This window comes from Muscardinus avellanarius (genome assembly GCF_963383645.1).
Source record: "Muscardinus avellanarius genome assembly, chromosome: 7".
Classification (NCBI taxonomy): domain Eukaryota; kingdom Metazoa; phylum Chordata; class Mammalia; order Rodentia; family Gliridae; genus Muscardinus; species Muscardinus avellanarius.
The window spans coordinates 43,751,736-43,823,824 of record NC_137793.1 but is presented as its reverse complement, the minus strand read 5'-3'; positions in this window follow the sequence as shown (position 1 = coordinate 43,823,824).

Below are 72,089 nucleotides of genomic sequence, written 5' to 3'. Positions count from 1 at the left end.
ACAGTATTGTGGTTTGAGGAGGTTGTGGGATCAGACACTCAGTAGCACTGCAGCCCTGACCCTGGTTCTTCGGGTGTCCGGTGTGCCCCGCGCGACCCCTGCCTAGGGCCCAGGGTCCTGCAGCCAGGGCCTCAGTTCTTTCTGGGGGTCCAGTGTGCCCCGCGTGACCCAACCTGGGGCCCAGGGCCTTGCGATCCGGGCTCTGGTTTTTCTGGGGGTCCGGCATACCCTGTGCAACCCTGCTCGGAGCCCAGGGTCCTGCGATCCAGGCCCCAGTTTTTCTGGGGGGTCCGGTGTGCTCTGCTCGACCCCGCCCAGGGCCCAGGATCCTGCAACCCAGGCCCCAGTTCTCTGTATTGGTATCTATGGTTCAGGAGACATGCTTGAAGCTGTGTTTCCTTGTTAGGAATTGTTGACCGAAACTCTAAAGAAATAGCAAAGATTCTCTACATGAAATGAGGTTAGTCTTACTTTTCTCAGTTCACTAGACTCTAAATTATATGATTTACTATCCACTAATTATTCTGTGGGTAAAATCCAAATATGTTGAAAATATATCAGAGCTTATTTATTGAAAACCAATCCTTCTCTCAACATATACTCAATCTTACAAAAAAAATTGATGACCGTCCCCAAAGAAATAAAATTCTATGTTTTCTTTCTTTCTTTTCCATTTCTTTTTGTATTTTTATTGATATTTATACAACTGTTTAATGCTAGATGGAGCATTTTGTATTTTTATTTAATTCTCAGTTCCAATGTTTTGCATATTAGGTTTATTGAGGTATAATAACACTGTAAAGAACTGTATATATATTAGTGTATAATTGATAAGAGCATAAGCAAACATGATAACTTTCCCACAATAAAGGGAACACGATCAACACCTGTCTAACTCTTTGTGAAGTGCTCTGTGAGGCAAAGATCTATAATTTATTTTTCTAGCCCAACTAAAATTTTATAGCTATTGCACAACTCTCAGTTTCCCCTTCTCCCAGTTCCTAACAGTTACTATTGTATACTCTGATTTCTTGAATTATACCATAATAGATAATTTCTTTAAGTAGAACTATGCAGTATTGTCCTTTCACAACTATTTTATTTTACTTAACCTAATGTGCTACAGCCTCATTCATGTTATTACAAATGGCAAAATTTCCTTCTATTTTAGGGCTGACTACTATTTTATTGTGTCTGTATATGTGTTATGTGTTCACATACATGCACACGTGCACTAAATTTGGTTGTCCATTTATCTGTTAATGAGCACATAGGTTCTTTATGTTTCTTGGCTAATCTAAGTATGCTTCCTTGTAGGTAGGTGTTTAGATATCTTTTTTACTTTATATTTTAATGATTTTGGACATATGCCCAGTTGTGGGAATGCTGTATCATATGGTAGGTTTATTTTATTTTTTAAAGAATCTCCATACTGTTTTTCATAATGGCTGTACCAGTTTAAATTTCTACCATCTGTGTAAAGGGTTCAGATTTTTCTGTATCATTACCAACATTTCTTTTTTTTTTGTGACTTTTTGATGGTAACCATCTTATCTGAGAAGATATTTCATTTTGGCTTTGATTTGCAGTTCTACAATAGTTAGTAATATTGACCCACTTTTCACATATCTATCTTTTGGGAGAAATTTCTATTTATGCCCAATTTTATTCTCTAATTGAGACACTTAGTTTTCAATTATGCTGCATTTTTTTCTTGGTCTTGAAGAGGTGAGAGAGAGTAGTCAACAGAGTCAAACTTCTTGAACAAAACTCAACTCTTCCTTGTATTACAATTTTACAGAATTAAGACTGGAATATCAAATTATCCATTGTCTCTGACTAAGGAATAGAACATAAGGTTAAGAAGACTTTTGTAGATAAGTTATTATCTGGCAGTTTTTGCAAAAGTGGCAGTGGTTGCTGTCTCCAGCATCTCCTTGAGGCAGTAAACATGAGAAAATAGCTTAGATAGTAAAAGAGCATCAAGGTCACTGTCTTCTGTTCCCTCAAGAGATGCAGTCTTCTGACAAAGCAAGCAAGAAACTCTAAATCTTTAAGCCAATATTTTTAGACTTAGAACATTTTCCCACATTTCCCCCTTTTTTGTTTTGTCAATTATATAGCTTCATGAAGACCACAGACTTCTCTGTAACCTTGTGGTTATGTTGAATCACACCTTGGAGCCTCTTGATTAGTATAAGAAGAAAGAATAATATTAATATAGCAAATCCTTTTAGTTCCCAAATAATAAATTGAGTCCAGAAAACAATTTTTGAGTTTTTATCCATTGGAAGGATCCTTGTAGGTCCTGTAACATATTGGTTTTGTTGGAATAAGTCCTCAACTCAGAAACTCAGGATCTGCAGGGTCCTTGGTAAATATGATGGAAGAGTTCAGCATGTGCCAGTCAGAGACAAGGACAGAGGTTTAATTGGAAAAAAGGGGAAGAAATATACATTCAAGAGAGAATGTCACATCAAAAAAAGGAAGGCATTTTGGGAAGAGAATAGCTCTTTTCTTATAAAAGAACTTTCATGAGGGTGGGCTAGAGGAGATATATGAGGATAATCTCAGTCCAATAGCCCCTGAAGCAGCATATAGCCTGGTATTCTGGTCAGCTTTTTGGAGGATGATCTCAGTCTGGTAGTTGTAAACAGTTCCTAGAGGTCTAGTCAACATTTTGGTCCTCAGGCTGATTTGGGTCTTCATTATCTGATTGACAGATAAACTGGAGAGTGACTTAAAATATACCCATCTTTTTATCAATCCACAGGGCAATTATAATTTTTGAACTAACTCTAAGCTCTAATAAATTTCCCAGAAATTTGGGGTATTCAGGCTTGGGAAAGAGAATTGGTTTGTGGAATCAAGGCTGAAGAACATCAGCTCCATATTTTTATATTAAAGTTACATTTTACTCTTTCTGTCTGTCTTCTTTCTACTTACTTATTTCTTCTATCCTGCATCAGTTTGAGTTTGTAGTTGTATCATAATTATTTAATTATTTTAAATTTTGTGCCAAACTGGGTAAGTCGTATTGAAAATTACCTAGAGAAGCTCCTAAAAATGTTGTTTTACTCTGTACCAATAATATTGATTGAAATCATATGTAAAGGGCAAGACAGACATGGTCATGACCAGCATCACAGTGCAGACTCTGCTTTTCCATGAGAACCTGTTGATGCTCTCCCATCCATATCACGGAATTTTCTAAGGTATCCAGTCTCATTGCAACTCTAGAATCTATATGTGTCTGGTGGATCATATCTTGGGTGATATTTTTTATAACCTGGTTAACTATATGAGAGTTATGAATGGATTCAGCAAGGGAAACTCCAGAAACACTTACTGTGACTGAAATAATTATGTCAGACAGCAGAAAGTGGTGAGGAATCACTTAGGTACTAGTTTGCCTAATTCTGCTTTGAAAATTTGTAATCCTGAAGTTTCCTTGCCAAAGGCATGTGGGATTTACAGAAAGCTATCATGGAGATTGTCCTTCTAATATTTATAAGGTAGTAATGTTAAGTCGTGTGGCACTGGAGTGAGTAAAGCAAGAGGACAAATATCCTTCAGTAATATTTAAAGTACAATTATCAGTAACATTTAAGGTAGAGTTATAGCTTAAGACTAATACATAAGGGTGAAGAATACATACCATAATTGAGACACTTATGAGTAAATGTCATGGCATATTTGACAGAATAATAATTTTCATGTGACACATTTCTAGGGATCCATGGAAATCCAGAGCCTATCTGTCTAGTTTCACTAATTCACAGGACAGGCACTGAAAATCCCCCTTTACTCCATAAAATGGTATTATTGCTAGAAATAGAAAAGCTTAGGTAAGGATAGAAAAGCTTAGCTGATGATGCTTACTAGATAAATATTCATAAGGTCCCTAATTTTGTATGAGAGTGACCAATAGAAATACATCTAGGGTATCCAATCAAAGCTTTGATGGTCAGTCTCCCAATAAGTTTTAATTATGCATGGTGGATCATAGGGAAGGCAACCTGAAGTAAGATTTACAGAGATTCCAGAGATAAAGATTAGTAGGGTGATAGGACAATTTCTGGTAATGTAAATATTTCTGAGATATAATCAAACACAATGGGTAGAAGATAGGCAAAAGGGTACTAATTCAGAGAATAACTCTAGAGTGTCATTAAGCAGTGACCACTCCTTGTTTTTCTCTAGGGCATTTTAAGGAGGTAACTATACTCCTCCAGTCCATGATGAATGGTTAGTAGAAATAGAAAGAGCAACATCCCATCATGTCATAGTCTTAAACAGAGGAGGACTAATTTCATGGGCCCAATATACATATTAACCTTTTCCTGGACTAAAAGGAAATGCAAAGATAAGGAACCATAACACCTTGCTTTGTTGTTTGGAATTAAATGAGATAACAGACAGAAAGACTGTGAACAGATTTTCGTGCATGCAAGGAGCTTCCATGTTGGTGAAAGTATACTGGGTGAACTGTTTTATGTCTCCCCAAGTTAACCCTGGACTTGTCAGCGCAGTGAAATGTAAGTTGAATGGAGGCACTCCTGGTGTCTGTGGGAAATAAAAAATAATTACACAATTCATGTGAAACCACAAAAGATCCAAAATAGCCTAAGCAATCTTGAGAGAAAATAACAAAGCTCTAAGCATCATGCTTTTTATTCCAAAACATCTTACATGGCTATAGCAATTAAAATAGTAGAATAGTAGCAAAGATTTAGAATAAAACCCCACATATACCCATGGAACAGACCAGAGAGCACAGAAATAAACCCATGCATATGCAAACAGGAGAATTTTGATGAATGTTCCAAGGTTTTACAATGAGAATAAGATAGTTTTCAACAAATAGTACTGAAAAATAATGGATATCTAATAAAAAGAATGAAATGGATTCATCTTACATCATAAACAAAAATCAACTTAAATAAGTTTTTATGCTCTATTGAAATATTAAACTCATTGAAAAAAACACACACATTTCATTTTTCTATTTATTCATTTATTTATTTTGCAGTACTGGAGATGAAAACCAGGGCCATTCTACCTCCAAGCTACATGCCCAGCCCTATTTTTATTCTTTATTTTGAAACAGTCTCACTAAGTTGAAAAGGGCCTCAATAAGTAGCTGAGGCTGTCCGTGAACTTTGATCTCCTGTCTCAGCCTCCCAAATGCTGGTATTACAAGCATGTGCCACCATGCCTGGCTTATTTTTCTACTAATTTACATGTCTATTTTTATTGCTGGGTTTGTGAGAACTTTGGTTATAAGATTATAACATTCACTTCTGCAATTCACAGTCAGTTTTTATGCTATAGAAAATATTGATGTAGACATATAGATCTAGATCTGGATATATGACCATCAAATTAAGAATAAACAGATGGACACTAATCTTTGTTGATGATATCTAAACTATCTTTGCATATATCTTAGCTATACTTCAAATATTTTAAAGAATATTAAGCTGAAATTAGTTTTTTGGTTATAGATGACACTGAATATAAGATTTTGTTTGTTTGATTGCTTGTTTTTTTGCTATTGGGATTGGACCCAGGAGCATTCTACCTGAGCTGTACCTTTTTCATTTAGAAACAGGATTACCATGTGCTGACCTTGAAAGCTATAATCTTTCTGTCTCAGAATCTCATATACTGAGATACAAGCATGAGCCACCACACCAAGCTAGAATAATATAATATATAATAATAATATAGAAAAATATAAATATATTTTTCTTCAAAATTTATTGAGAGTAAACTCTCTTGATGAAGCAACAAATAGAACTCGAACACCCCCAGAGTGGCTCCAATCCTGACCAGCTATGAGCCAGCAAACATGCTTAGTGATGCTGCACACTACAAAGCTACACAGAAATGCTACAGTCACAGCCATCATTTGAGTTGTAGGATAGCCTTTATGGAATCATGGACATCTCTGTGGAAACCCAATTCAATCAAACAACCTGGCAGTGATTATGAAACTAAAGGAGAAACTAAATTAAAGCCAGTTTTCATTATACATTACTGAAGTTCCCTATGCAAAGAAAAGTGCAGAAGTGAGGATAAGCAGCAATAACTAGACCTCACCTCAAAGTGCTGGCAGCTCCAGGGATTTACAGTTAACTTCACCAACTCGCCATTGCTTAAATGCTGACACATGGAGGTGTGGGGATGGAGGAGGCCATGTGTTAAAAGAAAATATCTGACTTCGTAGGAGGATGCCCATAACACAAAATCTAAACTGAAGTTGCAGCTTATTCTCTTTTTTTCTTCCATTATCTGCCTTCTACCATTATTTAGTATATAAGTTATCATTTAAGCATGGCACATAAAAAGGGAAATAAAACATAACCCTATCTCCTCTATGAAGGAGATCTACAAAAGAAGCAAAGGTACACAAAAAATATACAAGAATTACCTATTTGTAAATGAGGGGTGGTCAAAATTTTAGACCAATAGTTCTTTAAATTTCTAAAAAATTGCAAAAAATGGGAACACTTTCTTTTGAAAGAAGAGTGATGTGATGAAATAAAAATTTATAGAAATAAATTGTTTGCAGTGACACACAACTGTAATTCCAGTATTTGGGAGGCTGAGACAGGAGGATTAAAAGTTTGATGCCAGCCTCAGCAACTTAACCAGACCTTGTTTCAAAATTTAAAAAAAAAAAAAATCCAGGCATAGTATTACACGCTTATAATCCCAGTACTTGGGAGGCTGAGACAGGAAGATCGCAGGTTCCCAGCCAACATCAAATACTTGGTGTGGCCCTTGAAACTGAGTGAGAGCCTGCTTCAAGATAAAGAATAAAAATTAGGTCTTGAGGTGTAGCTCGGAGAATAATGTTCCAGGGTTCAAACCCCAGTGCTGAAAAAAAAAAAAAAACCAACAACAAAATTTAAAAAACAAAAAGAAGAAGAAGAAGAAGAAGAAGAAGAAGAAGAAGAAGAAGAAGAAGAAGAAGAGGAGGAGGAGGAGGAGGAGGAGGAGGAGGAGGAGGAGGAGGAGGAGGAGGAGGAGGAGGAAGAAGCAAAGGGGCATGGATGTAGCTTGAAGGAAAAGAGTGTCCTGGTTCAGTCTCTAGAATAACAAGAAAAAAATACTTTATAAATTTAGTGGAAAAATAATTGAAAATCCAACTTAAGACTTAAAGTTACAAGTTTAAAGAACTCCCATGAGCTGGGCATGGTGGTATATGCTTGTAAACCAGTACTTGGAAGGCTGAACAGGAGGAGAGCAGGTTTGAGACCAGATTAAGCAATTTATCAAGATCTTCTTTCAATATAAAAAAGAATTTGAGTCAGATGTAGAATTCTCCTTAGTTCAATCACTAATACCACAAAAATAAAGATAAAGCAATGAAGATATAAAAATGACCATATAGAAATTGATATATGTAGAAAGTTAAGAAAATAAAACAGAACATGATTGTATCTTTAATTAACAAGTAAAATATAAAAATAATCTTAAGACTATAATCTGAAGACCACAAAGTCACATTGGGTTTCAAGAAAAATTATGTTTCATTTTACTTAAGGCTAAATTATTGTCTATTATATGTGTATATGTATATGCATTTTTGTGTTTTTGTATGAATATGAATGTCTGTACATGTTTTATATATATAAATATGTAAATATATTATTTACATGAATATATATAAATATGCATGTATGCATATATATATATATATATATATATATATATATATATATATATCACCACATAGGCCTACAGCACATTATTCTAAATAAAATAAGCCAGAAGTGGAAAAAACTATGGAGTGTGTATGTGTTTGTGTGTGTGTGTTTATTTGTTTATTTTTTTATTTTTATTTTTTAATTTTTTTATTGGTGTACTGTATTCATACATCATAATGGGATATAAACTTGTGTAGACACACATGCACACATTGCCCAGTTAGCCTCTACCCAATCCCTACCCCATTCCCTCCCCATCCCTTCTTCCCATGCTTGGTTTAGTGGTTGACATCTAATATTATAGCAATTTATCCAAAATTAACAATGAGAATCTTACATAACAGATTATCAAACTTTTGATCACTTAGAGATTTCAGTATTTTTTTCTTTCTTTCTTACCAGAGGATATTTTTTCTTTTCTTTTTTAAGGTAAAACTATTGTACATTTATTTTTTTTTCAGAAAAAAATATCTATCCTAACATGAAATATGAACTCTAAATACCCAAAACAATCTCGAAAAAGAACAAAGCTAGAAGATGTACATTTTCTGATTTCAAACCTTATAGAGCTATAATAATTTAAACAGTGAAGTACTGCTATAAAGGCAGATATATAAACCAGTGGAGTAAAATAAAAAGCCTAGAAATAAATTTTCCCATATATGATCAAGTTATTTTTGACAAAGTTTCAAAGAACATTTGGTGAAGAAAATAATCTTTTCACTAAATATTGTTGAAAAGTAATAATTACATGAAAAATAATTAAATTGGACCCTTACCTAACACCATATACAAATATTAACTCAAAATTGATAAGAGACCTAAATGTAAATCTTAAGACTATAAATTTTTAGAAGAAAACCTGGGTCATAACACTTTACAACAATGAAATTGGCAGTGATTTCTTGGATATGATTTCAAAGCACAGGCAACAAAAGAATAAACAAACTTCCTAAAAAAAAATTGTATATCCAAAGACAATGTAAGCAGAGTTAAAAGTTACTGATAGAATGGTATATCTGAAGGTATAATAATATTCCAAATAGAGATCCTAAATATTAGCAACAATAAAAGCAAACAATACAATTTAGAAATACAATTTAGAAATAAGTAAAAGACTGAAATAAATAATGAATCTCCAAAGATTTTGACCTATAAACACATGAATATATTATTCTCTGCTTAGTTGTCTGCTGGATGGAAAATCTTGTTTCTCTGGTTCTGGTGTGTATTACCTATTTCTTCTTTGTAGTTAATCTTTTTGAGTATTTTCTCTAGCGCTGGTTTTGAAGACATAAATTCCTTCAGTTTCTGTTTGTCGTGGAAGCTTCTTATTTTCCCATCTAATTTGATAGAAAGTTTTGCCGGGTAGGAAATTTTTGGCTGGAAGTTGTTTTCTTTCAGAGTTTGGAATATGTTACTCCAAGCCCTTCTGGCTTTCATGACTTGGTTTGGGAAGTCTGGAGTGATTACAACTGGTTTGTTTCTGAATGCTACTTGGCCTTTTGTTTTTGTTGCCTTTGAAATTCTCTCCTTGGATTCCACATTGGTCATCTTGACAATTATGTAGCATGGGGATTCTCTTCTCTGATCCTATCTAAAGGGAGTTCTATACGTTTCCTGGACCTGTTTATCGACCTCTTGCTCTATGTTTGGTAATTTTCTGCTATTATTTCTTTGAAGAGATTGTTGATCTCTTTGGTTTCACTTTCTTTGCCCTCCTCTATTCTGATTATTCTTAGGTTAGCTCTCTTAAATTGGGCCCATAGTTCTTCAATGTCACATTCCTGCTGTCTGATTTTTTTTTCTAAGTTAGAAATTATGCATTTGTTTTTGGAGTGATCATCTTCTAAGAGCGAGATTCTATTCTCCATGTGGTCTAATCAATTGTTTATACTTTGAATTGAGGCCTTTACCTCAATGATTGCTTCCTTTATTTCTTTTAGACTCTCTCTAAATTTTTTTAGAAAGTCCTGAATTATTTCTACAGTTATTTTCCTGATTTGATCTTCTGGAGATCTCTGAATTTCTGTGTTATCAGGTTCTGACAATATGGGGTTATGGGCATTCATTGCTCTATTGTTGTTCCTTTTTCCCATGATTTCAGAAGTTTGTGCCTTCCCTGGGTCACTACGACTTCACTTAGGGTGCTCTGTGTTGCAGTTTGGTGCCCTTAGAAAGAGGGAAAGCTAGAGCTTAGAGTAAAGCACCACACCACAGAGTGACATAATGGGATGACCCCAAAAAAAGTTAGCCTTGTGTGGGTGCCAAATTATGTTATGGATTGGGAGAGTATGGTTGTGGGGAAACTGTTCCCAGGGACCCCTGTTTGGGTCCTGGACACAATTTCCCTCAAACCACAACAAAACCCAAAACGACCAAACCCAGAAAATTACCACGGGTTCTTGTCCTAAGCTAAGAATAAATATGCGTAGCTTGGACAGTTGCTGAAGATTTAAAGAAGTTTATTAGAAAGATAGAAATACAGAAGATAGGTACAGTTCCATACCAGACTGGCATGGAGGAGTGACTCGAATGAATACACCAAAGGGATTACACGTGGACTCGACCTTCTTATACCCATGACCTCCATCTTGTTTACATAATTCTGATGTAGTGAATGTCCCTGTAAGGTACCTCCCCTTAACTCTGTAAGGTATCTCCCCCAGCAAGGTGTGGCAAGGTTTCTTCTTTCATGAAGGTCGACCCCTCCTACCATCTTAGCTAGCTTATCTAATCATATAGATCTGTCTTTAGATACAGAAAGGCCTAGTTCTCCTCTCCTATTGACTTGTTCATTACTTTTAGCTAGGTTAATTTACATTGCCTGCTTTTAGGAAGAAACCAAGTCCTTACACAGTTTTCCCCCCACCCAATTTTTGAAATATATTAAAAATCATAGCTTTCTCAAATCTTCCTAGGCCATTCCCAATACTGGTATACTCTGTATCTCAAGTCTGTGGTAATCTCAGCTGCCACTACTCCTTTACTGGGTTGTATCGCAAAGTCTCATACCCAGGAAGTTAATCAAGGCTGTGTGAGACCATGGGGGTGCTGGGCTGGGCGTTTTCCCACAGGGAGCTGCGGCTAAGTTGTGGTATCTCTGCCACTGCTACTCCACTGGGTTGGACTGCAAAATATCCGAACCAAGGAGATTATCAAAGCTGCATAAGTCCCTGGGAGTGCAGTACAGAGATTTCTCCTTTAGGAGCCACAATTTTACTCACAGTTATTGTGCGTGCAGATCTGGGGCTGTGGTGGGGCGTGGTGAACTTGCTGTCACTGCTGGCAAGATGGCGCTGCTGCCATGTCCTCGGCTGTGAGGCTGGCGCTGCTGGCAATATGGCACCACTGCCCTACCCTTGGCCTGAGGCTGGCTTATTTCTTTTCTGGTTTTGAGCTCTGTTCTGACTCCCTGGAAGGCGTGATGAGCTTGGCCACTGGGAGTTTTAGACATACATTGCGCTGAAAGAACTGCTGAATTGCACCCAAATGATCCACAGCTGCTCACTTTAGCTCCTTGTTTACCTTTCCTCTCTGGAGCCTGGTGCTGTGAGGGAACATTGAACTGGCGCTGCTCCGCTGCTGCATTGCAGGCTTGATTTCTGGTCTCTGGTTGTTCTTCCAGTCTTTTTTTTTTCTGTGTCCCTTGTGTTTACATTGTTTTTTTCTCTGCTGATGGTGTTTTCTGGCTATAAAAAGCACTGATTTTGTGGCAACAGAGATCGAGTTTTAGCAGGACTCATAAACGCTGCTTTTCTTGGTTGCCATCTTCCCGGAAGTCGTGTATGTGGTTAATACACACAGATAAACAATGAAGTAGTGATCATCACTGCTCAGGGAAGGGAGAGATGGAAGTCAATGGATACAAAATTGCAGGTATCTTCAGTCAAAAAGTTTAAAGACTTAATGCACATAAGGATTGAAGTTAACAAAACTGTTTATTGTATTAGGGACTTTTGCTATATAAGTAGATTTTAGTTGTTTATTTCACACACAGCATTATTGTGAGATGACATATATTTTGATGCACTTTGCTATAGTAGCTATTTTACTATCCATATTCTTCTCTTAACATCAGAATGTAAAACTCAAATGTATAGCGTTTGAGTTATGTTTCTCCTGGGCAAGGGTGAAAAGTCAGAGTGAGATTGATTTTGGATTCTCTACCTTTATTTTTTTCCCCTCCGAGTGTGAATCAGCCATCGGTCTCCACTGAGAATTTTTCTTTAAAAAAATTCTGCACCTAGCTGGGCATGGTGGCGCATGCTTGTAATCCCTGCACTTGGGTATACTCTATTTCCTAAAAGTATGTTCCAATTCTCTTGCAGCTATTCCTGGAGATGAGCTAATTTCTTCATTACTTATCTCAAAAAGTAAATACATATTGTTTAAAGTCTAATTATGTAGTTTATAAATGACTTGAAAATCTTACTGTTTATCAATATGTAAATGATGACTTAGGGCATAATTTAGGGTATGTTAAGGACATGATTTTTTATTACTTTCTTGTGTGATTGCATTTTATTATTAGCATCATTATTTCTAAAATATTTTAGTAGAATATGCTTTTATTATAATATCTGGACTCTACTAAGTAATTTTGACCTCATTAACATAAGATTTGGAAGCAGGTTGCTTTAAAACAGAGTCTCACTAAGTTACTAGAAATTTCACTAAGTTGCTGGGACTGGCCTTGAACTTGTGATTCTCCTGCTTTATTTAGCCTGCCAACTATGGGGAATACAAGTGTTTTCCATCACATCTGGCTTAGATTTCTTTAAAGCATGAATTTAAGAATCTCAATGCTGTTATGCTTTAAGACTCTTAACTAATAGAAAAATGTATGTAGCTGGGCGTGGTGGTGCACGCTTGTAATCTCCGCGCTTGGGAGGCGGAGACAGGAGGATTGCGCAGGTTCAAAACCAGCTGCGCGCTGGCTTAGGAGACTGTTTCCAAAATGAAAATGTAAAAATAGGTCTGGGAGTGTAGCCCCGAGGTAGAAGGGCTTCCAGGAACCCCAGTACCACCAAAAAAAAAAAAAAAAAAAAAAGAAAGAAAAAAAAAGAAAAGAAAAAGAAAAATGTATGTATATGAAGTAAATGAGAAACTTACTTGTTTATGGAACTTTTCATGTTTAGTTATCTCAAAACTCATTCTGAGTATAACATCATGAAAACACACTTCCTGAAGACTTTGAGTACATTTATTTATATTTGAAATCATATATTCAAGATAGTGCATATTCGCTAGTACATTTTATATTATGAAACAATATATATTAATTTAAAATGACTAGAAACATTGTCTTGCCTTTTATATTGTAGCAATTTTACAGTTACTTGTTGATATCATGTTACAAAAATTACATTGAAAATTTGACAAATAAGAAAAATGCTAAAACCCTGGAATAAATTATAAGCTATTTAGTGAATGACTTTGAATTTTAAAATGATATTATACTGCTTCTTTGAGCTATTCATATTTTCTAAGAAGTTTTAAAAAATACATTTTTCATATATGAAAGAAGATTTTGTCATTGAGCAAGAGGCAAATTTTTAAAAAAAGCATTTACTTGCTATTTTTCTATTTCTGATATTTGACAAGGGAATAATTTTTTTTCAGATTTAAACAAAATGGACAAGTCAATAGTAAGAAAAAATATTTTTATCAAAATTATAAGGTCACATAAAAATTGACCATTATTCATTTTGTAACAATAGCATAGAAATCCACTTTGTAACTTTCTGGTACACATGTCTGTATGCACTGTTGGAAGTATAGGTTTCTTATTTTCCCTTAGTTCTAAAGAAAAAACTTGCCCAGTGGGAAACTAGCCAACCAGATTAGATCGTAAGGTCTTATCCCAGCCAATAGGAGATGACACCATGGTCTACACCTCAGGACGATAAAAAGGAGCACAGACTTCCTGAGAGATGTGCTTGCCCTGATCTATGGTATATGTGTACCCTTCTGTGAATAAGTACCTTACCCAGTTACTTATAAGTTCATGAGTATTTATTTAATACTCCCTTAATATCTCTTTCTAACACATATCTATTTTATTGCTCAGTTCTGGACCTTTCCAATTAAAGGCATAAAGCTCTAGTCCTTTTTTCATACATAATCTCATTCTGAATGAGGTATTTTCTCACCTTTCAAACCAGTGTGAGCATGCTTTCTTCTCCCTTTCCAAAGGGCTAAGATGAAATTTTCTGTTATCTGATAAGCATTAACTTACCTATTCCATTCCTCATCCAAAGTCCCAAATCCTCCTAAAATTCATCTTAGCTCATCTTCCCATCCATATATTATCACTAAAATGTAAATTCCATAAAGACTTTGTCTCTTTTGTTTATTATTGTATCTAGTGCACATAATATAGTCTCTGATATATGGCACACATAATTCAATGTTGGTTTAATGTCATTGTAGCTATTAGTCATAATTGTTTGAGATATATGATTGAGGTAAGGCCTATGTATTTTAAATAGTATTTTAAATTATCAAGAAATTCTATACAAATTGTGCTTGATGAGTAAAATGGACGATCAATATTAATGAACTCAATAATTTCTGGAATTACTAGCATTTTTAAATTTTTCTGTACCTTAAGTTGAAAGTTTTACTTTGTCCTAAACTCCCATATGTTTTTTATTATTTAAGATACAGTAATTGAGAAATTTTGAATTTCAGAATTGCAGCATCTTTGTACCTAATTCACTAATTTTTTCTGGCTGATCATAGTCTTGAGGTAGCAGTGAGTATGCTATTTTATATATGCTATTGATATAATCAATGCCAACTTCTGAAATAAAGAACTGTGAGCAGCTGTGTGGCTTAGACTGAAATCCCATGTTACATCCAAGGTAAGAACTTATTCTTATCAGTTATTAGTATTAGTTTATCGTCCCCCAAGACTCCGACCCGCAGGGGCTTAGAGAACGACACAGACACCTCTTCAGCTGAAATATGAATTCTTCTTTAATGGATCCTTAATATGTCTCTTCTTCTTCCTTCTTTATGCGTACAGCAAGCACAATATATATCAGCATCAAAATCCCTCCCTCTATTCCCTACCAACCCCAAGCTTCCCACAGCTAGGGCATGCACACTTCTGACTTTCTAATAGGCAGGCTGGTGGTAGCACGAGGTGCTGCGTCACTGATCATTCTGCAGGCACGTAGCATGGCACACTGCACATGCTCAAGGAGACGTCCATCTTGTGAGTCTCATGACTTGGCTGCAAGCCTAGGTGCCATCTTGAATCCATGCTGGCAACAAGCCTGGGTGCCATCTCGGTCCAGCCGAGTGGGCCCTGACATCTCCCCCTTTTTTTTTTCATTAAAATAAGGCTCGGGATCGTGCCTGTCTTAGGTTGTCGACCCTCAAGGACCATTCTTACCCATCATTGGGAGAACAATAGCATGATTGTTTCCCTGTCTTAGGTTGATATGGTCCCGGGGATGATCTTACCCGTCACTGACTACCGATCCAGCATATTGAGCCATACATGGGGAGATGAGCCAGCTTCAAGGGCTGCCATAGCTTGCACCAATATGAGCTGTTGTTGCAGTGTGCGTTGTCGAGTTCGCCTGATATATCCAACCAGGAAACAGCATGCTACCATCAGCAAGAATGCCCAGAATGCCATGCCACCCCAATCTTTTAAGAAACCCAATGTTCCATGTATCAAGTCCATCCATTGTTGTACTGTGGCAACTTCTACACGGGTAGAATTAATTGCAATGATGGATGCTCGAAGCTCAATCATGGTGTGTTCAAATTCACGGCTCCAAGTCCCTAAAAGCATCTTGCTTAATTGCTGAGACAAATTACCTGCATGGGAGAAATTCTGATACTGCACATACGTTATACATAATCCAGATAAGTTATGAATACATGGTACCATCGCCATTTGCCCTAGAATGTCAACCTTTTCTTGTAACATTTCTACTCTTTGATTTACCATTAATATGCCAGCTTTAAGTTGTCCATTTATTTGAGCTTGCTGAGCCATGGCAGTAGCCGCATGTGAGGATAGGGCATTCATAGTGGTTGCAGTATTTATAGATATTGCCAAAGCAGCAGCAGCTGTAACTGCCACGGTCACAGAGGCCACAATTACAGCAATAAGAGCAGAAATTCCAAAATCTCTCTTTTCTCGGTTCAGCAAAACTGGAAGGGAATTTACATCCACTCTTATTGGTCAAGGAACTGCTATAGGCAGTCGCATTATTACTGCCCAAGGGTGCATAGAAGCATTCCAGCAGAAAGTTAGAAAACAGGTATCAATAAAACAACCTAGACTATCACTAACTAAGGAACTATTAGAAACAAGCCAAAAAAATGGAGTAGTTACACAAACAGGAGTGGGTCCAAACGGGAGTTGTGGTCCAATTGAACAATTTACTTTGACGCTATCCTCAAAAGTATCGGAAAAATTCTGAGAATAGCTGCAATTTTTTACAGTTTCCCCTAAAATCATAGGCATAGCTGTTATATCAGTACAGCCTCCTGCTATCCCACAGAGAAGCCAAATATTAAAAGGATTGGGCGGCTTATACTGTATAGGATTTTGATATCCTGCCCAAGTTGATTGAGCAAAGTAGATATGCCTGGAGAAAAACTTAAATCATAGCCTGAAGAGGCCCAGACTACCTTGGAGTCTTGGCAGTCAGTCCATTTAAATGGCCAGCTACATGGGCTATAACATTTTGGAGCCCACCGTGGCTGAAAAGGAGCTGTTTTATTTTCGGGATGTTCATATCTAGAAAATGCTAAAGGAGCATATCCTTCTAAAACAGTAACATTTCCTATGGGACTGGAATCATTAAATGGCTGAAATTTTTCCATAGTCTGATTATATAACTGCACACATGGATTAGGACTATCATAGGTATCATTCAAAATTTTATTAGCATAAAAACATAAACTGCCACTTAAAGTTATATTGAAGAATGCATAAGGCTTAATTTCTTCATCAAAGGGAATCCATGGCAAATTTAAGGAACTATTAGTCGTAAAGAACCGAGGAAAAATGGTGGCAGTGGTGGACACAGATAAAGGAAGAGGGAAAGCAGAAATAATTCCCCTAAGATCTTTTTTACCCATTCCAATGTTGAACATTACCAACAGAGTTAGCCATATCCATTTGTTGCTTGGCATCTTCCATTGGTTTCTGTGCATGGCGCACCAATCTTTCAGGAACCCAAATTGGCGAGTCTTTGTCCTGTGGGAAAACACACACCGACCCTCGAGCCCACGTTAGCACTGGATCCGGACCATTCCATGCTCCTGTAAGAATATCTTTCCACATTGCTTGCCCTGCATAGCGCTCATGAGGCCTGTAATGTCTTTCCGCTGCTGTTCCTCCATTGGCATCCAACGTTAAAAAATTTAGAATAAATAATATAAGATTTAGTTTATCATAAATAATATAAGATTTAGTTTATCTTTTGGTGTGGTCCATAGAGCCCCTATCCCCCCTTTTTGTTTTATTAAAATAGACTTAATAGTGGCATGGGCTCGTTCTACTATGCCTTGGCCCTGTGGATTATATGGTAATCCATGATTTAATTGTATAACCATTTGGGCACAAAAATGAGAAAATCTCTGAGAAACATAAGCAGGTTCATTATCAGTTTTAATTTGGTGAGGGATGCCCCAGGCAGCAAAAGCCTGCAGACAATGGGGAATTACATGTTGGGCCTTTTCTCCAGTATGAGCAGAGGCAAAGATAACTCCGAAACATGTATCCACGGAAACATGTACATATTTAAGAGAGCCAAATTCAAGAACATGCATGACATCCATTTGCCATAGGTGAAGAGGTCGCAAACCTCGAGGATTTACTCCCATAGTAGGCTGTGGCAGTAATGTCAAACAATTTTTGCATTGCAATACAATGCGTCGAGCTTGTTCTTTAGTGATTTTAAATTTTAGGCTCAGCGTTTGGGAATTTACATGAAATTTATTGTGAAACTCTTGAGCCTGTAAAACTTTGTCTTCATTTGAAAAAATAAGTACAGTTCGAATATGAAAATCTGCAATAGCATTGCCTTCAGCAAGCGGTCCGGGAAGTCCTGAATGAGCTCGTATGTGGGTTGCATAGAAGGAACATTTTCGGTTCCAAATATAGTGTTGTAACTTAGCCAATAATAAAAGAATAGTAGATTGTCCCTTAATATGTCCTACACATTCAAGGCTTATTGGCTTGCTCATAAGCTAGCTGTTTAATCAATGGCATGGCAGCGTCCACATCAGGGAAAACCTGAGAAGCAGTTTCCACAAGCCGTGATAAAAAATCAGCAAAAGGCTCATTGGGTCCTTGAGTAACTTTTGACAGACTGGCTCCTAAATTACCTGTCCCTGATAACATCCTCCATGCCCTTAATGCTGCTTGATTAATCTGCCCATACACCTGCTGTGGGTACCCATTTTGATTATTAGCAAATGGTCCTTGTCCCATTAGCATATCCAAATTCCAAGCAGGTTTCCCTGTCTGAGCATTAACACGAGCTTGATCAGAGCAATATTCTATATAGGCTGACTTCCAATTAAGATAGGCTCCACCAGACAACACAGCCCTGCACAAATTCATCCAGTCATTTGGAGTCATGGAGTACCTTTCAAAGGATTCTACCAGTGACAAGGTAAATGAAGCCTGCACTCCATATGTGGACACAGCTTCTTTTAATCTTTGAACAATCTTCCAATCTAATGGCTCATGATACCTTTGATGATTCTGGTCAAGAAACACAGGAAATGCTCCTGGTGTAGGCAAAATCTCTGCCCACGGACTAGCCTCAGATGTCTTCTGCCTATCAGACTTTCCTTTCTCAGTAAGATATGGCGGCGGACTAGGAGAGGGAGGGGGAGGAGCGGAAGGTTCAGGATGTTTCTTTTTTCTGTTATAAGACATTTGGAACCTGTGCCAAAATTCTAACAAACCTTCTTCCTCCTTATCTCTTTCTGGTGGAACAGGCCATGTCTCTTGTTCCTCGGAACTACTCGTCCCTGTGAGAATCTGCCTGTTGACCTTGCTCTGAAATCTCTTCTTTTGCTTCCTCTAAAGCATTAGAGCCTTCAGCCAGAACTTGATGATACCTTCCTGTTTTATCTGCCAGGCATGCTTTAATTAAACTCCAGATAGCCAATGTCCCAGGTGGGAGAGCCCCTTCGGCATCGGCCTTAAGAAGATCCTGACCAAGACGTTTCCACTGAGAAATGTTAACATATCCTTCTTCCAAAAACCATGGAGCTATCGCTTTAACTGTGCTAAGAAAATTTTCTAAAGTGGCTGCTTTCACTTTCACTCCTCCCTTAGACAGAATGTCACAAAGAGCCTCTTTGACCTTCATGGTAGCAACCTTATACCCCATGATAAGTTTTACTTTGTCACAAACTCCTACACCCCTATCGTCGCAATCACCTGCGAGCCTATCGTCGCAATCACCTGCGAACTTTCACAGCTGTCCCTTGCTTATCCGCGAGCCTTATCTTATTTTGTCGCTTACCTGCGAACTTTTTGCTACGTTGTTTTTCCCGGGTTTCGGCGCCACTTATCATCCCCCAAGACTCTGACCCGCAGGGGCTTAGAGAACGACACAGACACCTCTTCAGCTGAAATATGAATTCTTCTTTAATGGATCCTTAATATGTCTCTTCTTCTTCCTTCTTTATGCGTACAGCAAGCACAATATATATCAGCATCAAAATCCCTCCCTCTATTCCCTACCAACCCCAAGCTTCCCACAGCTAGGGCATGCACACTTCTGACTTTCTAATAGGCAGGCTGGTGGTAGCATGAGGTGCTGCGTCACTGATCATTCTGCAGGCACGTAGCATGGCACACTGCACATGCTCAAGGAGACGTCCATCTTGTGAGTCTCATGACTTGGCTGCAAGCCTAGGTGCCATCTTGAATCCATGCTGGCAACAAGCCTGGGTGCCATCTCGGTCCAGCCGAGTGGGCCCCGACATTACTTAAGACTAGGTACCTGACTAGGTGAGATGGCACATGTCCATATCTGTAATCCCATCACTTGGCAGGCTAAAACAGGAAGATCACAAGTTTGAGACCAACCTGGATGATTTAGTGAAACCCTGTTTCAAGATAAAATATAAAATAGTGCTAAGGGTAGAGCTCAGAGGTTAAACATTCCTTGGTTCAATCTCCATTATCAAGAGAAAAAAATGTGGTTTTATGTGAATAATGGAGTTAACAAATCATAGTGACTTTAAAAGACACACATTTACTTCTTATATACAAGTGTTGAGAGAGATGAGGGCTGACATGGAAGCTCTGGTTTACAAAGGCCTCAGAAACTGAATTATTCTTAGGTTTCCTCTTGGCCATGCTGACATACCAGATTCATAATAACTGACTAAAATCATATTCAGAGCTCCAGTTATCAAATCTACATTTTGGGCACCAGGATGGATGGAAGAAAAAATATATTGGCCAAGGTCTGGATTTTTTTTTTTTTGGTAATTTTCCAGAAGTTGCCACTTAATACATCCACTTCCATTCTTTTCCAACATTGTCACATGGCTACACCAAATTTTAAAGTAATATTTACTCTGCATGGCCAACTATCAGATGAAAATTAAGTGTTCAATTTTCCAAAGAAAAAGTGTTATTTTTCTTCTGGACTATCTAAAACATATGGCTTAAGAGATGAGAAAAGGTATTCCCTAGAATAAAGGTGGGGAATGTTATTATGAGACAAAAAATGAATACAGAGAACAAAAACACTGATGTGTATTATAATAAAAAATAGAAAATACAAATGATACTAAAGGTAGAAACAAAGAACATTGCTTATGGAGCAAGGCTTGATGTAAAGAAATGGCAAAGAGTTATAAAATAGCCTTTACAATGAATTTAAAGCATCTGTATGTGTGGGTATTAACAGGTTTTTGTACCAGATGCCAAAATCCCCTAGCTTGCAGATTTCCTATTATAAAACTAGATGAAGTTAAAATTTTTATAAGACCCTAACTTAGTCATAGAACAGATGGTAGTAGATTCAATTACTAACTCTCTCTTGTAATATTTAATTTCATTTTCAGTTATACTTCTTAGTTCTATGGAAATGTTAGTTTCTCCATTATTTGAGTAATTTCTTAAAGAAGAAGCTATCTAAAAAGAAAAAAAGAAGCTGGGTGTGGTGGCACATGCTTGTAATCACAGCATTTGGGAAGCTGAGACTGGAGGATCACGGTTTGCTGACAGCTTCAATGAGGTCCACCGCATAGCTTGGAGGTTGAATGCCCCTGGGCTCCATTCCCAGACAGGCAAAAAAAAAAAAAAAAAAAAAAAGAATAGAAGCCAGGCACACACTTGTAATACCAGCATTTGGGAGGCTGAGATTGGAGGATCACAGTTCGAGAACAGCCTCAGCTACTTAGTGAGGCCCTCCGCAACTCAGTGAGACCCTGTTTCAAAATAGAGAATAAAATATAGGACAGGGGGTATAGCTCAGAGGTCGAATGCCCCTGAGTTTCATCCCCAGATCTCCCCAAAAAAAGAATAGCCAGAAGAAAGTGGACAAAGTCACCTACTGCAATTTAAATATTAAACTGTGATTATCAGCTATCTACAAAAAGGACATAATTTTTGCCTGTCTAAGAGTCTACTGCATCTCTCCAAAAAAATTGAAATTAGAATATTATAATGATATAATGCCTACACATGTTTATAGCAGCATGATTCACAATAGTCAAATTATGGGACCAGCCAAAGTGTTTATCAAGAGATGATTGGTTCACAAAACTATGGTATATAAACATAATAAAATTTTACTTAGCCATAAAAAAGAACAAAATTATGGTATTTGCAGGAAAATGGATGGAATTTGAGAATGCCATGCTAAGTGAGATTAACCAATCTCAGTAAATTTGTATATTTTCTCTTATATGTAGAAGCTATAGAGAAATTGGGTAACAAAAGAGATCTCAGATACAGAAGTAAAAGCTCCAATGGATGGAGAGAGTTTAGGAGAAGGGGGAAAGTGATATAATGAAGGTAACATTTTAAGTAATGTGATACACTTATATGAAATTATCAATACCAATCCAATTGAGATGTATGGAGAAGGGTGGGAAGTGGGGCAGGATCCAGAGAGAAATATACCAAGTGTTGTGTGCTATCATGTGTGGTATCACTCTAAACCTCAGTAAACTATATAATTAAAATACACACACACACACACACACACACATACACACATACAAACACACACATACACACACACATACAGAGAGAGAGAGAGAGAGAGAGAGAGAGGGAGAGACAGTCCATTCTAAGAGCCCAAATATTTCTCAAATTTTTCCCTTCTCATCTTCTCATTCCCAGATGCCATTTGAAGTCAAAATATTTTTTTCTTTCAGTTGAAACACACTAGCCTTCTTACAGCTCTCCCTGTTTTCCCTTTTTGCATTTGATTCTTTCCAGTCCTGAATCTTTCAAAATTACAAACCTCACTAGGTTACTGTGTGTGTGTGTGTGTGTGTGTGTGTGTGTGTGTGTTTGTGTGTGTGTGTGTGTGTGTGTGTGTGTGTGTAAGGGGACAGGAAAGGAAAGACAAGTTGCTTAAAAACACTTTTAACTAAACTTATGATTCTGTTAAAATTAAAGTTTCCACAAAATGTTTTCTTTCTTCAAAGAATTAACATTTTAAAATTTTATGTTATTTTTAGTACGCTTGTATTAGTGCATTATAGTCTCATATCATCATGCAGTTTAGAGTGATAGGGACTCACATGCACACTGCACTAGGCAAGCCTCCCCAGTTCCCTCCTCATCTCCTTCTCTTCCCCATACATGATACTGAGATTGGCATTGATAATTTTACATATGTACAAAATGTCAATGTAAAATAATTGCCTATTTGAATGGCTTTGAAGTGAGGTAATTTCGATGCCCAGAAGAGATTCAGCAGTGTTTTCAGACATTTATGGTTGTTGCAAGTGGGGCCTGCAAATTGCACCTAGTAAAAATAGGCCAGGCATTCCTGTCCAATTCTAACCAAGTGTTTAATCTGAGGTCATAATATGTGAGGATATTCATGGATATTGAATTATTAAAAAACATGCCTATGTAAATCTGATAATTAATAATTGTTAAAATGTATAGCTTTGATATAATTCTATAAGAGATTTATGGCCTTACAAAGTCATCCTCTGAATTTATCCACAACCTTGAAGAGCTCCTGTATATTAACCAATTGTTGTTTTCCTTAAATTAAACAAACTGAACTTTTAGGCATTGTTTCCCTGCACAGTCTTTGACGTTACCCAATAAGGCATAACTTTTGCTAAAATGAAGTTAAAGATTCCCAATAAAGTCCTCATGTATTAATAGAAATAATATTGATGAGTAAAGTTCCTTTTAGAGAGCTTTTGGAGAGCTTGTGATTTAAGGTGTCAAACTTCCAATTTAACCAACTCTTCTATGGTTTACATTTGAATACATTAAATATTCTTTGGGATATATACTGCTTAGATCTTTCAAATAATAGTATAACCTATGGAGTTAACTGTGTGTTTCTCCCAAATCTCCTCTTTGTCCTCTTCTTCCACTTCAGAAAATGGCACTGTAGCCGGGCGTGGTGGCGCACGCTTGTAATCCCCGTGCTTGGGAGGCAGAGACAGGAGGATTGCGCAGGTTCGAAGCCAGCCGCGCGCGCTGGCTTAGGAGACCCTGTTTCCAAAATGAAAATGTAAAAATAGGTCTGGGAGTATAGCCCAGAGGTAGAAGGGCTTCCAGGAACCCCAGTACCAGAAAAAAAAAAAAAAAGAAAATGGTACTTCCGCCCATGCTGCCAACCAAAACCAACAACAAAAGATCCCTCATGCCATCACTCCCAACTTCAGTTATTTTTCATATTTTGTCCATTCTAATAGTCAAAATATTTCTCTTCTTCTCAAAATTTTTCCCTTCTTCTCACTTCCAGATGCTCTCTGAGGTCAAGATATTTTCTTTCAGTTGAAACACATCACTAGCCTTCTTACAGCACTCCCTGACTGCCCTTTTGTATTTGATTCATTATATTCCTGCAGAGATATCTCTCAAAATTACAAATCTCACCAGGTCACTTTTCAGGTAAAAATACTAAAAGTCTGCCTCCCACTAACTGTCTGTGATGTTCTAACTCTGGCAGGAAAACCAGGATCACACCAATGAATTTGCAAGCCCCTTGTCGACTGCCACTGTTGCTCCTTTCTGGAGAAGTTGGGCTGGTCCAACTGTATTGATTTCTCACCATTCCTAGACATGTGGTTTTCTGGCTGTTTCTGCTTTGCTTGAATAATTTCCCTTTGTTAAATTGTATTCATCCTTCGCAAAGAAGCTGGGCTTTGAAGTATTGTAATTCCCTGAGGCAGAGTTAATTATCCTCCTATTTCTGCTAAGAAGCCATTTGATACTTGAATATCTTATTAGTCTTTGTTCTCCAAGTCCCTTGAACAGTTTGTGGTACATATGTACATTTTCAATAAACATTTCTGTAATTGGGTTGACAACACTGCAAATTAAAGACTACTCAGTACCTGGACATCATAGGCAAGCAAAATCTTTGTTGATTAGGCCAACTGACAGTGGAGCCATGAATTCATAGAAGGAATGAAGTGAAAGAGTTTACTGTTAGCTCCAAAAGGTATAAATTTCACTTTAGTTTTCTAATTTTTTATTAATAATGTAAGTAAATAAGTTTCCAAAATAAATTGAGTAACTCAAGATTCTCCTTTTTATGCATAGAATATCACCTCAGTCTGTTGTGCAGTTTTAAAAGAATGAATTTCAAAATATAGAGAAGGTAGGCATAGTTTAAATTTCTCATAGATGTGGACCTGTACTTCATTACTATCTTCTCAAAGATTTTTTTATATCAAAATACATAGTAGAATCAATAGTTTAATGTATTTTAAAAAGTTATACATAAATGTTTTAAAGCACTGACTTCTCTTTTTATTTATTTATTTTTTAATGTTTGCAATACTGGGGATGGAACCCAGGAGCATTCTACCTCTGAGCTACACCCCTAGCCCTATTTTTAATTCTTTATTTTAAAACAGGGTCTCACTATAGACGTCTATATTTTTTTAAAATTGTTATTACTATTACTACAATATTTACAGTAGCAGCATTATAGGTAATTGCAGAAAGGTAAGAGTTATGTTGTATAAATGAATACAAGAATACCACCTAAGGGTTTTTGTTTAAGATATTAAATGACCAGTGTTAAATTCATAAAACCTGGGTTATGATTAAACATAGAATGTCCCCCGAAGAGTTTATATTCATGTTCAGAGTTGATGTATTGGCTATAATCTCAGCAGTGTATAAATCCCCTGTGATAATGGGTTGAAACCTAGGCAGGCAGGATGTGGCCGAAGAAGGTGGTTCCAAATGGGTGTGGCCTTGGAGACTGTGCTTGTGACTTTGAATCCATTTGTTTGTTTATGCTCTCTTGCTTGAGGGCTCCATGATATTAGAGCAGAGTCTTTGCATGCTCTCTCTCTCTCACTCTCACGCTCTCTCTCTTTCTCTCTCTTTCTCCTTCCTAACTCCATGCACTAACCTCAGTGGACATTGGACTCACATAGACTGAACTCCAAAATCTCTAAAAACTGTGAGCAAGTAAATCTTCCTTTCTTTACCTTGTGTGGTCAGTTGTTTTGTATTATAATAGTGAGAATGTTGACTGAGATAGCTATGAGATTAAGGCAATTTAATACAAATACAAATAATCTATTATAATTTAACAACTTCTAAATGTATCTTCTCATTAAAATATAGGGAAAAGTTTCTCATCATTACCACTACTATATTTTGCTCTATATAATTCTTTCTTGTAGTAGAGTTTGTCCTATGAATTTTAACATATTTAGCAGCATCTCTGGCCACCTAGTACATGCAAGTAGTACTAGTGTGATAACCAAAATATCTGAAGATTCTACCACATGTCTATAGAAGGATGAAAAATGATTTCTGACATTTAAATCTACTGATATAGAAAAGTGGCTTTTCTTAATTATAAACACTAATAATTAAGAAAATGTTTATCATCTAAATATTCTGTTTTACTAAATATTGAAAATAAATGCCTAAATTTTTAAATTAAAATTATTTAACCATCCATTGCTTAATTTGGTTAAATTTAGCATATTAAGAAATGGGCCTTTATAAAATATTTTTATGTGTTTTAGTGTAAAATATTAAATAAAATTGTCTGAGATGTGATATCAGGAGAAATTTCTAACTTTCTGTATCATTTTTTCCTTATTTATGAAAGTGGAATATCTTACCAAGTTCAACAACTGTAATAAAAAGAAACTAAACAAATAAGTTAGTACTATTAAGTATGTTTATTTGGCATATTTATTGAGTGTGGCTATATACTGAATATTGGTTATTATTATTTGTTAAACTAAGATTAAGTAGCATATCACTGTAATATTAAAAATACACAATTTAACTTAATATCTTATTTTATATACATAATTGAAGCATGTTATTGGCTTCATTTTTTTATTTCCTCCTTTTATTTATTTATTTATTTTATTATTTATTTATTTATTTATTTATTATTATTTTTTTTTTTTTTGGAGTACTGAGAATGAAACCCAGGGGCATTCTACCTCTGAGCTCCACCCCCAGCCCTAGTTTTATTCTTTATTTTGAAACAGAGTCTCACTGAGTTGCAGAAAACCTCACTAAGTAGCTGAGGCTGTCCAAAAACCTTGATCCTCCTGTCTTCAGCCTCCTGAATGCTGAAATTACATGTGTGCCACCACACCCCTCTGGCTTTTTTTTAGTAATTTTGAGCTAAAAGTCAAGGCTTGGATTCAGTGTGAATATGTTCCTAGCCTGCTTCTCTTCCTTCTTAATCTCTGATTCCATTTACATTATTTTTTTTCCTGACTAATGTACACTTCTCTGTATATTTTAAGCTGAGTCTCTGACTGATGAGAATCTGAGCACAAATAGTACTAAAATCCAGGTCTTCTGAAATACTTCATTTTATATATCACAGTGCCTTATGAAGTTTGTTTTCCTCAACCCATGTCCAGAAGCACACTGGATTTTGGGCTCTATCAAAGCCACAAGTCCACTGATAAGGCTTCAATGAAAGTTCAGAACTCATAGATGTTTGTTGTACATTGTTCACGGAAGTAAAAAAGAACTACTAAAGTAGAATATATTAGCCCCCACTTGCACAAAAAGGGCATTGAAAGCCATGCATTGAGAGTAATTTTGGTTTTTTTGTTAAATCATTTAATTCTGAACATTTAATAGTGGCCATTTGATCATGTAGTCAACTCTAGTTCTTTTGTGATTAAAGTGATATTTCATTGGATTGCATTGGAGCTGTCTTTTGATGAATGTTAGCATATCCAGACCTCTGTTTTCCTTCATATTTAATGGCAGCAGTCTGCTCAACATTCAGTGATAGCCTGGCTTGCATGGGTAAGCAGCCCTCTTTGAGCAGTGTGGGTGTGCACCTAGAGATACATTTCCTTGTTCCCACTGGTGGCAGAATGGAAGGAGAGGTGGTAGAAAATTAAGGTGACCAATCAGAGGGTATGGAATAGGGGAGGATGGAGCCTCTTTAAAAAGCAGGAGTTACATAAACATATGTATCAAAGTTAATCACCAAACAAGCATGGGATCGAGGGAGGGGGAGGGAATGGGATGGGGACTGGATGAGGGCTAATTGGATGATGGGTGCTTGTATATCCTCTCAAGTCTTGTATTCCATTGTGATGTATGATTACAATGCACCAATAAAAATAAAAATAAATAAATAAAGAAAACAGATCCACTCGGGTTATGTAGAAAATATGCTAGGCACATTCCAATTAAATTCATAGCTTGTTGTAGGACCCTCAAGTAAATTGGAACTATCTTAAGACAATGTTTTATTTTTATAAGTGCTTTTCAGAAAGAAGACAACTGTGTTGAAGCCAGAACTTTTCCTGTCTGTAAGCTTTCATTATTCAGTTGTGTATGCTTAAAGAAGAGAGCATTTTGGAAGAAGAAAAATTTAAATGAAATGTATTTATTTTACTTTGATTTTAATTCCTTTTCAGTATTATAATATTATTATTATTATTATTATTATTATTGTTGTTGTTGTTGTTATTATTTTGCAGTACTAGGTATTAAACCCAGGAGTGCTCTGCCAAATGAACTACATTCCCAGACCTTTTTACTTTGAGACAGGGTCTCAATAAGTTTTCTAGGCTGGCCTCAAACTGATGATACTCTTGCCTCAGCCTCACAAGTCACAAAATTACATGTGTTTTCTACCATGGCTGGCTTCAAGGTAATAATTTTATAAAGAAAATGAAAACTTGAGATATTTTCTGGCATAGACAACTAGACATTTTTTTTTCAAGTCCAGTAGCTTTTCAGAGACTTGAATAACACAGGGATAGTTCTCATTCCTTTTTGAGTCTATAACTTTATTCAATAGGTTAGTAGTAATTAATAAAATTGTCCTTAACTCCAAAACCTGACTGTGCCTGGGGAGGAGATAGTATTTAACCTGATTATATTATGTTAATGTAATGGGAGCCCAAGCCTGGCGTCTTGGCACAAATTTGTAATCCCAGCATTTGGGAGGCAGAGACAGGATTGTGATTCGCAGAGAGCCTCGGCTACTTAGTGAGGACCTTTGCAACTCAGTGAGACCCTGTTCAAAAATAAAAGAATAAAAGATCTGGGGTGTAGTTCAGAGGTGAATGCCCCTTAGTTCCATCCTCAGTACTGCAAAAAAAAAAAAAAAAAAAAAAAAAAAAAAATATATATATATATATATATATATATATATATATATATATATACAACCCAGAAAGTCCAACTTGCTGATTCATTCAGTATCCTACTATTCATTTTAAAGCTTGAGTAATAAATATTTTTTTGCCAGTACTAGGGATGGAACTCAAGGTATTGTACCTCTGAGCTACACCGACAGCCCTATTTTTTAGTTTATTTATGTATTTATGTAATTATGTATGTATGTATGTATGTATGTATGTATGTATTTATTTATTTATTTATTTATTTATTTATTTATTTATTTATTTATTTATTTATTTATTTATTTTGAGATACAGGGAATGGAACCCAGTGGTATTCTACCTCTGAGCTACACCTCGAGCACTATTTTTTTTTAAGTCTTTTTATTTTTGAAACAGGATCTCATTGAGTTGAGGCTATCTGTTATCACTAAGTAGCTGAGGATATATGTGATCCACAATGTTTTGCCTTGGCCTCCCTAATGTTGGTATTACAAGCATGCACCACCATGCCTGGCTCCTTTTATTAAGTAATTTATTATTATTTTATTGTACACTACAATTTCACATCATAATGTGGATCACATTGACAATGGAATATGTTCACACAGTACTTCTCCCCCCACTGCTTCTTCTCCCCAACACTGAGTATCCAGCTTGACCATGCTACATTCATATTTATACACATATTCGAATGTAACTCCTCCATAATCAAGCTTAGCCTTCTTCCTCCCCTACCTCTTATGGTGTGAGATGATATGGTTTGGGGAAACTGTCCCCGAGGACCCCTATTAGGGTTCCAGACACAATTTCCCTCAAAACACACAAAAAAACCCCAAAACAGAAAAAAATATGGGTTCCTATCCTGAGTTAAGGGGAAATACACATTAGCCCAGACTCTTGCTGAAAAGTAAAAGAACTTTATTAAAAAGATAGAAATACAGAAGACAGTTAAAGCCCCATGCCATTCAGAAATGGCACAGCGGCGGGAGGGGGGATTCAAACAAATTCACGAACAGTCCCTGCATGCCCAGACCGGCCCCCTCTGAGGCAGGGGGGAACATCTCTGTCTTGGCACAGACCCCCACACCTTTTGTTATGCTCCCAAGATGTGTTAAGTTGCTTATCAGAATCTGTGATTTCTTCCCATTCTTGAGGAACTCTGCCTCTCTTTAGAAATGTAAAAAAGGCCCTAGGCTTCTTCTATTCTTTTGCTAATTATCCATGGAGAAATCTGCAGGCCCTCTCCCAACAGCCCCTGCCTTTCTTCACTACAAATGGTATATTTTTAAAATTGGGAATCTTTCCCAATACTGGTACATTAATACATTTTGAAACCTCTTCCCAATACTGGTACATTCCCCCCTCTGTCTAGGAACTTTCTGACACCTGCCAGGCCAAAGGTAGATACAGAAAATACATTTTGACTTTTACAATTTTACAAACATTTAACATGAGCTAATTTCCCATCAATTTCCTCCCATTATTATTACATGCACGTACCCATAGCAAAGGAATAAGGGCTATGACTCATCAAGCTTCTTCAGGCTGAACAAGGGTGACATAAGAAGGCCTCAGTTTAGGGTACACATGTATGTAATTGGCATGGGGAAATCAGATGGGTCCATGTTGTGTGTTTCTATGACCATCCAAAGGGCTTTGATAGATGTCCTTGTCAGAGTCTGTCTGTAACACCATCTGAAGTCTGAAAGCTTGCAGCCTACGAGAAATGAAATTCACCATACAATTTAGTACACATGCTTATATAAAAGCAGCCTTGAAAGCCTTGAGGGATGACAGAAAAAGAAAAATTAAAGCAGAAAACTGACCAGCCTAAGGGGAGATGCAAGTTTGATGCTGGAAGGGGACTGGTTATTGTATGGGTACATTCGAGATTACATGGCATAGGTCCCACACGCAAACAGTCTCCCAGGACAACTACTGAGGTTGTAATAGGGTCTTCCACTGTCTGAACGTTTTTATTAGACTTATAATCATGAAAATTCAGAAATGATGTTACATTAAGATTTGTTTGCCTCTTAATATCCTTTTCGGTTAGCCCTAAACCAACTAAATGAGACATTAAAACCTGTTTTGCTGACTTTGGCTTTAACATACAGAAGTGGGATGTATTTAGTATATTTTGTGCATGTGAACCCAGAAATTAGTACTGTGGAGACCTGAAAGAGGCTTTGGGGTAATTTGAATAAATATTTTAGAAGATTTCTTATATGGTATATCATTAGGGTAATGTTTTGGGATTTTTTTTTTTTTTTTTTGCGGGTTTGGGGATGGAACCCAGGGGCATTTGACCTCCGAGCTACACCCCCTGCCCTACTTTTTATTCTTTATTTTGAAACCGGGTCTCACTGAGTTGCAGGGGGCCTCACTAAGTAGCTGAGGCTGTCCGCGAACCGCGATCCTCCAGGTCTCAGCCTCCCGAATGCTGGGATTACAAGCGTGCGCCACCATGCCTGGCTTATGTTTTGGGATTTTAATGCACTTATAGGTGCCAGTATCTAGTATAGTACCTTGAGGTAAAATAATAGAAAAATTGGTGTTAGAAGGTTTTGATTGATGCGATAAATTTTTAAATCTCAACTTTTGACTTGTATGAGAAAATATTGTTTTTGAATCTTTTACCCATATTACTGGCCCTATGGGAGAAGTACAATTTGTCCAGCACTGTAATGTCAAGAAACTTCCTATCGCTACTGTGTCACCGCTGTAGCTAGAGGCTATGAGATGGCATCCTTCGGCAAGTGAACACATAACAATTGGAAAAGACTAAAAATGACTTGCCTCGTTGTTTAATTAATCCAGAAAAATGAGTATAATTAGGAAAAGTGAAAAGACATAAATTTGAAGCCGGGCATGGTGGTGCACGCTTGTAATCCCAGCATTCGGGAGGCTGAGACCTGGAGGACCGTGGTTCGCAGACAGCCTCAGCTACTTAGTGAGGCCCTCTGCAACTCAGTGAGACCTGGTTTCAAAATAAAGAATTAAAAAATATAGGGCAGGGGTGTAGCTCGAAGGTCAAATGCCCCTGGGTTCCACCCCCAGATCCACAAAAAAAAAGACACAAATTTGAGTATCTGTATATTCCTGGAAAGTACCCTGGAGCCACTCCTCATGGAGCACCTGAAAGAGTTGTTCTGGAGTATCTAAAGGGCAATGAGGGAACAAAATGAGCTCTTGGGTAAAGTCCAGGAGAAACCTATGGAGTTCTTGTGGAGAAAAGGGCATACTAAATTGTTCCCCTTAATAGCGACTACTTATCAGGAGATGTCTTCTTGAAAAGAAGTCTGAGTCCCTCCTGCTGTCCACTTCTTAACCCTGGTATGATGTATCCATGAATCAATGCCAGGTACCTTAACAGCAGTGGGAGTAGAAATGATAACAGTATATGGCCCATCCAGGGGTTTTCCTTTTTTTCTATGGATTTGATTAGTACCAGATCCCCTGGACAAAACAAAAGGTCCCCTTTTCCCTCCGGTGCTGTTTGGAGTTTACTTAAGACCTATTGATATGTTGCCAATTGGGTAACATAGTCTATTAATATTTGAGACTATATCTTGAGTCAGGAAAGGTTTTCCATATAGCTTTTCAAAGGGGGTGAGATTCAGTTGACTAGGCATATTATGAATCCATATTAGGGCCATTGGAAGTAATTGCCACCAGGGGGCCTGTACCTCCTGGGTTAGTTTGAGGTGCCACTTTAAAATCCCATTTGTCCTTTCTACTTTTTCTGAGGACTAGGGATGCCACACACAATGCAAATTAAAATCTATTCCCAGAGCTTGCGTGATATCTTTGGTGACTTCTGGTTTGAATGCTGGTCCATTATCACTCTGTAATGAGTGGGAACTCCAAAACAGGGAATAATTTCTTGGAGTAATATCCTTACAACCTCCCAGGCCTTTTCTGATTTACAAGCAAAAACTTCTATCCATCCTGTAAAAGTATCGACTAAAACCAACATCACCCGATGCCTCTTACCCCAGGGCATGTGAGTGAAATCAGCCTGCCAATCCTTACCTGGATATGTGCTGCTAGATTGCTTTCCTGGTAGGCTTCACAAGTTATTTTTAGGGTTAACTTTAAGACAAATTTCACATCCCTGCACAATACGACTCATAGTTTCCTGTAACTTTTCTCCAGTAAACAACCTTGAATCCAGTTTTAAGAAATTATCCCTTCCCAAATGGTGCATCTGATGAAGAGTTTTAAGTATCTTCCATTGCATGCTCTGGGGAAACCAGAGTTTATTGTCAGATGTAACCCACTATTCCCTATCCATCTTACATCCTTACTTCTGGGCTTAAGCGCTTTCCTCTTGGGAATACACTGGTCTCACATCAGGCAGCAGGGACCCTTCCCACAGGATGGGGCGGAGTGTCGGACATGAATGGCTGGCCGCCTCTCGTGCTGCTTTATTGGCTAAGTTATTACCCTGAGAAACAAGGTCTGTTCCCCTCCGATGACCCTGACAATGTAAGATAGGCACTTGCTTGGGTTTTTGGACTGGCCCTTATAAGTCTAGAATTTGGGACTTATGTTTAATGGGTGATCCTGATGATGTAAGCAGTCCCCTTTCCTTTCAGATGGCTGGAAGGGCGTGGATAACCAGGAAGGCATATTTTGAATCAATACGAATATTTGCCCTCTTTCCCTCTTCCAGATTAAGGGCCCTTGTCAAGGCTATGAGCTCCGCTAACTGAGCACTGGTGGAGGTGGGTAAAGGTTCTGCCTCCTTTACCTCAAAGGGTCTGGTGACTACATAGCCCACATATCATACTCCTTCCCACACAAAAGCACTGCCATCAGTAAATAATTCCACATCAGGGTTTAGAAGAGGCCTGTCTGAAAGATCTGGTCTAGGAGCCTAGAGATGGGCTAATGTTTCTTCACAGGAATGAAACGGCCCTTTGGAATCCTCAGGCAGAAAGGCAGAGGGGTTAAAGATAGTGCATTTCTTTAGTGCTATGTCTGACCCCTCTATAAAGATAGCCTGATATTTAAGATTGCGGCTATCTGACAGCCACAAATGTTCCTTGGATTCTAATAAGCTTCGGAGCTCATGAGGGATTTGTACCATGAGGGGTCACCCTAATGTAAGGTTTTGGGCCTCTGGAATTAAAATCCCCACTGCCACCATTGCCCTGGGACAAGCTGGTGATCCATAGGCCACGGAATCAATTTCCTTGCTGAGATAAGCCACTGGCTGTGGAGTTTCTTCCCGGTCCTGTGTTAACACTTCTAAGGCAACCACCCTCCTCTCCGAGGTATACAAAGTGAACTCCTTTTGGGTAGGTAATACCAAATCTGGAGCTCGGCTTAAGGCTTGTTTTAAATTTTCAAATGCTTGCTTAGCTTCCGTGGACCACTCACGGAGTTTAGAACACTCTTGACATTCCTTAAGAAGACGATACAAAGGTCAGGTCTTTTCAGCAAAGCCCAGTATCCAGATACAACCGTATCCTGCCACTCCCAAAATTTTCCTAAGCTGTCTCAGGGTACAGGGAAGGGGAAAGCCCAAAATAGGCTGCATCCTCTCTGGTCCCAGGGAATGTGAATCCCCTTCGAGTATGACTCCCAGGTAGGTAACGTTAGCCTCACATATTTGAGCCTTTTCTCTTGAAACTTTATAGCCTCTCTCTGCAAGGAAGTTGAGAAAAGACCACTTTGCTTTCTCCCAGCTTTCTTGGGAGGGGCTGGCAAACAGGAGATCATCTACATACTGAAGGAGCATGACCTTGGGAAAGTCCCAGTCCTCTAAATCCTTAGCCAATAGCTGTCTGAATATGTGCAGACTGTTTCTGAACCCCTGAGGTTAACTGTTGTTCACCCCCACTTGGATCCTCAAAGGCAAAGAGTAATTGACTTTCCTCATGGAGAAGAACACACCAATACCCGTCCTTAAGGTCTAGTACTGAGTAGCTTTGTGTTCCATCCAGAATTTGAGTCAATAAAGTGTAAGGATTAGGGACTACTGGATGGAGTGGAATTACTGCCTCATTCACCAGTCTGAGATCCTGTACCAAGTGCCATTTGTCCTTTCTTTTCTTTACACCCAGAATAGGAGTATTATATGGGCTGGTACACTCTCTTAATAGACCTAGGCCTACTAAACGATTTACAATCTGCAACAATCTGTCCTTAACCTCTGGCCTCAGGGGGTACTGTTTCTGCCTGGGAAAGGCAGATGGATCTTTAAGCTTAATGAGTACAAGTTTAGCTGATAAGGCTGATCCCACTATTCTCCCATCTGTTCACACTGCTGGATTAATATCCACCTCCAACAATGGGAAGCACCCCAATGTATCTGAGGGGAGAATCAGTTTTGCCTTTGCTTTTGACATTATATCTCTTCCTAGCAATGGGGCTGGGGGTCTCTGGGATAGCTAAGAAGCAGTGGGAGAATTGCAGGTCCCCCCAGGAGCAGGGGAGCTCTTGAGTAAAAAAGTGTTCTAAGGGCTTGTCAGAAATGCCTCGAACTGTCACTTTACAAGAGGAGCCTGGACTGGGAGAATAGAGCAAGGCAAAAAAAAAAAAGAAACACCTGTGTCCACTAAGAACTGGACAGTTTGTGAGCCCACCATTAAAGTCACCCAAGGTTCCTTGGTCTTTACCCAGGAGGTAGGGACCTGGAGAGGCAGCCCTGGGGCCCATTATTGGGGGGCCTGGTGCTGAAGTCCTTCAATCCCTTCAGATCTGGGGGCAATCAGATTTCCAGTGATCCCCCCTGTGCCTTGGGCAGGGCATTGGAGACTGACAAGCTTTTTGAGGGCACTGACTCTTATAATGCCCTGGCTACCCACACCTGAAGCAACCATATGCCTGGGTTTTTATGGGGGCATCATGCTTCTGTACCAGAATTTTTGTGGACCTTAGCACTTGAATACATCACCACCAGAATTTATCCATGGTGTTTCTCTTCCAGTTTCTCCCTGTCCAAGTCTCTATGGTAATAAACTGAATTGGCAGACTCTACTAATTGTTCTAGCATATATTTTCCCAGATCTGATGTCACTTTCTGGTGCTGATTGAGCTAAAAACTTGTCTCTGAGAATAGCCTCTCCTTCTACCGAATCTGGAGCTATGTTAGTAAATTTTACCATAGCCTATTTAATTTTTCTAAAAAAACCATAGGAGCCTCTTCAGGAGTTTGATATATGGCTGCCAATTGGCCATAACTGAGGGATTTAACCTTCTCTCACTTCAATCCCTCCTGTATGCAGTATAGGTAATTATTTCTATCCCATTCATTTTTAGGGATATCGGGGTCCCATTTGGGAACTACGAGTAGCACTGCTTGTTCCCTGTGGGAATATTCCATCTGTCATATGATTCCTCATTCGGGGAGTCCTCAAAATAATCATCCTCAACTGCTCTAGCCTCCTTATATACCCTCTCCATTTCTATTGAAGTCAGGGTTTGCTCAAGAAGTAATTTAACATCCCTCCAAGTAAGATCATACAATAAAGTAAGTAATTTAAATGCCTTTATGTAGTGATCAGGGTCAGTTGTTTAACTTCCCAAATCCTTTTTAATTTCTTTCAATTCTGCTAGCAAGAAAGGCTGGTGGACCAGTTTTGACCCAGTCATTCCTCTCCCTACTGAGAGGAAAGGAAACATCCCTCTCTGCTCCCAAGAATCAGGCTGTCATTTTTGAATATAGGGCACCTCTTGGGTCTCCTGCATATCTGGGTTGTTACCCTAATGTGGAGGGACCTTGTTCTGGTTCGGTTCCTTAGGCATGAGAGAGGGTCCTGTGGGGGCTGTGGCTCCCACAAGGCTCCTTTCCTGCTTTTCCTGTCCTTTTTGCTCTTTTGACTCTGTTTTTGCCAAAGCTGCCACAATACCTCCAATCTTGCACCTTTTAAATAAATCCGGATGGTCTCATAAGTAGAAAAACAACTGAAGATAAGCTGTCTCTGTCCATTTACCCTCCTTTCTACAAAATAGATCTAATTTCCATATGGTATTATAATTTAGACTTCCCTGAGGGGGCCACGTGTCTACATCCCCTAGCACATACTGTGACCATACTTGGGTGCAGAAAAAAATGAGAGCTTTCTTCTTTAGTGTTTTGGGATCAAACTTTTCCCAGTTTTGGAGAATACATGCAAGTGGAGATCTGGCTTTCACTTTGGATTGCTGGGATCCCATCTGACAGAAAGGTTTGGGATTTAGTGGCCTGTCTGGGCAAGGTCACCCCCCTTCCCAGAAACTTCCCACTCTAAAACCAATTACCCTAGCATTTAGGATATTGCTGGAATATCATCTTAAGAGAGAAAGAGGTCTGCGTGAACTTTCTCTGTCTGGATGAGGTTCCATGTACCCCTAAAGCTAGGAGCCCAGCTGGGGGCATGCAGCTGGGATGACATGGAGCAGTTAAAGAGGCATCGATGTCCACCAGAAAGCCAGTGCAAGCTTGAAGTTTTAGCCACCTCCCTTCTGCCTTGCAGCTGAGCTTTCACTTGACTGTCCTTTTTCTCAATGAGGTTTTCTAGCTGAAAATATTGCCATTTTCAACAAAATCTTAATTTGCTTCCCTGAAAATATTCCCCAATTTCTAAGGGGCCTAAGAATCATGAGCCGCCATTGGTCAGGCATGGCCTCCTCCTGAGCTTCCTCCCCTGAGGCTTTCTAATGCAAATGGAGCTGTAACTGCCTGTTGAATGCCAGACAATACCTCCTGGGTACAGCCTTTCACCTAGCAGGCCTGCCTGTCATCTGGTTGAAACTTTTGACTTAGGCTTTTTCTTGAGCTCTTGGAGAAGCTTACCCATTCAGGCTTCCAGTAGCTGCTGGGGATTCAGAACTATTGCACGTGGCTGTGGTTGCCAATGGCAATGCTTCCTAGATGCTGCCACTAAAAACAAGCTAGCTTATCTCCCTAGAACCTGTTTCAAACTACAGAAAAAAAACGCACTACAATTTTAGAAATGGGTGCTGGCTGGCATCTCCTGTTTGGGTAGCTTTCAGAAGGTGGGCCATGGCATTTCTTTTTAGATTTAACTTTATATAGGGCTTTTAAAAGAGTGTCCCATCTGTGATGTGGGCAGAATGGATGGGCACTCATTGGGCCTAACAAGAAAATAGTAGGTTTCCTTGAAGCCTCAATAAGGACCAAGCACTGGCTCTGCTCCCCTTACATGGGCATAGGCAGCAAGGATCTTACTCCTGAAGGATGCGGATCCCAGATTGCCTACTGGCCACCACTAAGCCTGCAAGTAAGGCAGGAGGAGGTTCAAAGCCCCATATCATCCCTTACACTATTTAATGGGGAATTCTCCCCTCCCCTGGAGATTCTGCTGTACCTAGTCCATGGCAGGGGGTCTCCACAGTTCCAGAGAGCCTGTTGGTGCCATCAATCCAGTCATCCGCCAGAATCTGGTCCCGTTTTGGGGAGGGTTACTGACCTTCAAGATGCAGTGGCTTTGGGGCCACCATAGGCTGGAGTCACCTTTGGCTAGAGAGATAGTCTCACATGGGTGCCAAATTTCTTACAGTGTGAGATGATATGATTTTGGGGAAACTGTCCCCGAGGACCCATATTAGGGTTCCAGACACAATTTCCCTCAAAACACACACAAAAAACCCAAAACAGACAAACCACGGGTTCTTGTCCTGAGTTAAGTGGAAATACACATTAGCCAAGACTTGCTGAAAATTTAAAGAAGTTTATTAAAGAGATAGAAATAGAAGACAGTTAAAGCCCCAAGCCATTCAGAAATGGCACAGTGGGGAGGAGGGGATTCAAACAAATTCATGAACAGTCCCGGCATGCTGAGTGTTCTTATCTGGACCAAGTCTGTGGCAGGTCCTTTGATATGTAGCTGTGCTGCCATATCTCTAGCCCAGGTATCTGCTCTGTCTTCATCCCAGCCAGACCTGCCCCTTCTGAGGCAGGGGTGGGGGGGCAGCTCTGTCTTGGCACAGACCCCCACACTTTTGTTACACTCCCAAAATGTGTTAAGTTGCTTATCTGGGATCTGGGATTTCCTCCCATTCTTGAGGAACTCTGCCTCTTTTTAGAAATGTAAAAAGGCCCTATGCTTCTTCTATTCTTTTGCTAATTAAGCATGGAGAAATCTGCTGGCCGGCTCCCAATAGCCCCTGCTTTTATTCATTACAAACAATATATTTTTAAAATTGGAAATCTTTCCCAATACTGGTACATTAATACATTTTGAAACATCTTCCCAATACTGGTACACTACCCTTTCTTTCTAGCTTTGCTGAGGTTTCCCCTCCATTATCTGGAGTCCCTCTGGTATCCTTAGTACTGCTTACTTTAAGCATATTAGAGAAAACATATGTACCTTCTGTTTCTGGGCTGGCTAATCTCACTTAACATAATGTTTTCCAGGTCTTTCCATCTTCTTGCAAATGACATGATTTTATTCTTCTTATTGATGAATAGAATTCTATTGTATGTGTTTTCCTAAATTTAATTTTTATATTATTTATTTATTTATTTATATATTTATTTATTTAGTGGTACTGGGGATGGAAGCCAGGGGCACTGCACCTCTGAGCTACACCCCAGTACTATTTTTTAGTCTTTTTATTTTTTAATAACAGGGCCTCACTGAGTTGCAAAGGGTCTCGCTAAGTAGCTGAGGCTGTCCTGGAACTGTGATCCTCTGGTCTCCGCCTCCCAAATGCTGGGATTACAAGCATGCACAACCACTTGTGGCCTCCTCTTTTATTTTTGAAACAGAGTCTCACTGAGATGTAAATGTCCTGTCTGTGACCTGTAATCCTCTGGTCTCCACCTCCCGATTGCTGGGATTACAAGCATGCCACCATGCCCAGTAAATAATTATATCTTTAAAAATAAAAGCAGTATTTTCTATAACACATTTAATGGTTGAAAAACATGGGGGATATCACTTGTTTAATATAAGAATTTAAAATAAAAAATGGATGTGATATGGCATAAATGTACAAATAAGGTGGAGTAATATTAGCATTTTATTTGTCTTCTAATTGAAGGTACTCTCTGTCCACCATAAAAAAATATAATGCCACTTGTCTAGCATGCCTTACTTATTCCTATGGTCTCAAGTTAAATATGCTTAGTTAATATCAGATTCAACAGAATTTAATGCAGTTACATAAATAAGTTTGGCCAAAAGGAGGCACAAATATCAGCCATTCACTTCACAGTTCTCTCTAATCTGGCTACCACCAGTTTCTTCAAGGAGCACATAAGTGAATAAAAAGTAATTAAGAGCGTGGGGCAAAAGGAAAGAGATTTAGGGAGAAGGTGGTTTTCAAAACTGCTCTTGATTTCCAGAAAAAAATTCAGAGTCCTTATCATGAGTAAAATTTCTGCTTAATTCACATTGATAAAAACGATTTTCTTTTCAGATAAAAACCCAAAACCCAAAAATCTGTTCTCATGTTCTCAGATCACTATGAGTGAGAATCAAGAGAGCTCAGTAAGCACCAAACTTTAACTGGCCCAAACCCCTCCACTTCAGGCTTGATGGACTAAGTGACCTAATTACTGAAATTGTTTATGTTCACGGAGAGCAAACAAGCAAACCAACAACAACAACAAAAGTACTCTAGGGACATTTTCCGAATCGAGTACTTCATCACTTAAACTTCAATCTTCTTACACTAAGTTTTCTGAAATAATTAAATATTAGAAAGCATCTGTAACTCTCCAGTTACCAAGTCCTGACACCTGTTGGTAGTGTTAAAAACATCAGAAGGAAGAGGGCAAGATCATTGTTTTACTTCTGGTATTATTCTCTGGAAAATCTCTTCCTGAGCCTTCTTCCCCTGTGCATGGGGCAGAGGAAGCATCCTCTTCTGAGGATCTAAGTGGACCTCAGATATTTTGTAAGAATAAGGTTCGCAGTAGCGTGTTCAGCATTCCTGCAGAATTTTCTATGAACACATAATACTTGCTCAATATTTTTGTTCTTTTGTTAAAAAGAAAATATATGAATGTTGCAAATATCTTTTTAACCAGGGAACATTCTACTTTTGTGCTACACTCCCAGCCCTTTTTATTTTATTTTATTTTATTTATTTTTTATTTTATTTATTTTTAGAAATAGAGACTTACTGGGTGTGGTGGTTCACGCTTGTAATCCCAGCATTTAGGAGGCTGTGACAGTTTGCAGACAGCCTCAGCTCCTTAGTAAGGCCCTCTGCAACTTACTGAGACTGTTTCAAAGAAAATAAATACAAAATAGGGTAGGGGATGTAGCTCAGAGGTCAGATTCCCCTGGGTTTCATCTCCAAATAGGTCTTGCTGAGTTGCTGAGGGTCTTGTTATTGCTGAGGCTGGCCTCAAATCTGTAATCCTCCTTTCTCAGCCTCTAAAATACTGTAGATATTATAGGTGTGTGCCACCATGCCTGGCTTTTACCTATGTTCTCAGTGTCTTTCTTCAATTAACCTAGGGAGGTAAAAATTAATGTATGTCTACATGTTTTATTTTACAAATGACAAAACTGAATCTCAAAACCATATTGTCTATACTCTTAGAAATATTTTGAAATGGAACATAGTTTTAAACCCAGACTCCAAAATGATCACATCATATGAGGCACTATTACTTAAAATTTGCTGATATAAATCAGTCCGTATAAAATGTTCAGCATCAGCTCATGACTAAAGAAGTACTACAGAATTGCACAAAGTTAAAAAAAAAAACAAGCAAATAAACATTCCATGTATTATATGGAAAGAGTATTGTATAACTGGAATTTGCATTAAATCATGAGATGTCTTTAGTAGACTTTTTTACCTTATTGGTGCATTGTAATCATACATCTTATTGGAATACAAGATGATAGAAGCATACATGCACATATCACTTGTTTAGCCCTTCCCCAGTTCCTACCCCAATGCCTCCTCCTTCCTTCCTTCTCATGTTTGGCTTAGAGATTGACTTTGTAAATGTACATCATGTCCATTAGGGAATCCCCCCCCATCTTTCCTCATTAGGTCTCTTTATTTGCTCATCTATAGTTTCTCCTACCTTGTCCAGAGTTCCTCCTATAACCTAGCTCCCACATATTAGAAAGAGCATCTGATTTCTTACTTTTTGTAACTGACTAATCTCACTTAGCATAATGTTCTCCAGTTTCATCTATTTCCCTGTAAATAATGTAATTTTGTTCTTTATGGCTGAGTCAAATTTCATTGTGTACATATGTAGAATTTTGTAATCCATTCATCTTTTGATGGACATCTTGGTAGGTTCCATAGTTTGGCAATTGTGAATTGTGTGGCTATGAACATAGATACTCAGACATTAGTTTGGTAGTTTGGTTTCCATTTGTATGGGTAGATACCCAGAAGTGGTATTGCTGGACCATATGGTAGGTTTCTTCCCATTCTTCTGAGGCTCCTCCATACTGTTTTCCAAAGTGGTTGCACTAATTTGCAATCCCACCAACAATGTATTAGAGTTCCCACTTCTCCACATCCTTGCCAGCACTTGTTGTTTGTGTTTTGAATGATTGCCATTCTAGTTGGAGTTAGAAATCTCAGGGCAGTTTTGATTTCCATGTCTAATTGCTAATGATGTTGAACATTTTTCATAAACTTATTGGCCATTTGAATTTCTTCCTTTGTGAATTGTCTATTTATTTGACTTGTCCATTTTTAATTGGGTTATTTGTTTTCTTAGTGGTGAGTTTCTTGTGTTCTCTGTATATTCTAGATATTAGTCCTCTATCAGAGGAATAGTTGACAATAATTTTCTCCCATTCTGTCAGCTCTCTGTTGAAGTTCTTGATAGTTTCCTTAGCTTTCCAAAAGCCCAGCAGTTTAATGCAATTCCATGTATTAATCATACTTTTAGTTTCTTTTGCCTTTGGTGTCTTGTTGAGAAAGTTTTTATGTGTGCATATGTGTTAAAGTGTTGAACCTATGCCCTCTTCAAGGAGCCGCAGAGTCTTTGGTCTTTAGTGTTTTTAATTATATAATGGTTCTTTTTTTGCCTGTAATAAACAGTATAAAAGGATTTCTGAATGTATTTGTCAAAATAACATTTTTAACTTGTAATATATATACTGGAAGGAGTTGATTTTTCAAAATATTTGTTCCTTTTCTATGAGAAAATTTGCCTATGATTTTAAATTCCCAAACATACATAAGAATATTTTTAAATGATTGACAAAATAACTCCTAATTCAGACATAGGCTTCTAAGATATATTTCTTTTTTTTTTTAAATTTAATAGTGCTTAACATGGCCTCACACATAGGCAAGCATTCTACCACTGAGCTACTTCCCTAACCTCAAAATATGCTTTTTAATACTTTTTAATGAGACACATTGAAATTATTATGACATTATTCATATCTTAAAAAGTTTTCACATCATAATAATTATAAATGTTAATCTTCCTAAAATAAAATTCCCCATTTTTATTAAAAATTGTGTCACCAAACTAATTTATTAAAATAATTTAAAAACTTCTTTCAAATGATGACATTCTCTGTGTATAATATGTCTATTAGAGAGGTGGGAAGATATTTTTCTTGTCCTTTTTTTGGTTCATAGCTGAGGCTCTTATAAAAAAGACATTAAGAATGAGGTATACAAGTTTATTTTATATAAACTTTATGTGATTCAAGAGGCTTCAAAAGAGAATCAAGATCTGAAAAAAGAAAAGTTTTGCACTTTTATGATGTTTGTTAAAAAATGTGGAGAGTACAATCTAATAGTAATAAACTGAAGAAGGCAATAAGGCCTGTTTGATCAGGTTCTTCGTGTGATCTTTTATCTTCAGAGCAAATATTTCCCCTGGAATAAGAAAGGCACCTCTCAGCTGAGGGTCCTCTGACCTGTTTCAGGGACAAGGGTGAAAGAAGGTCAGAAAGACCTTCCTCCTTCTGCTGTTTTCTGGAATTTCTTCAACTTAAAACACACAGGATGCCAAGATACCATGTTTAGGGGCACTGTGTTCTAAACCCCATCAACAAACATGCTATCTGAAAAGTAAGGTACAATTTCAGATAGTAGTAAAAGCAGATTCTTTTTACCGTGTAAGTGCAAATATATCATGGACAGCAAAACTTCTATATCTTTCTGTACATCTCTAATTTTATTAATAAATTTCACAAAATTTATTTTTCAGGTATTTATATGTCAAAGATGCAACTTAAAAACTATGTCCTTATTTTAGCCCACTTGGACAAATTTGCAGGGTCAACTTCATAGACACAAGATTACTGTTCTCTCACATGTCCCTGTCCTTAGAAATATCTCTTCTGTATTCAGACTCCCTATACTTTGGGCTTAATTCTTTTAACTCTTATTTTTTTTATTTTTTTATTTTTAATAGTTCTAACTCTTATTTTATTTTATTTTAGTTCTTTTCTCTTCTTTTTTAATCCATACCTCTGGACATATTTTATTTATTTTTTTTATTTGGAAACAAGGTCTTGCTAAATTGCTGAGAACCTCATTAAATTGCTGAGGCTAGCTTTGAACCTGCAATCTTTCTGTATCAGACTCTTAAGTACTGGGATAGCAGACATACCACCACATCCAAGTAATAGTTCTATCTTGAAATTTTTTATTGTAAATGGAGTCTGATGATATTAGGGAGAGTGTGCTGGGGGTCCAAGTTCAGTGCCTCCCTCCTCTTGTGCATGGTTCCATCCATACTTGTCACCCACCTGGATGAGAGTCCGGCCTCCTAATTTCCTCCCACAGCCAGAGGTTGCTGCTGCCCTCTGTCTGAGTGAGTACGCACCCAGTGAGGACACAAGCAATGGGAGCCATGTGCTGTACTGAGTTGAAGGACAGGGGACAACAAGTTGTGGGGTCTGCATTAGACCTACAAGTTTCCCTGTGCCAAAAAAACATATGGCATTAAATGGCAAATAATAAACAGACTAGAAAAAAACAGTAAAGTTTTCTGTTCTTGAAAAAGTGTCCAACCCTCCCTCCATTCCTTCCTCTTCCTTCCTTCTTTCCTTCCTTCCTTCCTTCCTTCCTTCCTTCCTTCCTTCCTTCCTTCCTTCCTTCCTTCTTTCCTTCCTTCCTTCCTTCCATTTTTAACCAGATCTTGAAAATACTGTAGTTGGCCTTGGCAATTTGAGACTAATATTGAATGTAACTGCTTGATGCACCTATTCAAATGAAAAAGGCAATGCTGAGGTTCATGAATTTTTAGGATATGAGGTATTTATTTTAGAGCATGAATACACATGCAGACTTAAATATCTCTTCAAACTTTTGTCAGACAGAGGCACATTTATTAAATACCTCTAATAGACAAAGTACTAACTTGAAATTCATTCAGTTGTCTTGCTAGTGGGTAGGCAGTGCTGCTTTTAGACCCAAAAAACATGGGCAGTCATGAGAGAATCTCACTTCAGTTAAGTGACAATGTTAACTCATGATTAGAAATTACTTGTATCGGGGGGAAGAGGAAAATCTCTAAAGCTCACAATGTACTTAAACATATCAAAGTCAATTACTAAGCCAAGCAAGGGAGGGAGGGACGGGGAGGGAATGGGGTGGGATTTGGGTAGGGGTTAAATCAGCGATGAGTACATGTTTGTACACACAAGTTTTTTACCCCAATAAGTTGTATGAATATAATGTACCAATAAAAAACAAACAAACAAACAAAAAAAAAGAAATTACTTGTATCAACTAAAAATGTGATTTTATAATTATCAATATAATAGTCCTCATTTTAAATGATTATTTTCAAGGTGATTTTTAAGTACTCATAGTTTATAAATTATAAAATTAAATGGTTTTCTAAAGGATCTAGATGCTTAATAGAAATTAAATATTAGGATAGACTATATCCATAACTGACTTTACCCTCATTTAATCATGTGATTGAACTTTTTAGAGATCAATATAGTTATACAAACTTCTTACAATTTTATGGACAGAATATAGAACAAACTAAACAGCTGACTGGAAACAGCATGAGGTGCAGGTGTCTTCATTAGTCTACCTGAAATGAGTCTCCTATACTTTTTTTTTTTCTTCAAGCTGGTGACATGTTGCCTACTTTTTTTTTTTTTTTTTTTTTTTTTTTTTTGGTGGTACTAGGGTTCCTGGAAGCCCTCTACCTCCGGGCTACAATCCCAGACCTATTTTTATTTTTTTATTTGGAAATAGGGTCTCTTAAGCCAGCACGGCTGGCTTCAAACCTGCGCGATTCTCCTGTCTCCGCCTCCCAAGCATGGGGATTACAAGGGTGCGCCACCACGCCTGGCCATGTTGCCTACTTTTAAGTGCCAGATTAAGTATCATTTTCATTATGAAAAATTCTTTGAAATCTTGTATCCATATATCAAAGAAACCTTGCTCATCTCCCTTCACTATAAAATATCTTGTTTGTTAATTCTATGTGAAGGAATGGCATTGAATCCCTCAAAATTATTTTATCAAACTGTTTCCATAGGCACATCATGACTGTGGCAGGAGTCAGTGGTAGGTGCATCCATATGATAAACAAATGCTGATTTCATCTTCAAGTTGTGCCATGAGCTTTGGTACTGCACAATATCCCCTCCACTTCCCCTGACCACTCTCTGCCCTTGACAGAATGGGAAACTAAGCACTTATTTTTTTCTTTTTGTACTGAAGATTGAACCCAGGGGCATTCTACATCTGAGCTACATCTCAAGCCTTTTTATGTTTTATTTTGGAACAGGGTCTTACTAAGTTCCTGACATTGGCCTGAAACCTGTGACTTTTCTGTTTTAGACTCTCAAGTACTGGAATCACATGTCTATGCCTCTGTGCCCAGTTAGTAACATTTTTAAAAAAAATACAGAAATTAAAAAGAATGACCATATGTATATCCCCAGCCTTAGTATCTGTATGCTTAAATAAACAGTCAATCTCAAATGACCACAATAGGCCACACTTTAAAATTGGGAAATGGAAAATGTATTTATTTCATAGATTAACCAAACAGTAAAGTATTAATTAGGTTAGTGTTTAGAAATATAACTTTAAAAATTGTAGCTGGGCATGGTTGTTCAAGTCTGTAATCCCAAACTTTGCATTTGTTTATCATCAGGATGACTTCTTTAGAAGAATGTAGCATAGGAGATAAGAAATGTGAGTACGTAGGACATTAGGGTATTTCTCTTCCATGAGATCCCCACAGGTGTCCAGCACTATAGCATTTCTCTTACTCTGAAAAGCCACAGGTATGAATGATGGAGACCACGGGTAGATATAAAAGTTACCCTAGATTACACATCCTACCATCCTAAGGAGGACGTGGTATCTTATTACAGATATCAGCAAAAAACATGACCAGTTAGGATGATGCCCTGTATTCCTGAAAGTGCAGGAGAATTTATGATCATTCACAGTTCTCTCAGACTAGAGAAGTTTATCAATCAGGATTTATTTTTATGATAAGCAGTGTTGCCTAGTAATACATTTCACTTTCTAACAGTATCAAGTTTCCATGGAAACAGAGCTTGAAAATTTACTCAAGGTCATTTCTCTTTTCATAGAAAAGCAGAAAATGTTTTGCTTTGCCTTCATTCTCATTACCAAACACAAATATTTGGTGATTGGATTGGATGATCAAACAGGACATATTCTCTGACTTATTAAACAATAAAATTCAAAATGACAGTTAAGCATTCAAATAAAAAACTAAAAAAGAATAATAAAATGCTTCCAAAGAAAATATGTAAGAAGCCAGGTGCGGTATAATCCCAATACTTAGGAGTCTAAGAGAAGTGTCCCAGGTTTAAGGCCAACATATAGTAATTTAGCAAGAGACTCTGTCTACGAATAAAACATAAAATAGACCTGGGGATGTGTAGCTGAGAAACAAAACATACCTAGATTCAATCACTTGTACCACAAAAAAAGAAAAAAAAAGAAAAGAAAACAGGTAAAGTGGTACCTGTCAATAATCCAGTACCTAGGAGTGTCATGGGTTCAAAGCCAACCTTAGCAATCTTAACAAGTTAGTGAGACTATCAGCAACTTAGTTAGACCATGTTTCCAAATTAAAAAAAAAAAAAAAGGCTGAGGATATAACTCAGAGGTAGAATGCCCCTGTACAAAAAACAAAATAAACAACAACAACAAAAGTAAAGGAAAAAAATAACATAAGCTACCAAGCCTATTTTATAAACAATGATAATTTTTAAAATCCTTGTTTTTGTACAGAATGTTAAATAGATACTGTTTAACATTCAAAATTCAGAAGAAAACTAGAGATGAAAGAAATGAGTAGCTTTGGCAGTAAAGAAAATTTCTATATTTAAGTGTAGATAAAGTACTACTTTATAGAACAATATAAATGATTAAATTTGTCTTGAGGAACATTTAAACAAGCAATACAATACCAAGAGAAGAAAATAATAGGCAGTTAAAGTTTTTCTACTAAAATATAGCACTATGCTGAGATGATTTTATTAAACACTTCTTATCACTGATACTGTTCAACATTGTATTTGTGATAACTAAATATAAAATAAGGCAAGAATAAAAATATGTAAATTCTGAGAACAAAAGGTAAAATATTACCATGTCTTGTCTGTACTATTTAACATTGTAAAAAGGCCATTTTTATAATTATTATATAAATTTAATAATAAATTTAAGAAATTTGCTACCCCAAATATGAAATATACATTGGTGAGGAAATGAATAGCTAGTGTGCACCATTTATTTATGTACGTATGTAAATTGACACATGACACAAGCAGCATAGAAAACAGTAAGCAGGACAAAGACACAATGAACAGAATTGGAGAAAATGTTTTCAAGCTTTATATATGAAAATATGGTAAAATAAGTATTATTCAATAAGTGCTCTTAGAATGAGTGATAATCTATATGGAAAAAATATTTAGATTCACAAATGATAATAAAAATAAACTCATAGTTATTTAAACAATATTGAGAAACTTTTTCTGCAAAAGGCCAAAGTATAAATATTTTGGTGTTTGTGTGCAGTGCTATTTCTGTAACAAGCATTTGTATCTACAGTTTCAGGGCCAGATGAATGGGATGGAGACCATACACTTGTCTTGCAAGTCCTGGTGCAGACCCCAGTTTAATTTCATGCAGCCAGAATTTTCTTCTTGGGAAATGGAAAACGTATTTATTTCATAGATTAACCAAACAGTAAAGTATTAATTAGGTTAGTGTTTAGAAATACAACTTTAAAAAAAATTGTAGCTGGGCATGGTTGTTCAAGTCTGTAATCCCAGTACCTGGGTAGGTGAGGCAGGAAAATTGCAGGTTGGAGACCATAGAAGCAGACAGTTATGGAAATAAATTTTCCTTGAAATAAATTTGATCATAAAATTTCTTTTTAAAAAACTTTTATGGGTGCATTATAGTCATACATCTTAATAGAACACAAGATGGTAGAGGCTTACATGTACACATCACTCATTTAGCCCTTTCCCAGTCCTCTACATTTCCTCCCTGTTCCTTCCTTCTCAAGTTTGTCTTAGTGATTGACTCTGATATGTTTGCAAATGTACATCATATACATTAAAGAATTTTCCTCCTTCCCACTCTCATCTTCCTCAGTTAGTCACCTTATTTGCTCATTTATAGTTCCTTCTTTTTTGTCTAGAGTTCCTCCTATAAATCCTTTCCTCCCTATCTTCTATATATTAGGGAGAGCATCTGATTTCTTATTTTTTGTGACTGACTAATCTCACTTAGCATAATGTTCTTCAGGCCCATCTACATCCCTGTAAATGACATATTTTATTCTTCTTTATGGCTGAGTAAAATTCCATTGTGTACATAATCAACAGTTTTGTAATCCATTCATCTGATGATGGACATCTTGGCTGGTTCCATAGTTTGGCAATTGTGAATTGTGCAGCTATATGAACATAAATATGCATGTATTAGTTTGGTAGTTTGGTTTCCATTCTTTTGGGTAGATACCCAAAAGTGTTATTGCTGGATCATATGGTAGGTTTCTTCCCAATCTTCGAGGATCCTCTATACTGTTTTCCAAAGTAGTTGCACTAATTTGCAATCCCACCAACAATGTATTAGAGTTCCCACTTCTCTGCATCCTCATCAACATTTGTTGTTGTTTGTGTTTTGAATGATTGCTACTCTAGTTGGAGTTAGGTGAAATCTCAGGGTAGTTTTGATTTACATCTCTCTGATTGCTAGTAATGTTGAACATTTTTACGTACATTTATTGGTCATTTGAATTTCTTCCTTTGTAAAGTGTCTATTTAGTTCCTTTGGTCATTTTTTGAATGGGTTATTTGTTTTCTTAGCTCTGAGTTCTATTTATAGCACAGCAAGAAGAGAAAATATTGCTCTGTAGTTATATACTCAAATTTTTGTGTAAATATATATACCAGATATATGTATATAAAATATTTGTTTTTAAAATATATTTTATTATATAATTGTTAATTTAATTTTTTAGACTATAGAAATATAAATTATAAAAGATAAAATTATAAATCTCTGATCATATACTTTTGTTTGGATAAACATTTATGTATGAAATTTTGTTTTTTCTTGGTTTTGCTTGCTGTCCTTGGCATATTTTTATTTTTGCACTTACTATAGAGCAATGTTCTTAATCATTTAAAAGTGTACTTTTATAAATTAATTAATTTGCCATTTAATCACTTGAATTATCTAGTATAACCTAGAAATTATCTAGAAAGCCCATATTTTATACATTACTTTTGATCTGGGAAACTTAATAAGAATGTAAAAAGGACCCTTAATGTGCTTGAAAACTTTGACCTGATCCATCCAAAAATGTAAATAATTGCTTATAAGCAAAACATTTTGGAACAGAATGTAGCAAATAACTCATTGATATTGATATAAAGAATGGGTTAGAAAGCATTTAGATGTAGGGTACTTCACTTTTATTTACACAAAATTCTGGTGCTTGTAATTTATATTTCACTATTTCTACACTGAGTAAATTTATTTAACACTTGTAATAATAATGTTTTATATGTCTCCATATTTGAAGTAAACATACAAAAGTGTAAAGATTTCTAAATACTAATATTTTAAAACCTATATAATTAAAGTTTGTGAAGTTACTAAATTGAAAAATTATCCATGATAAGTTTGGGGGCTTTCTTTTAGTAGAAAAATATTTGAACCTGACTTTAATAGATTGAACTTGGTTCTGATATCATGCAATTAGACACGTATACCAATGGGAAAGAACAGAAAATACAGAAAAAAATCCATACACTTATTGCCAGTTGAGTTCCAACAAAGGCGCCAAAAATATATATATTGGAGAAAAGATAGACTTTTCAAATATGTTGTTGGAGAAACTGATTATCCACTTGTAGAAAAATGAAATTAAATCCCTACTCTCACCCTGCATAAGAGTCAACTCAAGATGGATCAAAGACCTAGAAATTAGACCAGAAATTTTGAAATTACTGGAGAAGGGAATAACTCCCAACACTTTAACATATACGTACAGGTAGAAACTTAGTGAGACCTTCAAAGGTCAGGAAATTAAAACAAGAATTAATAATACAGCATTAAACTAAAAAGTTTCTACTCATCAAAAAAGCTATCAAGAGTCTAAAGAATGAGAGGCTTACAGAAGAGGAGAAGATTCTTGACAGCTATTCCCCTGATAGAGGACTAATATTTAGAATATACAAAATACTTAAGAGACTTAACATTAAAAACCCCAAACAATTCAATCAATAAATGAGCAGTGAACTGAAGAGACACTTAACAAAATAAGAAAAACATTTTGGCAAAACTTAATAAGACTTAAATCTTGCCTGTTACTTCCCAGTCTTAGAATACAATCAGCAGCCGGGCGTGGTGGCTCACGCTTGTAATCCCTGCGCTTGGGAGGCAGAGATAGGAGGATGGTGCAGGATGGAAGCCAGCCGCGCTGGCTTAAGAGACCCTGTTTCCAAATAAAAAATATAAAATAGGTCTGGGCGTGTAGAAGGGCTTCCAGGAACACCAGTACCACCAAAAAAAAAAAAAAAAAAAAAAAAAAAAAAAAAAAGTTCTACTTGTTGGAGATTTTATTTTGTGCCTTCAATCTATGATCTCTGAGGACTAAGAAGCAACTTTATGACATCCATAAAAAAATGGTGCTTATAAGAAAGGCCAAATGATAGTATTTGCTCTTACTTTGAATAAATGACAATTAAACAAAACTCTCTCTTAGTGTAGTAAGGTCTGTAGGAATTTGCATTCTTCAATTTCTCACTGTCTCTGTCATGACTACAAGAAATGTCTCTCACATGTACTTCCTCCCCTCCTTCATGCTTCCTTATGGTCAAAATTCTGCAACACTTCTCATTATCTTTGATATAATATAAAAAGTAGTATAAAAGAACACCTTGGTTTCTGCTCACCTCTCCAGAAATGTCTTCTTTTTTTTCTTTAATTTTGTGTTGTACCATATGGAAGGCACAAAATCCTGCCTTGCTCATACTTGAAAAACTAGTAGCAGTAATTCTTGAAAATTTTAACCAATCCCTCAAGTTTGAATTCAAACACCTTACATAGGCTTGCTACTCCTAATCTTGTTCTTTATTTCATATATTATAGTACAAATCTTTTACTACAAATGTTTCCATGTCTCCTTACCTTAAGATACTAATTTCCTTGGAGTTCAGGAGCTTTCCTTTTTGTATCCAGGGCTCCTAGATCAGTATCTGGAATGAAGTAGACAATAAATGCATATTTTTGAATAAATAAAAATTGAATATCTGATTATTAATTTTAGTGAGTTCTAATAAATAATTATGAAGGATGCTAAATCTACTATGTTACAGATTCATGAGATAAATTTGGCACATTTAATTATCATTTTTCCATATTCATGAATTGTATACTCATATATATAGAAAATTACCTTTGTGTGTTTCTGATTGAACTGAATAGCAAACCAAAATATTAATTATTGTAGGACCATTATTTATATGTTTGTAACCGTCTGAGTGCTGATTTATTTTATGTGCATGAAAGCTTAAATTCCCAGATAATACAAAAATGGTATGGACAGTCAGATGTGAACATGTTCAGGCCAGCCTCTCTATTGTTCTATGCAGATATGTTCTTGCATTATTTTCAAAAATTTCATGGTAAGAGTTTGTCTTCTACTACTCCTCTGACTTTCATGGAGAATATTTAATAATGAGCTAGAAAAGAATTTAGATATATGTTGATTTTACTGTGTTTGGAGATTTTTTCAGTGTTAATCTTGGAAGAGGAAAATATTCATTTTTTATTATCTAAGTTATTTGGTACTAAGACATTCTGGTACTAGGGTAATGAAATGAAATGTTCTCTGATCAATTTAACAGAATGGTAACTAAAAGGCTTGCCACAGAAGGACAGATTACTTACTCAATTGCATGAGTGTTTGTGTCTCTATTGAAAAAAAGCAACATGCTCTGAAATTTTCCCTCTCATGAATGAAAGGGTTAAAGCAAAAGGTTTACAGAAGAAATTCAAGGGATCAAAAGATCAAAAATCAACTTAAAAGCACTATTCTCTACTTTTTACTTTTTCAATCATTTATTAATCAATTATATATGGTACTGAGTTTATTTTAAAGTTTTTTGGACCTAATGCTATAGGGTATTATAAGCATAAGTATTTTCTATTACATCATAGCTTGAAAAAAGATCATGGACACTTCCACAGTAAGTCATTCTAAAAATGTTTGTTTTTGAGGAGAATTGTGAAAATTACTGCTAGGTTTCACTCCCCTCATACATCATTACTTAGAAATATGAGTATGAATTATGTTAAAGGGCAAATTTAGAAGTATTTATTTATTTATTTATTTATTTATTTATTTATTTTTATTTTTGGTGGTACTGGGGTTCCTGGAACCCCTTCTACCTCCAGGCTACACTCCCAGACCTATTTTATATCTTTGAAACAGGGTCTCTTACGCCAGCGCGGCTGGCTTTGAACCTGCGCGATCCTCCTGTCTCCGCCTCCCAAGCGCGGGGATTACAAGCGTGCGCCACCACACCCGGCGAAGTATTGTATTTATGATGAGAGGAAGATTAGTTCTTCAGTAGCTTTGCTGAATTGAGGAAGTGTTTATTTTTGGTGGGATGTGGAGGGAGATACAATGTGAGCTGTGTGTATGTATGTTGTTTATCACATTAAACAATACTATGATGTGTAATTGCAATGCACTAATAAAATAAAAAATTCTATAGCTAAATGTTAAATGTTATAAAATAATGCATTTATAAATGAAACTTAAGTAATGTTTAAAATATGTTAGACATATAAATAAATGCTCAATAGTTAAAATAAATTATATATTCTAATAACAACAAATTGCCAAATGTGTGATAATTTTAAAGTGTTTTTGTTAAATTATGTTTTTTGCTTAAACTGATCATTTGTTTCCTGTTTTCTTTCTTCTGACAGCTCCTTCAGGTCAGAAGAAACACCTTGTTTTGGAGGCATGCCAACTCATTTTTTTTTACTTCAGATTCATCATTACGACTTTCTGAGGCCAGATCTAATTTTAAAGTAACTAAGAATCTGATCATCTCTGAGAAGCCAATTCCTCAACTTTGGAGCACAAATGACCACTGATATTATCTGCATAAAATCATCTGCCTCTAGTCTGACAGCTACAGACAGAACCCTGGGGTGAAGAAAGCCACAGCCTTAAATCTCTTCACTCAGAAATTATCAAGAAGATGAAATACATAGATTAAAAGGACTAAATAAGAAGCAAAAAATAAGTAAAAATCACAACCCAAACTCATATTACTATGGAAAAAAACATGTTCCCAACTTTGGGCCCAAGAAAATTAAAATTTAGCTATCAATCTAGCAAAATATAAATTGATTTGTCACTTGGGAAGGTGAAAAGAAGGAGATGGGAGGTACTCTAGAGTTATTTCAATCATTCGACATTTTAAAATATGTAGATAAAGCCGGAACCGAAGCCAAAGGAGCGCTGCAGTAATGGGCAGGGTTTGGATGGAGGCAGCTGTATGCAGGAGAGGCTGTTTGCCATCTCTGTCCTCCCTCAAAGCCATAAAGGTTCAGCAGCATTGCCAGTGTCTCCATTGCCCACATTCAGTCCTTCACCCCATACCAGCTGAGAGGGGGAAAGTGAATTCTCGCTGGTCACCCCTCAACGCACTTCTGATATTTGCACTGTCACTTCCATTCAGGGTAATGATGTGTGTGTATTGTTATTTGCACAGAGGGTCCCATGACTTTTGAGGCCACAGCAAGCAGTATCTTGCAGGAATCCAAAAAGGAAAACTTGAGAAATCTAAAGACATTGATTTTTCTTTTTCCTATAAAATCAGTTATTTAAAGAAATAGACTTGACTCTGATTACAAATAACAAAACAAAAAACAGAATAATAATGAAAGCATCAATGTGGTCAAATGAATAAAAAATAAATAAAATTTTTTAAATGAAGATTATTTTACATCATTCACAGCCAAAAACACAATGAATTACATAATAATCATTTGTGTTGAACATCTATTTGTTCTTTTACTTAATTAAAAATTCATTTGTAATTTGTATTTGACATATAGCAATTTTATAGCCATTTATCTATGCTTCATGGAAAAATGTATCAGACAAACAAACAGCATTTTCAGTTTATTTTTTTAAATAAATGTGTTGTTTGTATTATTTGTAGTTGCTTATTTAATTTGGTTTTCATTACCTGAAATATGTTTCCTATATTTCATTGGGATGCTTTAATCATATTAACCAGAACTCATGAAGGAATAAAATTTAAAATATTTTTATAGTACAGAATTATGCTATTTTCTATACTCTGAAAAAATGTATTTTTCATTATTACTTTCTTGTTAAGGGCTATTTTAAAATTATTTGCTATACTATTGAGAATTAGTGTTCATAAAGAAAACATTGCTGAAATAGTTTGCATGCTGTATTAATAAAACTTTTTCTCATATTTTCCTAAAGATGAAACCTATCCAGAAAAATAATAAAATTAGTTTAAAAAATCAGGCCATTAATCATACCTAATGAGTCCTTATTATTCCAACCCAGAGGTCTGTTGAGAACTGATGTAATTATACTTAAGATTGACCTGACAATCAGACTGGAACAGAAGTGGAATTCTCAATCATAAAGGCTTATTGAATGTTTACAAAATGTTCATATTTACTTATGACTCATTTGGCTAAATTTAATATTTGAGATTGTTGCTACCACCAGAAAGCAATGTGCAGTTCAAATTATTTTTAAAAATTAAAATATCAAGCTGGGTGTGGTGGTGCACGCTTGTAATCCCCGTGCTTGGGAGGCAGAGACAGGAGGATCGCGCAGGTTCGAAGCCAGCCGCGCGCGCTGGCTTAGGAGACCCTGTTTCCAAATAAAAATGTAAAAATAGGTCTGGGAGTGTAGCCCGGAGGTAGAAGGGCTTCCAGGAACCCCAGTACCACCAAAAAAATAAATAAAATAAAACAAAATATTAGGTCGTTAGATTTATTCCCAAACTATAATCTGAAACAAAATGCCCATTGTATTGTTCTGCACATTTAAATTGGTTTACTTTCCACAATCTCTCTTGGTATTTAGAGTATCCTATAATGTAATAAAGAAAATTAGTTTGTCATGCATGGTTTAATCCCCTGGAAATTAAGACATAGTACATGAAAATAATATAGCTAGAAATCAGATTGCCAGTTCCTGTGGGATGTGAAGCACTGAAGTAGGGATTCCTGGATTCATCCAAATTCTTCTAAAATCCACGATGATTGCTTTAAAGTATAAATTACTTGAAATTATAAACAGATTAAATAAACTTTACCCAATGCAATTAACATGAAGTTCCATCAAAATATACATTAAAAATCATTTTTGTTTATTTTGTAGATACATTCAACCATAAGCAGAACTCTTTAGAGAGCACCCCCAAAATTTTACAAAGACCTGCTCTTCAGTAAGTTTTGCTTCCCAGTGGGGCAACTCTAGTAGGAATTTATACAGGAGATTATAGTGAGCAGGAGGTGGCCAGAGGAGGAAATTAAAAAAAAAAAAGGTCTAGAAACTTCTTTGAATTTATTTTATTTTTTTCTTAAGCTTTAATTATCTTGGTTTTTAACTTTTAAGCTTCAATTGATTGTTTCTGAAATTATTTTACTTGTGTGTCACTGAGGTTTTCCTTCCTATTCAAGTTTTAAACTTGTCATCTTCACAGTTTAATTTTCAATATTACTTTTAAAATCTATTAAACAATCTTTAGTTCTGATTGAGAAATAGTAATGATTTCTTTTTCTCTTAGCCTTTGCTTTTAGAGTGCAGACACATTACAAATACCATGCAACTCTCTTCATCCTACCCAAAATGCATAATGCTATCAGGTTTATGCATTTGGTCAAGACAATACTCTTTATTTCCTGAGATCTCACCATAGAAATTAACTCTGCTAGGGCCCAGGAGTGAAAGGGTGGGTAAAAAATATAACCAATCCTATTTTTATTAAGTTTTAAAACTTGTTGGAGAGAACATTAAATATTTAATTGTATTATTTAATGAAAATTGCAACTGTCCCATGTTGTATGAAGAAATGTATGTTGACACCACATATCCAATTGGTGAAATAAGCCTTAAACTGAGATCTGAGGATGACTAGTAGATAAAAAAGCAAAATCATGTGTCCAGTACAAAGGAAAATGATGCTCAATTAGGAGGGCAGCATAGAGAAAACTGGTTATATAGAAGACAGATCCCACCTATCTGTTTCCTTGGTAAAGAAAAAACAATGAATTATATGAAGAGTAAATGTAATAATTATATAAAAATGACATAAACAATAGTGAGTCTATCTGATATAACAAATGTAGGGGGAGCGTTGACTCCTGAAAGGATTAAGGTCCAGTTTCCCTCCCACCCCCAGCTGCCCCCACTCACAATCATTTACTTAGACCCCAAGACAAAGTAATTCAGGAAGTCATGCACTGGAACCAGGGTTTAAAGATGTTTGGCTTGATGCAAATCATTAAGATATTGAAATATGGTGAGAACAGTTTTATCATATATTTCTCGATATAAATTTACAAATAAATAGGTACATATGAGTTCATAAAGACTTGAACAATGGAAATACTGACAATAAACATATGAAAAAAATATGTTAAACTGTGATTGCTTACGTGGTTCAGAAATCCAAAATAACCAATAGCTTCTGGCACTGGAACTCCAGAACGTTTGCCTCTGGCATTTCAATTCATTAAAGTTGTCAGGAATCGAGCTTCTTCTACTTCTCTGCTCTCACATCCTTAAAATATTACCTTTTCCTTGGAAGTTCAAATCAGTTGTTAGAACATTAGATAAATCATGTATGTTGTAGGCAATAGAATGAGATAGTTCACCTCGTTTTAAAGGAAATTAGATTGAAAAACTTTACTCAGAATTTTTGTATAGTTTTCGTTATGCAAACAGACTACACCAGCATTAGGAAGAATGAGAAATATAATCTTTTGGCCTGAAAATGTAGTTTAGTTGCTGAACACTTGTCTAACATGTTCCTGGATTTCATGTCCAGCAAACACACACATTCACACATGCACACACACACACACACACACACACACACACACACACACCATACACACATACACAATAGTCTTGATGTGGCACACAGCCATATTGAATACATTTGGCATTATGATACGAAAGAGGCTGGGGAAAATGAATGGTGGTACACACAACTTGCTGCCACAAGATTTTAAAAACTTTAGCACCAATTCATCACAACCTATGCTGAGTGGAAGACTTTAAGTATTATTATTGTTATTATTATTATTATTATTATTATTTTATATTTTTGATGGTACTGGGTGTTATGGTTTTGAGAGAAAATGTTACGGTTTGGGAAATTGTTCCCTGGGACCCCTGTTAGGCTCCCGAACACAATTTCCCTCAAAACACACACAAAAACCACAAAAAACACAGGTTCTTGTCCTGAGATAAGGCTAGATATGCAATATCCTGGACTCTTCCTGCACATTTAAATAAGTTTATTAAAAAGATAGAAATACAGAAGACAGTTACAGTAACACGAAGGAGTGCTTCAAATAAAATCACCGAAATACAAACCACAGAAAAAACTTTATACATGATGTCCTCTATCTTGTTTCATGTAATTCTGATGTAGTAAAAAGGCCCTGTACTTCTCCCGCTGAACTGAGTTTTAAGCCCATTTTTCTCCTTTCTCCAAAGTCGACCCCCCTCCTTCCACTCAAACTAGATCATCCATTTATTATGTAGATCTGTCTTTAGAAAGAGGAAATCCTAGCTCCCTTCTCTTATAGACTTGCTAATTACCTTTAACTAGATTAATTTACATTGCAATAGTTGCTTGCTTCTATGCAGAAGTCAAGTACCATCACAGACCTGCCCCTCACCCAATTATTGAAATATATTAATAATCAGAACTTTCTCAAATCTTCCTAGGCCATTCCCAATACTAGTACATTCTCCCCTCTGTCTAGTAACTTCCTGACATCTGTCAGGCCAAAGGTAAAATACATTTGACTTTTACAATTCTTATTAACAGTTAATATGAGGTCAAATTCCATTACTTTCTCCTTATGTTTACCACATGAATGTACCCCTTAGCAAAGGAATAAGGATGCCAAGTCGGTCATAAACTGCTTCTAGCTGAACAGGGATGAAGTTGGGGGCCCCAGCTTTAGGGTAACATTCATGCAGGGTGGTGGAAAGAGAGTCAGATGGGTGAGCATGTCTCTATGGCTGTCCAAAGGGCTTCGATAGATGTTTCTCTTTGGGTCTGCTCATACAACCATCTGAAGTCCGAAAACTTCAAGCCTATGAGACAAAACTCACAATACAGGTTAACCATAAAAACCTAAAAATAGCACTTAAATGAGAAGTTAAAACCTGTTTTGCCGAATTAAGCTGAAACACACAAAAGTGGGATTATTTAGTTTATTTTGTACTATGTGAATCCAGAAATTAGTACTCGGGAGACCTGAAATAGGCTTTGGGGCAATTTGAATAAAGATTTTAGATGATTTCTTATATGTCATATCATTAGGGTATTGTTTTTGAATTTTAATAAACCTATAGATGCCAGTATCTAATAGAGTGGCTTGAGGCTGAATAATAGATAATTGGTATTAGCAGGCTTTGACTGATCTGTTAAATTTTTAAATCTCAAATGTTGAGCCATGAGAAAATATTGTTTTTTGAATCTTTTACCCATATTACCAGTCCAATGGGGAAACAGACACAAATTTGAGTGCCTGTATAATCCTGGAACTTAATGGTTTTAACTCCATTGAAGACAAACTTAACCACATAATTTAGAAACTATGGGCTAAACATAAGTTTACATAAAATGGCCTCCAGATGTCTAAATAGAGGTAGGCTTACTAGAAACCTACTTCCTTTTAATAATCCATCTTCATATGCAAACAAACATACTATAAACACTCTACTTTAACCCTCTGATTTTTTATCCTGGTTCTTTCCCATTTGGGACAATCTTAGGAGAAACCTTACAACATGCTTTTTTAATCTCACAAAATTTTCTTTCTTTATATCTACCAAAATAAAAAAAAATACATCTACATACTCTCTACATCTGTCTTTTGTTGTTACATACAAGCTAAACCAAAAAATAATACCATTATGTTGTTCATATACCAGCAATTTAAAAACCCATTTAAAAGACTTAAGTGTTATTTTAAACCTTATGAATTTAAGAGCATTTTAAAGCATTGCATTTTGCATTTCCCCAATTTAATAACTGAATTATAAGAAATTAAGTAAATATCATTAGCACCTTAAAACCTTAATTTTGCAAAAGGATAATTGTCTCATAGATTACCACAGAAATCCATGACATTAAATAAACTTCACTAGTGTCTTAAAACATTTTGTCAAAGAGAACATGACTTTATTTAATCACCTCTCACAGAGGTCTAATTGGACAGCTTTACTGAAGTTATCATTTTAACTAAGACTGGTTGAAATAAAAAAAAAAAAAACCTTTGAGCAGCAACTTTAGTGCAGCCAGCAAAAGAAAAAAAACTTTTGGTTTCTTGATATTATATCTTTTTAACAGAGGAGCTGAAATCTCTAGTATAACTGAGAATGGGAGAATTGGAGGTCATCCTGGAAGCCGCAGGCTGAGTATAGGGTAAAAAAAAAAAAGTTTGGGAGCTGGCCTGATATGCCCCTCTAACTAAACTTTTGGATCTTAGGCCAGGAAAGAAGGGTAATGCCTTAAACCTGGCTTCTGCCTGAGATCTCACTATGATTGCCTAAGGCTCTTTAGTCTAAACACAGGTGGAGGGGAGTTGGGTAGAATCACTGGAAACCTAGGTCTGGGGACCCCAGTTCCCTTTGGAACTGGGGGCACTCAGCCATTTAATGGTCCCACTTGTCCTATGAGCCAGGCCTCGGAAGGCCCTTTTTGAACTCGTGGTTGAGGGCATTTATGCTAGAGATGCCCTTGCTCTCCACCCCTAAAATAGACTTGAGCCTAGGCTTCTGTACTCAGCCAGAATTCTTTCGTGGCTTTTGCCCATCTGTCTTTCCCTTTTCAAGACCCTATTAAACTGAATTGGCAGCCTGCAGTAGTAGACTTTGCCTGAGAATGGCCTCCCCTTCTACCGGATAAAAAAATTGACTAAGACTGCCAGCACCTATTGTTCGAGTTATTGATATAGTTTTAAACTCAGCCCATAAAACTGCTTATGGGTAGATTCAACTTTAAACTCCCTTCTCCCCATTGGAGGCTAATCTGGGTGGTCTGGAAGGTTAAAGAACAGCTGAAGATAAGCTACTTCTATTCATCTTTCCTCCTTTTTACAAAATAGATCTAGTTGCCGAATAGTATTACAATTTAAACTTCCCAGAAGGGGCCACGTGTCTTCATCCCCCAGCGCATACTGTGGCCATTATTGGGTACCAAAAAAAAAAATGAGAGCTTTCTTTTCTTTAGCATTTTGGTGTCAATTATTTTTTCTCCAATTTTGGAGGTTCCACACTAGTGGAGATCTGGCTTTCATTTTGGATTGATGGAATCCCATCTGAGAGAGAAAGGGTGGGGTTTAGTGGCCTGTCTGGGCAAGGTTGTCCCCTTTCTCAGAGCTTCCCAATCTAAAACCAATTACCTTAGCATTTAGGATTTTGCTGGAATCCCATCTAAGACAGAGAGAAGTATTTTGTGCCCAGAAGGTTGCCCTTCTTTCCTGCACCCTGTGTGTGTGGGGAGGCCTCATGTGGGTGGCCTCACTTTCCACCAGTTTTCTGTCTACCGGGAGGGTATTAAATGGGAAGAGGCTTTGCCACCCTTTCCCCTTGATCCATATTTCCGTGTGCAATTGAGCTGCATGACCTTTTTATGTCCAGATGAGGCTCCCTGCATCCCCTAAAGCTAAGAGCTTGGCTGGGGGTGAATCCGGCCAAGCACATGTGATTGAGCATTCCTGAAGGCGGCTCTTCAGGGCTAAGCCAGAATGGGATGTAAGAGTCTGAGTCTGAGCTGCCCCAGACCATATCTCTTCTAATCCCACCCTCTCCTTTCTCCTTCTAGATGAGGTAATGCTACCAGGTAATAAAACACTGTATTTTTCAGAATATTTTTCAGTGACCCAGAATGGGTGGTTACTGTTTTTAATATTCTACCTCAGACAGTTGTATTAGATAGGTAGGAATAGAAACCTAAAATTGCAGATAAATTTGAGCAAGCCACAAACAGATTTCTTTTACAGGGGCCAGTAACAGCCTAGTTGGTTGGAGACTAATCTGGCAGCACTAGGACCCCGTGAATCCCATGCCACTAGAGCTGCACCTGGGACTGTCAGTCTGGCTTTCTTAGCTACCTAGAGTTCTCAAACATGTTTGGCTTAATCACCTCTGGCTGCTGGGATTTCGGGACTGTTGAGGCACTTGAACTCCCAGGGTTTACAGACCAACGGTGCACACATGGCTGTGGTTGCTAGTGGCCACTCTTCCTAGGTGCTGCACTAGAAGCTGGTTTATATAGACTGTTCCCAACTGCAACTGCAGAAAAAAACTCACTGCCTTTTAGAAATGGGTGCTGGCTGGTGTCTCCTGTTTGGGGAGCTTTCTGAAGATGGGTCATGGCCCTATCTTTTTAGATTTAACTTTGTATAGGGCTTTTAAAAGAGTGTTCCATCTTTGATGTGGGCAGAATGGATGGGAACTCATTGGGCCTATCACGCCTATGCTATTTAATGGGGAATTATTTTCCCCTCCCCTGGAGATTCTGCCATAGCTAGTCCATGGCAGGGGAGTCTCCACAGATGACTGGCAATCCAGTCATCTGCCAGGATCTGGTCCCATTTGGGGGAGGGTTACTGACCTTCAAGATGCAGTGGCTTCTGGGCCACCATCGGCTGGAGTCACTTTTGGCTCTAAAGATAGCCCCATGTGGGTGCCAAACCTTAACAGTTTGGCACCCTTAGCACAAGGGAAAGCTAGAGCTTAGAGTAAAGCACAAACCGAAGTCAGGTCCACATTGGGCGCCAAAGATGTTACAGTTTTGAGAGAAAATGTTATGGTTTGGGTAATTGTCCCCGGGGACCCCTGTTAGGCTCCCAGATACAATATCCTGCTGAACTGAGTTTTAAGCCCATTTTTCTCCTTTCTCCAAGGTTGATGTCTGTCCTCCCACTCAAATCAGATCATCCAATTATTATGTAGATCTCTCTTTAGAAAGAAGTCCTAGATCCCTTCTCCTATAGATTTGCTGATTACCTTTAGCCAGGTTAATTTACATTGCAATAGTTGTCTGCTTCTAGGCAGAAACCAAGTCCCATCACAGATCTGCCCCTCACCCAATTCTTGAAATATATTAATAATCAGAACTTACTCAAATCTTCCTAGGCCATTCCCAATACTGGTACACTGGGGATGGAACCCTTCTACCTCTGAGCTACACTCCCAGACCTATTTTATACTTTTTTATTTGTAAACAGGGTCTCTTAAGCCAGCAAGGCTGGCTTTGAACCTACAGGATCCTCCTGTTTATGCCTCCCAAGCAGGAGGATTACAAGCATGTGCCACTATGTCTGGCAGACTTTAGGTATTATATATGCAAACATAAGGGAATAAAATTTTCAACCCCTTTTTACAAGAGCTAAACAACACATCAAAAGAATATTTAGTCACTATAGATTCTACTTTACTTGCATCTCATCTTTTCTGTGAATACAAATCAAGCTGGTAGGATGGAGGATGTCCTTATATCCCGTGCTGTGAGTTGCTCATCATACTGTCTGATGTCCTGGTTCAGAAGCATATGTGTATCTTACAGATGACCAGGAACTATCAAGAGAAATTGTGATAATTTATGGACTTTCAGACTCCACCATTATGATATTCTAAAAAAATTGGTATATACAGATAATTAAATGATCTGTGTATACTTCAGTATGAGTTATATCAATATTTTAGAAAAAAACAAGCACTGAAATTGTCTAATAATTTTTTTTCAAAATGTACTTAAGTTTGTGAGCATATTTCATGTGAGTCTATTAAAGCATAAAATATGTTTATATCTATGCCTCTCAAACTATGCCCAAACATCTTTAGATTTGCTCATCAGGGATGGTGACAAGATCCAGGTATTGTTTGTGTGAATGAACATGCACCTAAAACTAAAAAGTGAGTATCAAGAAGGGAGATTCATAGGTTCTCACAAAAGGTGCATTTCCCACAATTATATACACTTGCCTAACCACACTCAGAAACTTTCTTGGTTCTGTGCCAGTTACAAAAATATATAACAACCAAAATCATTTAAAATTACTTGAGAGTTAGATTTGAAAAATACCACACTTTATATCATACATGGTGGTACATTAGAGAGAAGAAAGTCTACTAAGTTCAAAACATTGAAAACTTTTATATCAAGAAATAAGTTTACCCATCAAAGATTGATTTAATCTATCACTATGATCAAAATTATGTTAACAAATGTTTCTAAAGCATGGAAACAAATGTGCCATCTCATTTAAATTTCTTTTTGAATGTTATGAATGTAATTGAAAAGGTATCTAAATATTTCAAAAAGTGTTTAGTCTTATATTATCCAATGTATAGACTAATTCTATACTTCAACCTGCTATAATTTGTCTGAGTAATTTATATGTTTCTACAGTTGGACGCAAATAAAATATAAACTGTTCTGTGAAACATAACAATAAGACTGTAAAGTGAAGAGCACTTTATGCATTTACTTACTTTGAAAGATTAGCAAAAACAAATATGGAATATTTTACTATAACCCAAAGAAATACTCTTTAAGAGCTAAATACCTGAAAATTGAAGCAAAGAAGTTTGAGCATGAAATAAGCAGTGTAAAATACCTACATTGAATTCATATTTTCTCTTTGTTTCAAATATACCTTATTATCATACAAATATATATATATATATTATACATATTTCTGTTTATCACCATTTGCATACTCCCTCTCCAGAGGGAACCAATATATTATTTGACATAAATTTAAATATCAATACAAAAATAGTGTGATATGTATGTAAATATAAGTATGCATAGGCTTTATATTCAGGGCAGCATACTTTTTTAAAGCAAAGAATATTTTTATTTGAAAATTTCATTGCATTGCCAAAAACGTTTTAGATAGGGTTTAAGTTTAAAAATTTCAGCTAAATGATTTCTACTTGCTGAATATAAAAGTCACATTGGGACATGTTTGTTTCTTTCCCATTGTCTGAATCTTCTTCTGACAATGTTAGTAAATAGCAACCTTGCAATTTTTTTGTTTTTACATTTTTTATTAATTTTTGATTAATATAGTAATATTTGTACATATTTGTGAGATACAGCATGGTGTTTTGATTCATACATATATGACAGTGATTGAATCAGGGCAGTTAGTATATCCTTCACCTTAAACTTTTATCACTTGTGAGTGCATTCAAAATCCTCTCTTCTATTTTGTATATATATCCATACTCCTGCACCACTGATTTCAGATTTAATTCCTTTTGTCATATTGTATAGTACTTAATGCCCTGAGAGCATTCACTTCCCTTTTTGAGAACATGCTTAACTATCATTATTTCAAAATGCTACAATTTTTTTTTAATGTTGCTGTTGTTTTAGTAGTAATGCTAATAGTCTGTGAAAGGTTTCTTTTTCAATCAGATAACTACTCACAATTTGGAAATAAATCTAAAAGGATAGAGAAGTCTAGGTGTGATAGTAGTAGCTTTCATTAGAGACTTGCTAGTAGGTGGATTAATTATTATTTTCCAAAGGTGCAGATGTAGGCATTAGCTGAGGATATATGAAGACAGAAAGAGGATATATGAGGACAGAAAATAAATATATTTGAAAACAAAACATACTTACTCTTTAATTATGATTGCAATTTATTGCAAACTACCATGTTTGCTAAATCATACTTACTGTGTGGTTTCTGTTAATATTTAGACTTCCATTTAAGCAGACCATTAACATTCGAATTTTTTGCACATAAAAGGTTTTTGTAGCCTGGTCTGGTGGATAACGCTTGTAATCCTCACGTTTGGGAGGCTGAGACAGGAGGATCACACAGGTTCAAAGCCAGCCTCAGCTACTTAGTGAAGCTCTCAGCAACTTAGTGAGACCCTGTTTCCAAATAAATATTTAAAAAATAGGTCTGGGGGTAAAACCCAGAGGTAGAAAGCCCCTGGGTTCCACCCCCAGTAGCACACACACACAAAAAAAGTTTTTTTTTTTTTGTAGATCGGATGTTTTAAAAACCCAATAACCATGAAAACCATTTCAACAGGCTGATTATTCTATCTGAACAAAAAATAGTAGACTTTTATCCATGTTAAAACTTTCTTAAATCAGCATAAGATCAGGCATTACTCATATAAAAGTTCCATTTAATTTTTAGTATATCATGCTGTGTTAAATATGACTTAGTTATACTCCAGGTAAAAAAGGCAAAATGTCACATCTTAAACAATTTTTGATGTAATAGAATATATTTTGGCAAATTAAATAATAAGTGGAAAATTTAGCGTATTTTATTTTATTTACTTATTTATTTAATTTTTATGTGAAACATATTAAAAATGGCATACATTTAGACTGTGCTTGGTGCCTTCTTCATCCCCCCATTTCCCCTTCCCCCGTACCAACAATCAGTGTCCAGGTTAACCATTCTAGATTCATAGTTTTACACATATTCTAATGTAGCTCCTTTATTAATCAACCTCAGCTTACTTCCTCTCCTCTCCTTCCTTTCTAGCTTTCCTGAGGTTTCCCCTCCATTATTTGGAGTCCCTCTGGTATACTTAATACTCCCTAGTTTGGGCATATCAGAGAAAATATATGTCACTTCTCTTTCTGTGCCTAGCTGATTCACTTCACATAATTTTCTCCAGATCTTTTCATCTTCTTGGGAATAACATGGTTTTTTTCTTTATAACTGAGTAGAATTCCATTGTGTGTATTTTCCATGATTTTGCAATGTATTCATCTGTTGATGGAGACCTAGGTTTGTTCCATATTTTTGCTATTATGAATTGTGCTGCTATGAACATGAGTATGCATATGTTACTGTAGTATCCTGATTTCAACCCCTATTGAAAAATACCCAGGAGTGGTAGAGCTGGATCATATGGTGGATCTATTCCTAGTTTTATTTTTTCTTTTCTTTTTTTTTTATAGTACTGGGGTTCCTGGAAACCCTTCTACCTCAGGGCTACACCCCCGACCTATTTTATACTTTAAAAAAAAAATTGGTAACAGGGTCTCTTAAGCCAGCGTGGCTGGCTTTGACCCTGCAAGATCCTCCTGTCTCTGCATTCCAAGCGTGGGGATTACAAGCATGCATCACCATGCCTGGCTTCTATTCCTAGTTTTCTAAGTAGTCTTCACACTGATCTCCATAGTGGCTGAACTAGTTTGCACTCCCACCAACAGTGTAAAAGAGTTCCTCTTTCCCCACATCCTCACCAGCATTTGTTGTTATTTGACTTCATTATGCTTGCCACTCTGATTGGTGTTAGATGAAATCTCAACATAGTTTTGATTTGCATCTTCCTGATGGCTAATGATGTTGAACATGTTTTCATGTATCTATTGGCCATTTGTATCTCTTCTTTTGTGAAATGTCTATTCAATTCAGTTGCCCATTTCTTGATTGGGTTATTTGTTTTGCTAGTATAGAGTCCTTTCAGTTATCTGTATATTCTTGATAATAGCCCTCTATCAGAGTGGTGGCTGGAAAATATCTTCTCCCATTATGTACGCTTCCTCTTTAGGTTTTTGATGGTTTCCTTTGATGAAAAGAAACTTTTTAGTTTTATGCCATCCCATTTCTTAATTCTTGCTTTGATTTTTTGTGCTTTGGAGGTCTTGTTAAGAAAGTTAATGCCTGTGCCTATATGCTGAAGTGTTGAGCCTATGCCGTTCTTTAATAACTTCACAGTCCAAGGTCTAATTCCTAAATCTTTGTTCTGTCTGGAGTTGATTCCTGTGCATGGTGAGATGTAAGGATTTAGTTCCATCTTTCTACAAATGGATAGCCAGTTCTCCCAGCACCATTTGTTGAAAAGGCTGTCTTTTCTCTAGCATAAAAGTTTGGCCCCTTTGTCAAAGATCAATTGACTATTAGTGTATGGGTTTGTTTCTGTATCTTCTATTCTGTTCCACTGGATAGAACAGTTGTGCCAACACCATGCCTTTTTTTCCCCACTATTATTGCTCTCTAGTATAATTTGAAGTCTAGGATTATGATGTCTCCTGCATAGTTCTTGTTGCTGAAAATTGCTTTGGCTATTCTGGGTCTTTTCTTTCTCCATATAAAATTCATGACTGATTTTACTAGGTTTATGAAGAATGTTATTGGTGTTTTAATAGGAATTGCATTGAATCTATAGATATCTTTGGCAGATGTCCATTTTGATGATATTACTGTAGCAAGAGTCTTGAGGATTATAATGAAAAAGAGTAGTGATAGTGGGCATCCTTATCTTGTTCCTGATTTTAAGGTAAATTCTTACAGTTTTTTTCTGTTCAAAATAATGTTGGCTTTGGGTTTATTGTATATTGCTTTAATTATGCTAAAATATGTTTCTTTTATTCCAATCTCCTGCAGTGTTTTCAACATTAAAAATTGTTGAATTTTGTCAAATGCTTTTTTTATCATCTATTGATATGGGTCATGTGGTTTTTGTTCTCAGTTCTATTTATGTAGTAATTAACGTGTATTGATTTGCATATGTTGAACCAACCTTGCTTTTCTGGAATGAAACCAATTTGGTCATGGTGTACAATTCTCTTGATATAGTTTTTAATGTGTGTAGGTATTATTTTGTTTAGAATTTTTGCATCTATGTTCATCAAGAATATTGGTCTGTAATTTTCCTTTCTTAAGGTATTGTTATTTGGTTTGGAGATACTGTGATAGTGGCCTCATAGAGGAATTGGGAAATATTCCATCTCTTTCAGTTTCCTGGAATATGTTGTTAATTAATTGGAATTAGTTCTTCACTGAATGTTTTGTAGAATTCAGTTGGAAACCCATTAAGTCACGGCCTTTTTTTGATGGAAGAATTTTTTATTACTGTTTCTATTTCTTTGCTTGATATTGGTTGGTTTAGGCCTGCTATGTCCTCTTGGTTCAGTTTAGGTAGGTTATATGTGCTTAGAAATGTACCAATTTCCATGTTTTCCAGTCTATTGGAGTATAAATTTTCAAAGTAATTCTGATAACCCTTTGAATTTCCCCACTGTCTGTGGTTATGTCTACTTTTTTATTTTTTATTTTAATAATTTGAGTTGATTCTCTCTTTGTTTCATTTAGTCTGACAAGGGATTTTTCAATGTTATTAATCTTTCCAAAGAACCAGCTTTTTGTTTTGTTGATTCTTTGAATTGTTTTTTGTTCTCTATTTCATTTAATTCTGCTCTGATTTTACTAATTTCCTGCCTTCTGCTGAGTTTGGGAATAGATTGTTACAGTCTTTGTAGGTCCTTGAGATGTGTCGTTAGGTAGTTTACTTAGTGACTCCAAGTTCTTCTAATGTGGGCACTCAATGCTATAAACTTTCCTCTTAACACTGCCTTTGAAGTATCCCATAGTCAGGTGTGTTGACAAATGCTTGTAATCCCTGCCCTTGGAAGGCGGAGACAGGAGGATCACACATGTTCAAAGCCAGCCACGCTAGATTAAAAGACCCAATTCCCAAATAAAAATATAAAAATAGGTCTGGGAGTGTAGACCTGAGGTAGAGGGGTTTCCGGGAACTCCAGTACCACCATAACCAAAAAACAAAAGTGTCCCATATATTTTGGCAAATTGTTTCTCTATTTATATTTAATTCCAGAAATGTTTTTATTTCTCCCCTTATTTCTGATCTTACCCACTCACCATTCAATAGTGTATCATTCAATCTCCCTGTATTTAAATGGTTCCTTTTGGTCTTCCTGTTTTGATTTTTACTTTCATTCCATTATGGTTTGAAAAATTTAGAAAATTATATTAAATCCATTGAATTTACTTGTGCTTACTATATGGCCCACGATGGGATATGTTTTTGAGGTTTCATGAACTGCTGAGAAGAATGTGTATTCTGCTGCTCCTGGTTGAAATATTCTGTGTATGTCTATTAAGTCTATTTTATTTTTAGTTTTCTTTAGTTCTTATGAGTCTTTACTTATCTTTACCTTGAAGATTGATCTACTGATGTGAGAGGTGTTTTGAAGCCTCCCAATATTATTGTATTTGGATCTATTTGAGATTTGATGTCCAGGTGGGTTTGTTTTACAAATGTGGCTGCACCCACATTTGGAGCATAAACATTTACTATCATTATGTCTTCTTGTTGGATTGTTCCTTTTAATAAAAGGAATTTCCATGCTTTTTCTCTTCTGATGTGTTTTAGCTTAGATCTGTTTTGTTGAATATCAGCATTACTACCCCTGCCCATTTTTGGTCTTCATTAGCATGGTATATCTATTTCCATCCTTTCACTTTCAGTCTGTGAACATCTTTGGCTGTAAGGTGAGTTTCTTGAAAACAGCATATATTTAGATTGTTTTTTAATCCATATTGCCAGTCTATATATTTTCATTGGTGAGTTAAGTCCTTTGACATTCAGTTATTATTGAAATATGATTTTTGTTTTCTGTCGTTTTGTGTTCTATCTTCTGATTGGTATAATGTTGTTTCTTCTTTATTTAGATGCCTCACTGATCAATTTCATCTTTACTCTGGTTCTGAAAATTGCTTCTTTTTTCTTCTTTATGGTTAATTTCTTTACATTTTTTCCTATTTGGGGATTTAAATTCATGAATTTTTGTAGATTCTGCTTATTTTGAAACACCTTGTTTCTCCACCAATTTTGAATAATAATTTTGCTAGATATAGCAGTTTTGGTTGGAAGATGTTTTTTCCTAGGGTCTGAATCACATCATACCAGTCTTTTCTGGCATTCCTGACTTGTGTTGTATAGTCGAGGGTGATTTTTTTTGTTGTTGTTGTGCTTCTATATGTCACCTGTTCTTTTGTTCTCACTGCTTTTAACATTCTTTCTTTGGCCTCTGTGTTGGTCATTTTGATTATTACATGGTGTGGGGAGATCCTTCTTTGACCTTGTCTTATTGGTGTTCTGTATGTCTCCTGAATATGTAAGTCCAAGTCTTTCCATGTTTGCAAAATTCTCTGAAATTATTTCTCTGAAGAGATTATGAAAGCCCTTGGTCTGTATTTATCCCTTCTTTAATGCCTTTTATCCATAAAGTAAGATGCTTCATACTGTCCCATAGTTTTTGGATTTTTAGGTTTTGTTGCTGTAATGACTTCTGTATGCTGTTGACTGTGCTTTTGGTGTTGAAAGTACTGTCTTCTAATAGTGATATTCTATTTTCTATTTCATCTAATTTTCCAGAATTTCTTTCTACTGCCATCTTTACTTCATTTGTTGACTCTTTGATTTCATTCCAGACCTCATTTAAATTATTTTTTAGTGTCTCCATTTCCTTATTTATTTTCTACACACTTGCTTTGAGGCTTTTCATCATATTGTAGAAAAGGATTTGGTATTCTTCTTGAATTTCTTGTAGGTAAGTATTCATGATTTCTGTTATTTCTTCACTGTTTCTAGCTCTTGTATTTTCAAGATTCTCAGGCTTGTTTCTCTGATATCTTGGCATCTTTTGTGGGTATTATGTCTAATCCAGTCTTAGTAGTAGGAATTTAGAGGTGTCAGCAGATAAGCAGTGTTTTTTCCAATGGTGAAAGTTGGGTAATGGGGAAGGAGCTGAGATGATGGGTCCAGGAGTTGGGTAAGGTAGAGAATATGATTAGGTTGAGTACGATATAAGAATAAGGTAGTATCTGATTGAGAATGAGAGAAGGTTATATAGTAGGACTCTTGTAGTTAGTATAGTGTTTAATTTGAATATTACTCAAGGAGATACAGTAAGGGAAAAAAAGTTTTGATAGAAGAGATCAGCATGAGGAACTTTGAAAAGAAATGAGAAGGAGCAAATAAACATGAATAAAGGAACAAAACATGATACAAATGGTAACAACTATACATCAAAG